The 72,089-nt window shown below is 42.1% G+C and overlaps 3 protein-coding genes across 5 annotated transcripts in view; 2 read left to right on the top strand and 1 right to left on the bottom strand.

Moving 5' to 3' along the window:
- The window catches only part of vav3a (vav 3 guanine nucleotide exchange factor a), a 129,821-nt gene extending 92,911 nt beyond the window's left edge, over positions 1-36,910 (bottom strand). For both annotated transcript variants that reach the window (XM_033638724.2, XM_033638725.2), the window contains exons 1-2: positions 36,558-36,910; positions 18,547-18,663 (exon numbers count right to left, since the gene is read on the bottom strand). In XM_033638724.2, the coding sequence (XP_033494615.2) occupies positions 18,547-18,663; positions 36,558-36,764 (324 nt within the window). In that variant the 5' untranslated portion in view covers positions 36,765-36,910. The remainder of the gene's footprint in view (positions 1-18,546; positions 18,664-36,557) is intronic.
- Positions 36,911-47,917: 11,007 nt separating this feature from the next.
- Positions 47,918-56,426, top strand: LOC117264395 (crystallin J1A-like). 2 transcript variants are annotated; one of them, XM_033638312.2, is made up of 10 exons: positions 47,918-48,038; positions 48,433-48,502; positions 49,153-49,332; positions 50,872-50,970; positions 51,517-51,609; positions 51,694-51,850; positions 51,952-52,067; positions 53,902-53,979; positions 54,339-54,478; positions 56,020-56,426. In XM_033638312.2, exons 2-10 carry the CDS (start codon positions 48,436-48,438, stop codon positions 56,122-56,124), a joined length of 1,035 nt encoding a protein of 344 aa, XP_033494203.1. In that variant the 5' UTR covers positions 47,918-48,038; positions 48,433-48,435; the 3' UTR covers positions 56,125-56,426. The 2 variants fall into 2 exon arrangements, with proteins under 2 accessions (XP_033494203.1, XP_033494205.1); XM_033638314.2 differs by having other exon boundaries at positions 47,975-48,038; positions 48,436-48,502.
- Positions 56,427-59,570: 3,144 nt separating this feature from the next.
- sh3glb1a (SH3-domain GRB2-like endophilin B1a) lies at positions 59,571-71,856 on the top strand. Its single transcript, XM_033639191.2, has 9 exons — positions 59,571-59,780; positions 60,205-60,346; positions 61,001-61,129; positions 61,407-61,540; positions 64,005-64,097; positions 69,064-69,153; positions 69,401-69,501; positions 70,040-70,274; positions 70,638-71,856. The coding sequence occupies exons 1-9, from the start codon at positions 59,718-59,720 to the stop codon at positions 70,743-70,745; spliced, it is 1,095 nt and encodes a 364-aa protein (XP_033495082.1). The 5' UTR covers positions 59,571-59,717; the 3' UTR covers positions 70,746-71,856.
- The last annotated feature ends 233 nt before the right edge of the window (positions 71,857-72,089 follow it).

Here is a 72,089-nt window from a genome sequence, read left to right as displayed (position 1 = left end):
CAAGACTGAACTGCATAGTGAGGTTTTTCTGCTATGTTTTGTGAAGTCCAATACTTTTCCCTGCTTGAGGCTGCAAATCACTGCTATGGATATAAATGATGCATTATTTCAGCAGGCAGCAGTAAGAACCTCAAGCCTCGTTTCCACCAAACACTTTCAGTATGGTACCTTTGGAACCAAAAGTAACACTTCAGACGTGGCACCTAGACCCTAGCTTTTCCACTGCAAACAGTTTTCTGTCATGTGGGCGGGGTTGTTGTCACTCACTGCTCCATCCAGCACTCACTGTATATCCTCCTCTATAAATCTGAACCTCGTTTATCGTCCACAGAACGAGACTGCACGCTGACATTTTCAGAGCAAAATAAAACAGGCTGCAGTGAGAGTCCTTGCCAGGCAAGCTCGGGAGTTTCGTGTTACCAGAGCCCACAGGAACTCCACGCCACTTTTTTTTTTTTTCTCCAAGTGAGGATTAGAACATATGCAGTTCACATAATCCAGTCGACACTAATATATGTTTTTAAACACTTGAAGATCCACTCATTACTAAAAGTCTGTGTCAACCAAGAGAAACAATAAAACTAAAGTAATGGTCAAAGTTGTCGCAGTGAAATTTAAGGTGTGCTGATGGATTCATGGTGTCAACTCATACGCTGAGTAACATTACAACTTAACGCTCCATCTTAAAAGTCAAAGGATAAGAAGGGGGATCGCGGCCCACCTTGTACACCCTCAAATCACTACTGGCTTCACAGCCATGTGATGCTATATCCCAGCTTGTGGGTACAGAAGACTTCTATCCAGTAGATAACAAATTTTATATGTGGATTCAAAGTTTGGAGAGATATCCCTGCAGGACTGTGACACGTATTGTATATGCTCCTGAATCAGGGTCAGAGTCCTGCACCTGGTTAGGTACTGTGTGAGCTGTGTAACTGGTAAAACAACCAAATGAAAGGAAAACAAAACACTGGTAAAACAAATGAAAAAGATGTGCCATGTATTACACATGAATCCATGTGTAATATTTTGGCATCCATGTGTAATATTTTGGCATTTTAATCACTATTGTCAAGCCACAGTTCCTCTTATTTTGAAAGTCAATGACTGTGTTTACAAGGTCTTTAGTATCCCAGTTTTGAGGCTTATCCCGGCTTTGAGCATATACGGGATATGATGTTTACACACACAGAGAAACCCGGTTATTCATATCCCTGTATACATGATAAATACCAGTAACCCGTTTTCTGATCACTGCATCCTATCTGCGCAGGCGTGTGTTTCGTCTTTTACTTCTTTTGTTTACAACAGATTGAGCGGGAAATGTGATATATTTATTATATTTAGAAGTAAGACAAAAATGAGTGGCTTCTAGCGGGCTTAGCGTTAGTAAATACACACGTCGTATTACAGCTATGGCTCATCCACTTGATCTTCAGCAATGGGAGGAGAGAGCAAAAACAAATATTGAATACGTCACCTTTGATAGGTATTCAGCTGTCACTGCCACCACGCAGTACAAGGCCGCCATGTTGCTTGTATATCTGGTACGTCACTCTGGCGCCTGCGCACACGGCAGGCAGCCGTCAGAGACCGGGATAAGGCGTATACATGCTCCAGTATCCCGGCTTCTATCGGAGTACTCCAGGTGACAAAACCGGGTTTCTTGAAACTGGGAAAAGGGCATAACCCGGTTTCTGAATTCGGGATATGGTGTTTACATGCACAAACACAAAAACGGGATACTTAAAAAACCCAATCAAAACCGGGATACTAAAGACCTTGTAAACACACTCATTACATCATCATTAGTTTATGTTGTAATAATAATCTGTAAAGTTTCTGATGTGACACAAGTCGAACCTTTGACCCCGTCGTCACATTTGTCACCGATGTGGAGGACTCCAGCGGTAAAACTTTGCAGCCCAAGGATGACATGGCAGCCTACATCAAGTAGGATCAAGGAGGAGGGTTTTATGGTGGTGGAAAGAGCGTGCTGAAATGTTTCCTAACCTGGCAGTGAAGGAGACTTTTCCTCTGCTGGATTTGTAATTCAAGAATAATGTGACTATGTATGTTTAATCACGGGTGCAGGTCAGGTCGCTATACTTTTATCAATGGGTGCAGGTGGGTTTGGCTTTGACTTAGACATAATGACGGGTAATGGGTTGGTTCTGGGACTGAGCTTTACGGGTATGGTCGGTGCAGGTTTTCAAAAATGGACCCATGCAGGACTCTGATTAGGGCTGTGACTGAAACTGCTGGAAACAAATATTTAGCTGATATTCTGAGGCCCCATGTTGTCCTCTGTTGTCAGGAAGCAAAAGCCTTATATGATATTTAGACCACAGAATACAATAAAGCTCTGCGATGACATCAAGTGCAATACTTCTCCAAGTAAAGGTGACAATAAAGCTTCACTATATTGACACATATTTCAGTGGAATTCAATCTGTTGTTCCATTTGAAAGAGTTCAGTTTTAGGTCATCCCATAGATAAATATTGTAGATGTAATAAATGATACATTATTTGATTGGTGTGTTTTCTTTTCTCTGACTCAAACAGCATCACATCTGTCAAACCAGATCAACAACACTGACGAGACCAGATCACACCTCCGACAAAAGGCCAGTGTCAGCCTCGCCAACCAATACATCAGTCCGACCCTATTCTGTGTGATTCAGTCACAGAGAGATGTAGGTCTGTAGTTCCGGGTGGCTCAGGATTGAAGCTGGGGGAAAAAAGCTGTCAGAAAGTAGGGCAGCGAGGGGAGGAGGGCTGGTTTGTAGACCTGCACTTGAGTCTTTGTAGTCTTTGATCCTGACCACGGTGGCTTAGCTTCACGTACTCTCTGGCTGGCCCAGACTCAGCAGTGGCCTATAAATACCTGGCACGTCTGCGCGGCCAGGTAACCTCAATACCCTGCAGCACACTAAGATGCAAAGCTCTCACACTAAGGTCGCCGCAAGCTGAATTACTGTTCAGCTTGCACTATTTGCTACCAGCAGCATCAACACGTTTTGCATCTGAAATCAGAGTTTTCATTGAGACAAATATTTGTGCTGCAGTGAAAAGACTTAAAACCTCTTTATATTTTTAAAACAGGAACATTTTTCCTTTTGAGTCTTTTCACTGTCGGACTACCTGCAGTGTTTATGTGTTACACACTCAATGGGAGGCTTCCTTTGAACTGGTATGGGGCAAGGATGTATAACACTCTCTGTCTCTTCCTCACACACACACAGTAGACTACAAAATAGGTGAGCATAAATTTCCCCCAGCCAGTTTCCAACTGGATCACCCTTTAGCCTCTTTTTTCCCCCCCTGTGTTACACACTACCCGTCACATCCACACACACACACTTCCACTTCCAGGGGCCGGAGCTCAGTCACAGGAAGAGAGGGGTACTTGATCACGCCTCTGACAGGACAACATGGAGACAATCTAAGGAAAGTTAGGAGCACTATAAAATAAAAATGATGGTAAGATGAAACAATTGTCTTGGTCACACACATGTGCCTGCACTTAGCCCCAGAAATACACACCAGGGGAGGTAGTTTTGATTTTGACAGCATCTGCCAGTGTATTGTATCTACACACACACAGATACTGATTACACTGCTGTACATGCACCATTATACCTGAAGCTAAATTCAAGAGACATCCACACACTCAAACAGAGAGACGCAACTCCAGAGGGGCTCTGTGGTGACCGTTTCCTCTTCCTGTTTCCTGCTGCTTACTGAGACTTGAGATGAGTCAGTCCTTGAGGGAGTCGCTGCTAGCTCACAAACACATGCACACACTAGCACGCAGCCACTCACAGACACTCTCGTATGCAAACATCTTAATCCCACGTTTGCGTTTAAAAGGTCTGTGTGGTATTTTAAATGTCAGAGAGTCCCTGTCAGAGGAATCGCTACACCTTTTTGTAGAATGCGTAAACAAAAGGGGAAATGACTTGTAGCCTCGGTCACACTGCAGCCATACTGGTGCCAGTGTTTCTCCTGTTTCAGCTAATTTCCCAGAAACCCAGTTACAGTAGGGAGGTGTTGTTGCCAAATGCTCTAGTTCTTGTCTTAATCTGTTTCCCCAGTCTCACAGTCCTCTATCTGACATCACAAAGAAGGGCGCTTTCAGGGTGCAACAGAGAAAACATCCATGTGAACGAGGCGGGCTGAGAACAAGTCCACGGGCAGTTAGACCACAATCTGAGCCTTTACCGGAACATAGCTGGTGTGTGCATGTCTTAGCCTCATTAATTAACTTGCTTTGTTGGCAGGAAAACAGAGATAAAATGCCTCAGTGATGTATCAGTGTATAGTATCATGCAAACAAATCTGATTTAAATTCTTTGTGGCCCTTAAAGGTGGTCAAAACAGACATGCTAACACTTCACTCACCCTTATACTGACCTCCACCTTCCCTGCATGCTGTATCTTATCTTATCTTATCTTATCTTATCTTATCTTATCTTATCTTATCTTATCTTATCTGATCTGATCTGATCTGATCTTAACACTGAATTGGGAAGAAAACTTTGTTATCTCTGTCTGAAGCTAATCTCACAAACTACTGAGCCTATCAGCCTAATATTTTCTGTGCCCATTTACAACTGGATGCTCAAGGACTTCTTGTGATTGCAGTGATTCACAAATGTTGAAAATATATTGACTGTTTTATACCATCACTAGTCTGAGTGGGTGGAAGTTTGCTGCATAGATCAGCCTCTCATTGGGCGGAACGAGCCACCTGCTGAAGTCCCGCCCTACCACCTCCGGTTGTCATAGTCGACAAACGTCCTTTACTAACTTTTGCGGTGTTTGATCTTGTGGGGATGTAGCCATTTTTCTGCCATGGTTCGCGTCCTGTAGGCGATATTTTTGTGGGCGTGTTACACCAAAACCTGTTTCCCCCTGGCAATATTTTTGCAAGCGCACCGTTGCTGTGGCACCGCCCAGAACGACTGTGATTGGTTGAAAGAAATAAAAAAAGCCAGGGCTTTTTTTCTCCAATCTTAAAGTGAGAGTCGGCCCAGCCAGACCTTTCTTTTCTTGAGAAAGGTCTGGTGAGTGAGACTATACCATCACTGACTGCTGACTCCTCTCTCCTCTTGACCAGATAGTAGGGGCTGTAAAGTTTTATCAGCTCGGATGAAAACAACAAGCCTTACCTACTATGTTGCAGGCCACATTTCAGCCCATGACGTGCATGATTTGTGATCATTTGTAATTGTGGAAGATTTGTGACTGTGTTAAAGTCATTAAAAATACATTCACCTTCATATTTACATTGTATATGTTTCACATACAGTGCCTTCGTGTGACTGTAGAAATAGCCAAAGTGTGCATTTTTTTAGCTTCTGAAACATGCTGCGCCGCGTCCGCTGGAAATACTAGAAGTGTCTCAAGTGGCCGCAGTCAGCGCACTACTCATCCATGAGACTGATTATACTTTATGTTTTAAATGGTAACATTTTGGTGAAAATGCATGTGTTTGTAAAGTACTGAGCGTACGACTGGATAAATTAGAACATACACAGAGTGAGTTATTGACTAATTGATATAAAATGGTCATCTGGGGGTGAAGTATTCCCTCAAGCTCTGATGTTGCTGGACATCCTCTTTGCTCACCTTTGTGTTCGAGTTAAAAAAAACAACTACCTGATATAGAACAATGTAAAATAGTGTAGAGGCCTGTTAAAGCAACACACGCATCCAAAACAACAAATTCTGTCCACCTATGTCACTATTTTGATCAGAAATGAGCTGTTATATCTCTCCCCATGAAATACCCCTACATCTGTAGCAACCCAGGTGATGGTTGCCATGGCTAAGACATCCTGCAGGCTCACACAGGGATCAAACAGATGTCCGCCATCATCAAAGAAGTTTCTCTCTGACACCCTGAAACAATCAAAGACACAATCTATCTCAGCTGCTGCTGGAAAGCAGGGAGGCACAGAGCTCTCTGGCCAAGCAATATACAGCCAGCACGGGTTGGGTGTGTGCGTTTTTGCACATGTGTGCGTGCATTCACGCTTGAGGAAAGCCAGTTGATTTGAAAAGTATGATTCCAGTGGAAGCTGATGTCATGCAGCCAGTCACTGGGAGTCTGTGGATTATACACAGAGCTTTCAGCACAACAGCTTTAGAGCAGGTTCCATCAAATTGCTTTGGACACACAATAACTCCAAATGCATTGTAAGTAAAGTATGTGAAGCGTGAACGTTTTTTCAAACACAGCCCCAACACTGGAACTCGAGGTATATGCACTGTGATTTTAGAGCAAATGTTTCTACAGAAAACAGACGATCCAGATTTCTCTACAGTGACGCCTGAGGTGTGATGAAATAGTATAATGTACTTTTTAACTCCTTAATAACATAACTTTCTTCTCTCAGACCAAAATAATTAAAGTCAAGGTGGATGACAGACTCTCCCCACACCCAGAGATATGAGTCTGTTAATGCTACAAAATCTGAACTCTGCACATTCATACTGCGAATTCGTCAGTCAAGATACACGTATGCAGACGACACCTCTGTTTACTGATCTGAAACAATCACTTTTGCAACTGATGACATGGTACGCTTTTTTTCCATTTCCACTGCAAAAAGTTGTGGATGGTACCAATGGAGCCGTTCTGTACCGTCCCTATTTTTGGTCTACTCTATACATTGAACACAATATAGTTTAAACGCACATGCACACACAAAACCAAACACATGATTCCCTCCCATCCCCTGGTGGAGATGATGAAGGTTCATCCCTCACACAACCACCTCTTACTTTATATCATTTCTCAACAGAAACATTTTTCTTATTAAGACAGAAATACAAGTCAAAGATTTAAATTTCTGACAGACTATTCCCCACATCATGTAAACATTAAAACAGTGGTTCCCAACTGGTTGAGCCGCAGGATCCAGATCTCTCCTTAGCCATTAGTTCAAGGTCCACATGGTTTAATACATTTAGGATCATACTTGTGTTTGGCCATGTCGTCGAGCTAGTTTGCTGTCTCTGTCAAGTAGCTGTCCGTTAGTCACTCACTCTACAGCAGGAAACGGCACTTCAAAATAAATGCTATCTCCTGGATATTTAATGTACTGAAAAATACAGTGTGTTTCTATTTTTCAAACTTGACATGTTTGCGAGTCAATTGTGGTCAATTCAGAATGGACCCATGACCCACTTTTGGACCGCAAACAACCAGTTGGGAACCAATGCATTAAAAATGTTGAGGCGGGATAGCCAATATCATGTTTATGTCTGATGTTGTGGCCTGTTTCTGAGGTGGATTCTGAAAAAGTTTTCTTTCTTTAAGCATATGAAATGCTTAAAATACAAGAAGGAACAGTCTACAATAATTGTATGTGGTTTGCTTTTGAATGGTAAACTACACATGTAACTAAATGGGGTTCACTTTGTTTTTCTGGACCTTGGACACGCTGAGGCCTGATTGGTTGCTGGTCTTGTCATCCTGGTTATATGTGAGGGGGGCTGACTGGGTTTTATCTCATGCATTCTCACTGGGACCACCTGGTGTTCAGTCTGTTGGTCGTGGTTCATCTGTGTGAGCCTCACAGATCAGGTGGGAGAACATGGGCGCTGAATACTCACAGCACAACTGTGACAGGTATTCTCTTGTACTTTATAAAGGTGCGTTGGAGCAGCCATGCCTCTTACCAGATGTAGGCATAGATGAGTCTCTGCTGAAATACTCTGGCCTTGACTCTAACGCTGTGCTGCAGAGTTACTCTAACGAGCTGGTCAGCACGCTGCCGGGCTACGTCAGCAGGTTGGGAACTACTTTGGGTCGACTGAATTCAGTTCCAAATGCTGTTGGACTTGGAGCATTGGTGATTTCCATGATCATGGAGCTCTGCATTAAGAGCACCACTCAAACAAATGACAACTCATACAGCATGTTCCGACGTGTGTTTGGTGTGGAGAAAGCCTCAGGTGTGCGGGACACGATGTCAGAGTATCTCAGGCGCCATCACATATTCCTGAACAATAACCAACGATTACAGAGGGAGCTTCGGAGACTAGAAGAGCAGCTGAGCAACCATCTCACCATCCTCAGAAACTCCCTGCTGCATGATGGACAGATGAGCACCCGTGGGTTCAAAATCTGGGTAAACGGAGCCTCCTTTCATCTCCAGATGTTGATCCATGAGGCTCGACTGAATATTCTGACTGGCACAAATGCATCAGACTATGAGAACACTACCTCAGACCATGTTAGTGCAATTGAAGCTGCCATCAGTGTGTATTTGCAGGAACTGGATGATCTGTTAGAGAAATACAAGACTCACAAGACCAGTACCACTGCCATCAGATATTTTTCCAGAGAGTGTGTTCCTGCTGGATGCTCCACTCCAGCACGTTGTTTTATAGAAGATGATGAGACAGGATGCTCAAAATATTTTTATCAGTCTGGACAGAAAAAGCCCTGCGCACAACCTGAATTAATTCAAGCTTATATGAATCACGTTTTCTCAAAATGAACCAATCTCAGGTTTAAAGAGTCATTTTTCAAATATCAAGATCAACCTCAACTCTCTCATCACCCAACATATTTCATTCACTGTGCCATCGCCAGGTTAGTATAGGGTTGTTCTTTGGTTTCACTCATCATAAGTATCACTCATCATGTATGCAAGACACAAAAAAAAATAATATTAAGAAAAAATATTGAAGAAAATGTGCTTGTCTTTACAGATAAAAGATTTCATTAATTCATTGTGTAGCTAAAGACTGACTCAAACTGTATGTTAAAATTAACTGTATGTTAATTTTTGAGCTTTCTGTAACTGCAACAGTAATATAACTGTGACTTGCTCAGTTATATCAAATCATTATGCTCTCTTGACGCCGACACATTGCTCTTTTTCACTTTCATGTTACATGTTTTAAGGCATAAAATACTCGGCTTTTAACAATCTTGTGTGTGAAGTTTGTGTCTTTGACCAAAAAGTTAAGTTACCTTGTGAACATTTTTTTTCAATAACAAAATTTCCTCAGCTAAACATTAATTTTTATTCAGTCTGAATTACCCCCTGTTCAGTCTCTTGGAAACAACGTCAAATCAACCTCTTTCTTGCATAATGTACGAAGTTTTTGTGCATCTTGACATGTAATAAAAAAAATTTAAAAAAATCCAATGCTTTAAGGTCCTGTCTGTGTTCCACATATAGCGATATTTCCATCCCACAAAAATTCAGGTGTTAAACCCCACAAAGAATAATGATAATAAACATAAAATCTGTCAGAGAAACGTCTTTTGCACGGCCGTCTGCCAATAAAATCAAACAAATAGTTTTTGCATCTGTTTGATTTTATCTGTTTATTCAACAGGGCATTGGACAGTCACTGACTGTCTGGCTAAATGTCATCAGCCAAACAAACCAACCTGCCATGCACAGCTGCAGAGGTCTCCACCAATATGGGTTTCTGAAGGCTACATTTGTGTGCCCAAAACACCGCGGACTTCCTGTGCATTTGTATCTTTTGTTCTCAAGATAGAACTGCAACAGCATTTAGACCCTGATGAGAACGTTAGACACTGTACTACAAGTCAGACTCATGAATCTACAGCAGGTGGGTTCACAGATACTTAAGGCTGACGGTTTAATTGCAGGTTTAACCGACTGACACCTACGAAGCTGTAAAGTAAAAACTCCTACGCCACACTTGAAAGACTCCTGTGGTAATCTACTTGAGGACAGCACAGATCTGAGAGGACACTCCACAGGCTAGTGCTTGATTTGTAAAAGAAATAGCCCAATATCATCCCAATGTATTGACCATCCGCTACACTGATGTCCTAATGGCAGCTATCAAAATCCAGTCTCCATAGCAATTGTGGACCAGCTTAGCCACACAGTAAAGATACACCCCAAGTATCCATTAGCACGTAGCAGACATATGATATCAGACCACACAGATCTGCTGGAGAGAGCATGGCTGAAGGACAAAGGAAAGAGATAGCGAGGGAGAGAAGATGGGGGGCTGCATCAGCCTTTAGTGGGTTTCCATGGTTAAATTTATCACAGTCAACTGAGGAGGAAGACACTAATCAATAAAACCTCTCTGTCTGTCTCCCTCTTCCTTTCCGTCTTTGCTCTCCCCTCCCCCCTGGCTGTCATTTTCCACCCCCCACCAAAATAGTCAGCATCTTCATCAGCGTAAAAATGCTGGAGAGCCAGTGGTGGACGATGGTAATGGAGAGGAGCCCACCAGTGCTGAGTTGACACTGTCTTTGTGTGCAGAGGTCCATAGAGAGTAATGCATGAGGCTTTAAACATGTCCTGCACTGTGGGAAACTTCTCTTAATAATATGTAATTGTGTTGTCAACACTCCCCACATTCATGGGAATAAAAATGCAAATTGTTAACCACAGTAAAAGTCTTGCAAAAATGTTAACACACAGATTCAGTTTGACCTACAGCGTACAGTACATGTGGAGGTTTTACTGTAACAAACCAACTCTAAAAAACGACTCAAATGGTGTGAGGAACATTTAAAGCTTCATCTGCATCTGATTAACTGCTCGTGATATCGACAGTGAACGCGTGGTGATTTCACTGCAGATGGACAAAAAGAGCGCAGCTGCAAAAAACAGAGCGTGCAGCATTAATCTCTTATTGCCAGATTATTTACATATGACACGGCTATGCAGGTGTGGCATCTCCAGGCCCATTTAAAGGAAGTTGCGGTGCAGCAAAATTTGCATAGTCTACAGAATGGAACGCAGCAGATGATCTGAGGTTACTTTAGCATGTAGGAATCAGCCCACATGAAGCCCACAGTGTTCATCAATCATCCAAATGGGCTTTGTGTGTCTCCACTGCATGTCTTTAAGATTTTAAGCAGGGTCTTTAATCATTGTATTTGCTAACCTACAACAGAAATATGGCTGGAAGAGTGCAATCTCACAAAACAATTGGAATATCTTTGAATGAATAGTTTGATAAGTTAGGATCCGTGCTTACTTGCACTCTTGCAGAGAGTTAGATAAGAACCTCAGCACTAATGAAGCTCCAACTTGTAGTGGATTTGCTTAACACATACCAGCATCTCTGAAGCTAACTAACATTTTTCATCTTGTTTGTTTAATCTTTGAAAAAACGAATAAATAAAATTTGTAGTTTTTCAGGGGGTATTGTCTGGGGCTGAGTGTCGTCGTCCATGTGACATTGCCATGCAACATTGCCATGTGACACTCCTAGAAGCTACTGTATCTTAATTAGTACGCACTAGAGTGCTGAGCAAGTTTGGTTATTTTGACAAATCCAAATTAGTTGTTTCCCCCTTTTTCATTTTTATGCTAACAGTCTTAATGCTAATCTAGGCTATCAGGCTGCTAGCAGTAGCTTCAGACTGAAAAGTATCCATAAACAATAGACTGTATTATATCTTAGGAATAGTTATGCACTCAGTTCGTATGAACCCTCACAAATTAATTTTATACGGGACACTAGCAGCGGTCTCCTGGGTAAAAGTCCTGCATTTGTTTGATCCAACCAACCCCGACCGCATCCTTACTGTTACCTGCTCAGCCTTTTTTCCCGTTAAGGGCGGTGGCCTTGTGGGTAACCTGTGAGGGTGTCACATGTGCTTCGTCGTGTATGGAGGGAAGCTGCTCTCTCAGGGTGTCATGATGAAGACGGCAGGCGGCAAAGAGCGATGATAGTCAGTACAATTCAGTGTCTAGATGAGTTCAGGGCTGCTGCTCAATGTCATGAGACATTATTGTTTTGTGGTGACTGCAATAAAGCCAGTCTTGGTAAATGGTACCTAAATGCCTCACCGCTAGAAGCTAGTTACCAGCTAATAATGAGCCAAGTTGAAATTGATGTTAACAAACCAGCGTGTTCCCAACTACAGTTCGGGGCCGGTAAGCTGTTTCTGAGAGAGGTAACATTACGCAGACTTTGTTGCTCATTATAACACATCACCTGATTTAGTCCTTTGCTCCCATCACATAGCAAAAGACTGTCTGCAGTGCATAGGTCACATGATCACACATAGTAAATTACTTTTCGTAGGGATGAGTGCAATCAGTGACTCTTGGCAAGAAAAGAAATAAGGATGTTTCCCAAAACTTCAAAAATATTTCTTTTAGTCATTAAAATAGTAACATATATGATGCACAAACCATATATAGTCTAATAGTCATTTGAAATCAGTATTAGTCATTTCAAATTTGAGTTAATACATACATGGTTCAGTAGAAAAATGATCCAGTCGTCCGAAAAGATAAATAATGCTGTAATAAATAAAGGCTCCTATTGCTGTTTTACTGGCATACGTAAAAAAATGTGCATACTTATCTGATTTTTTATTGTAATAATTACAATGTGCATTCATTAGCTAATATTCTGTCACACTGTTAAAGATAAATATGTGTGGCTTGATGAATCAGACTCCAGTCAGTCACTTTAACATGCAGTCCTGTGGTCAGTGAACACATCTTACAAACAGTGAATGACAGCAGCGCAGCAAAGATAATGTGCTGCTGTTACTGGTTTCAATGTGTTCCTAAAATTAAAGTATGCTGCATTATTTAATGGGTCAGTCCATGGCGCTCACTTTTTCCCAACTGCTAAGCGACTGTCCATCATGTGACAGTGAGTATGGAAAGCATCTGTCAGCACTTTGACTCTATTTTTGAAAAGAGCTGATACGAGATGACTGGATTTAGCAATAAAAAGAAGTGAGACAGTTAGTCACTCACTCTGAGGAATGATGATGGCAGCGTGTATTTTCAATCATGTCACAACTGGGGATACATGACGTTTTTACACGAGATCAGCTGGGTTACATCAGCGGAGCTATATACTCTGTTGTGTTGGGCACAGTAAAATTAAATCCATAGTTTTATTTTGTCTCTATCAAATGCCACTACAAGACGAACAGACTTGAAGCAGCGAGAGGATATCGTAGCTCCAATATCTTGTCTAAATACTTCACACCATCATCTGTCTGTTTCTCTCTGCCAGGTGTGTATCAGTGTGTGTGCATGCCCTGTGCAGCCAAGTTTCTGTTCTCCCTACAGAGCCCACAGCCCTCCATGTGTCTACAAGACAGATGTGCAAACCAGATGTTCCTGCTCTGAGGGGAAAGGGCAACAGACGGACCTGCTGTATTTGTCAGTTTCCCTACTGTTGTGCGGCCTCAGTTTGAATCCAAGAACACCAACAAGTTTTTGTCAGATGTATCAGTGTTATTGCAAATTCAAAAACACAATCTCCTTTTGAGTCTGCTCGTGTTTTTTCAAGACCTGAATCTCATGAGGGACTCGTCCTTTACTGCTGGACTCCTTCCCAGCTCTTAAAGGTGGAGGAGTCGAGACTTTTCGGGCCATATGGTGAAGACTGTCTCATGTGACTTCAGTTCAAAACATGTCCGGTGTAACAGCAGGCAGGAAAATACCTGAAGATTACACAGCACAACTGCTGAAGCCCAGAGAGCGAAAAGAGACATTCAGCATGTTTTTCCTCACACAGACTCTATCAAGACCACCACACCAATTTTAAAATAAACAGACATGGTTGATGTTTTATTCAGTAGCAGGTCCGGCAGCTATTTTTAAAACAAAAAAAAAAGAATAAGCTGGAACTGCAGGTGAGTGGCAGCTTCTCCCATCCTCTCCTCTCCTCACTCCATTAGCCTCTGCAGAGCCAGCCAAGCGAGGATTACGGGGCCGGCTTGCTGTCTAATTTCAGAGATGTTAAATTCACTCTGGGCAATGTGGGATTCACTCAAGAGAGTCATCAAAGTGTTGTGCTCGAGCAAACTGAAATCACTGAGGGAAATGAGGAATAAATCGGACACCACAAAAAGTGGAAATAAGGCTGGGCTTGGAGACTGTTCATGGAGAAACTGAGATTTTTTTGACCTCACTCGGTTACCAAGTATTGACAAAAGGCCATTCAGTGTCAAGTTATGGTAAAAAAACTCAATAAAGGATCTGGCATTTATAGTTTGGGGCCAGTGGGGGAAGAAGTATAGTAATAGTACCTCACGTACCAAAAGTAGAACTCATTATCTAAAATGGCCCATTTCAAAATATTTTATATGAATTATGGGTTATAATCATTGATGCATTCATTCGTTCCTCACTTTAATGTTGCAGCTCGTAAAGATGGAGCTTATTTTAATTATGTACATACTGCTGGGTAACTTAAAGGTCGAACGTATAGGATTCAGTGGCATGTAGCAGTGAGGCTGCAGATTGCAACCGACTGAAACTTCTCCTGATGCAAAAATGTGAAAAAGCAAATGGCCCTATCAGATTAGATCGATGGAACAGAGGAGCAGCTGTTTGTAAGTGAAAGAAAACTTTTCAGAGCGCAACAAATGTCAAGTTTCACTTTCACTGTGCCAGGCATTAAACTACTCCGTCCGTGACCAGAGTACATGTATAATGAATAACTGAATGGTAGGCTTTTTCCAGCAGCGCTCCTAATGAACGGCCCAGCTCTGAAAATAGAAAATCAATACATGGTAGCAGATGTTGTTATCGTGACGGGCCGCCACAAATAAATGAAACCCTGCACCTAAGCATTTAAAAAAAAACTCTATTGCATACTTGTTGCTTGTCGGCAAATAGTTAAGCTACGCCGTGCTAATGGTGGCACGCGTGCCTGAGGTTCTAAGGTAACAAAAACACAATCAGTACATTTACATGCACAGTTATAGCTCGAGTAAGCTATTTAATTGGACTACTGTCTTTGTCCCAGTATACAAGCACGGGAAGGGATTCCATTTATTGACTGAAATATGTCCGACCCTCTCAGCTTAACAGACCTTTTTCCGGTTGCCCTATTACGTCAAAGACCATACAATTGACAAACAAGTTAGCTACGGTTCTAGTGGCAAACTTTTCAGCTCTGTTCATTTCGACCGTCAAACAATGCATGTCTCTGGATGTAGATTTCACCAAGTTGTGACCAGCTTCTCTTTCTGTTACACATTTAATGCTTTCAACTTCCAGGTCAAAGCCCAAGGCGGACACTATGACTCCCAATCACATTATTCAGTGTTAGTCGGACTTTGAGAAATTCCATTTAGTACAATTTCAGTCAAACTAACATTTACATGTGTTTTAAAAGTCCAATTTCAGTTGGACGAACACAATAAATCGATTTTCTGTGATGTCACGTGAACATACTGAATGTCTTAGTTTCATGTGATTACAAACTGATGAAAACAAAGTTATGAATATTCCAATTCTGTCAGTATATTCCCCTAAATCCTACACACTGGACCTTTAATGTATACTAAAACATATTAATTTATTAGTTGATTTATATTTTGTATTAATAATCTAAATCTATGGCGACTAACAGACTAACTAAATATTTTTATCAATTTTGTGAAGCAAAAACTACAGTATTTGCTTCCTAACTATAGGAATGTTGACTATAAAATAGTGAAAAATTGAAAATACTTAAGTACAAGTACCTCAACATTGAACTTAAGTGCAGTACCTGAGTACATTTAAACTTGGCATCACTGATTGGGGTACCAGTGATCAATCTCAGAACCGTAACTCTTAACTGCTTAAACATTTGCAGAATATGTAAAATATCAGCATTTGTAGGAATACATTTTGCTTTCTTGCTAAGTGTTAGATATTCTTATTATATGTTGGTTAAATAGGAAGCTACAGCCAGCAGCCTGTTAGCTTAGCCTAGCAAACTGGCAACAGTGGGAAACAGCCAGCCTGGCGCTGCGCTAACAAAAACTAAAGCTCACTAATGAACACATTATAGCCTATTAGTGTGTTTAATCTGTACAAAAACAACCCAGCCAAAACATAGTCATGTGTTATATTCTCATTATATGTCTGTTAAATAGGAAGCTATAGCTAGCAGCCTGTTAGCATAGCCTAGCAAACTGGCAACAGTGGGAAACAGTTAGCTTGGTCCTGCGCTAACAAAAACTGTCTGCCAGCACGTCTAAAGCTCATGAATGAACACATTATATTTAGTATGTTTCATTTGTACAAAGGCAAACCAGCCAAAATATTGTCATGTGTTATTGTCACTGTATGTCTGATAAACAGAAAGCTACAGCTAGCAGCGTGTTAGCATAGCCTAGCAAACTGGCAACAGTGGGAAACAGCTAGCTTGGCCCTGCACTAACAAACCTACCTAATATGTTTAGTGTTTTTACCTGTACAAAAACAAACCAGCAAAAATATAGTCCTGCATTAAATTCCCATGTAAAAACTGCAAGTAGTTGTTTTTACACTAAGCTAAGCTAACTGTCAGCTGGATGTAGCTTCATATTTAGTCTGCAGACAGAGTGGTATTAAAAAACATATTTGTTAATTGAATTTAATGATTTAGAAGTTCTTTAGACTGATCCGACAAGGTGTTTTCCTGACTATGTTTTTATAGCTTGTGTTTACATTTCAAGTAGCAGCTTTAGCCTGTAAAGCCCTGCATCTGTGTTGCTTTAAAATGCATACAGGGGCTGACATTTGAATAGAAAAGCACATGAGCGAGCAAATCTACAAAGCTCCTAACAGTAGGTTTTTTGGGGGGTTATTCAGGAGTAAGGATAAAGATTTGTATTTGCATACTCTACAATAATTCACTGAGCCAATGTTGGTCCTTCAGTAGATTTTCTCTGAAAATATTTCCCTACCAGGCTGAAGAAAGGAACTTGCCAGCGGTCCAAATGTGTTTTAATTATAGATGACTTAATGAATAGATGACTAAATTCTCTCGGCTACTTAATTCAGCTCAGCACAGCAGCAAAGATGCATGTTCAAGTAGGAATAAAAGGTGCTGTTGACCATATCTAAAGCTTTTCTCAGTCTCCCTTTATTCTAAGAAATGTTTTTATAAGATCTGCAATGCTTCGCACTCTTTTTTTCATACATATTACATCATTAAGAGTTCATCTGACGGACTGTATTAACATAATATGTTAATGATGAAATTATACCATCATTTGTAAGTCAAAGGCTTCATTACGTGAGTGTTTTTCACTGGATATTAGACAATTCGTTTTTCACATTTTAAGTTACACAAACACCAAAATAATCAAAAGCCAATCTCTGTTGGGAACACACACATGCTTTTGCCAATGCACAGATACACTGGAAAGTTTTATACAAATGAACAGATGGCTTGTCTTGGGAGGACAAGGTGGTGTGTTGACTCATATTCTACAAAAGTTTGCCACTTTTAAGTTGTGTGGCAATTTCACATGCCTTCATTTCACAAGTTACCTTTCGTAAACGTTTCTCTGGTAGTTTTTTGCCGTGAAAAGGGAAGTTGAACAGATGAATGTTTAGGGGTAATTTTTCATTCATCAAAAAATACCTAAAAGTCTGCTCACCTTTAACTGATGGTTAGGTTTTTTTTCATAATCTGGGATGTGGTTTCATGTTGTTGGTTTCGTTGTCTCATAATAGCCACATTAAAAAATGCCAGCCACTGGAAACCAGCAGAAGTGTACTGTTTCTTTTTATTAGAAATCCGCTATTAAAGTCTGTGTTTCACTTCTGATATGATGGATATGATCCTATTAATTTGCATTAATGTGGGGCTGATTAAATTCATGCTGCGTATTTTTTTTTCATCTTAGCTGATTGCAATATTAATAACTGATGTTATTATAACTGCTGGTGTCACTGGAGTATTTTTAGCATCCCATGCTGCTCCGAATGCCACTTCTTCGCATATTTTATCACAATTAAATGAAAGATGATGACAGCTTGTCAATCGATACGTCTCTGTGTCTTCCAATGTTTCTCCCACTGACACATATACACACATTTTAAGCTAGCATACGTGACCCTGTCCTCTCATAAACGCCTAATACCATGTGCACCAGGGTCTGGCAGCATCCCCTCTCTTTCTCTCTCTGATTTCTGAGTAAATCTCCTGGGGACTTCACAAGGGCAGCAGCAGGGCTGTCAAAGAGCCGCAGACAGCTTCACAGCACTACAAGCGGAGTCCTATCAAAGTAATGAACCCGAGGCCAGACTTTTAACCCCTCATAAAGTCTGCACGCTGAGGCATATTCACTATAATGAGAGGAAGTGATTAAAGAGCTGGGTCATGTTGCTGACTTCAGCTTTGGCTTGGAGTTTGGGAGCGTGAGGAAAGCTGCAATATGACCTGAGACTGTGTTGAATTGCACCAGGAATGTGATCTACTAATGGCACTGTAGACGTGATCCAGAGGCCACTGGAATAGTTATAGTGAGAGAATGAACTAAACACAGATTAAGCACACTGGATTACAGCTTTTATAAATCTTTGCAAACAGAACCACAAGCACTGGATGCACCAAGACCATCATTATAATTTAAAAATCCACTTATAAATAATTTTGACTAAGTTCCATGATTTCCACACAAAGACAAGAGTGGGCGTTGAAGCACATTTGACTAATTCAATTCGGTCTTTGGGGACAGCTGGTGAACACAGTGAGGGTGGACGCCGGCTGTCGTTACCAGGAGCCAAACCTCCACCTCATTCTGTTTTCACCGAGCAACGGTGCCTTACCTTTCCAAAGTCCCTGACGTCAAAGAGGTCAAAGGCCTCGAACATCTCGCTTTTCTTCATGCCAAATTCCTCGCTGCACGCTGCCAGGAAAGTCCTGATATTCTTCAGGCACAGGAACTGTGGTGGGAAGACAGAAAGGGTTCATCTGTAAGTGAGTAATGTGTTATATTTCATTTTCAAAGAGCTGGATGCATATTTTTTCACTGTATGGCTTCAGATAGTGCTGTTTTTCTGTTCTGACTGCTACAGTAGCTTTCTGGCTGTCTAATCAGGGCGCGCAGCCGAGGACCTGCTAGACACACTGGAGGACAACAGCGCTGAAAGATAGATGAGTCAGTGTTTATAGGCACCATGAGAGCTTCTTGTTTCATTAATATGATGTATTTCCTGTTGAAATAGGACAGTGGAGTGATGCATAATTAGGAAGAGATAATTCAAGACAGAGATCTTATTCGCTCCTACTGGTACAGTATGATGTAACCACTAAGATTATATCTCGCCTCATATTTGCAGGTTGACAGTGCAGTACCATTGTAATTTACTCCCACTGTGTTCTTTTGATTTTTCACCTCTCTGTTTACAGATGGCCACAAATGTTCAGTCTGCTCACAATGGTCTAATTAACACTGAATTTGGCAAAAAGCAAATCAGTACAGTTGAGACAATAAGTAGCCATGACTGCGATATTCTTTTATTGTGGTTGTATTTTTGGTTCCAAAACCTACATGTATGGATGGACTACTGAATGGGCCTACTGGGCACAGGCCCAGGGGCCCAAAGTGTCAGGGGCCCACCTGGCATTCACCTGCAAAATGTCACTCAAGAGATACCGACCTGGAAGAAACTCAAAATGACCACAAAGAGATGCAAAACAGCCACACGGAGACACAAAGGGACTCACAAAGACTATGATAAGAGACGAAACAACTAACAAAATGACTACAAAGACATCTACAATGACAGCAAAGAGACACAAAATGACTACAAAGAGACACAAAACAACTACAAAGACTTCTACAATGACAGCAAAGAGACACAAAATGACTACAAAGAGACACAAAACAACTACAAAAAGACTCAAAATGACTACAAAGAGACACAAAACAACTACAAAAAGACTCAAAATGACTACAAAGAGACACAAAACAAGTACAGACGGACTCTAAATTACTGCAGAGATGCAAAACAACTACAAAGACACTCAAAATGACTACCACAATACACAAAACAACTACAAAGAGGCACATAACAAGTACAGACAGACTCAGAGTGACTACAAAGAGACACAAAACAACTACAAAGACACTCAAAATGACTACAAAGAGACAAAAAACTACAAGGAGACACAAAGAGACACAAAACAACTACAAAGACACTAAACATGACTAAAAAGAGACAAACTACAGAGACACAAAGAGACACAAAACAACTACAAAGACACTAAACATGACTAAAAAGAGACAAACTACAGAGACACAAAGAGACACAAAACAACTACAGAGAGACACAAAACGAGTACAGACAGACTCTAAATGACTGCAAAGGGATGCAAAAAAACTACAAAGACACTCAAAATGACTATAAAGACACACAAAACAACTACAAATAGTCTCAAACGGACTACGAAGAGACACAAAACAACTACAGACACTCAAAATGACTACAAAGACACAAAACAACTACAAAGACATCCACGATGACTACAAAGAAACTCAAAATAACTACAAAGAGACAGAGATAACTACAGAGAGATGCATAAGAACAACAAAAAGAGGCTAAACAACCATAAAATCTGTGTGTCTTGCTCCTATGTAGGAGAGGTGGTGGGGCCCTCTGCTTGTCTGTGCCCTGGGCCCCACTGTCTCATAATCCGCCCGTGGCTACATGATGTGGGTGACGCTCTTTCAATCAATACATCGATCGGTCTCTGTAGGCGTAACTCTACTCTTTATTTGTTCACCGCTCATTTCTCCTGCCCAGTTCTAAGAATGTCACCAGTGTCATTGTGAGCATATTAGCATGTCGGTGTTAGCATTAAGTGGTCAAGCTAAGTATCAGAAAAAGAATGAGAAACAGTTTTTGGCCGGGCAGGTTTGCACATACAAGGAATTTATCTCCGTGATTTGATGCAAAACAATAAACACAATTGCAACAGTGTTCCTAAATCACCTCAAATATGAATGTGATATTTCTGCACTGCAATATCTTGTGACCAGACTGTAAACCCAAACACTTTCACAATAAATACAGGGAATTCTGTTGCAGTCAATTACGTGTCTTAATTCATCCCGTTGTTTTGACACAATTTGAGTCATGGTCTAATTTACATAGAAGATAACAAGGTTGTTACCAACCATAAAGCAACACGATGTACAAAAGGTCAGGGAGCTCTTCCTCAGCTCATTTTCATACACTGTAAGCTTAATTACAGCTGAGCGTGCACCTTGACCCAGGAAAACTGAATCAAACAATCAATAAGAAACTCCTCTAATAAACAAGGTCATTTACTGAGTGTGTTTTCTGCCTCGTCTGCAACCTAAATCTAAATCTCACTAATGATGTTAATGGGGCTTCATCCAGAAACGATTAATCCAAATTATGCAGCAGTTAGCGCTGAATGCTGCCCGACGACAGCAAGGACGCCAGCTAAACTGGGAAAACTGGGGGGTGGGGGCAGGCGCAGAGTTAAATAAGGTTCATTCTGTTTGTGATGAGTGGACAGCAGTGAGTAAAGGGGAAGGTGTCAACATTTGGTAGTTAGCCAATGTGCTGTGACTTCCTGTAGCTTATACAGGATGGAACAAAAAGAGCGCTAGTAGAAGAGGTGGTTGGGGGGGTTGGGGAGTTTTTGCCACATCGCTGTCCACCACAGTGCTGGGGTTGTTTCACCAGATGACGCCACCTTTAAATCTGCATTTTACTGTGTTAATGTTGCACTGAAACTGTCCAATGTTTGAAAGAGTAGAAGCTGGTATCCTAACATGCAAATATTTGCAGTAAGTCAACGCTCACCTTTCACAGGCGGATCATTACACATGGGTAATGTGGCTTCATGCAAAGAGATGCTGGCATGGTGGGACTGGTGCGGAGCTATATCAGTGTCAATATTGGCATGCAGGGTACAAAGACAACATATCGCAGCCAACACAAAGGCATGCAGTGCAAAACTAACTGCATTTGATCAGTGAGGCGTTATGGCTGCACCAGTACAATGCCCCGGCATCTGAAATGAACACACATTGAAAACACTGGACTGCTGTACATACAAAGGTGGATTCAGACAGTGCTCGAAAATGGACTTGACGCATCACAGTTACAGTAAAATGGCAGCTATAGGCTTGTTGTCCTCATCCTCTTTAGAAAATGTCACTATATTGCTAACTTAATTAAGGTGAGAGTCTGAGGTGCATGGGAGCAACCCAGGAGGACTGCAGCTGCATCATCCCCTTCTTCTTTATGTTCTTCTTGGGTAACAGGTTTACAGGAAGTGGATTTCATTAGGCATTTCCTGTTTCTTAAAGACAGCATAACCCCACGCCACACTGCTAATATGTGGAGTCCGCACTCAAAGGCCCGACTTCGACTTAACAACCTTAAATAATTCAGTCAGTGTCATCTTGGAAAACAAACGGCTCGTGACAAGACGCAGGCAAACTTATTCTGATATTCATAACACACCTTCACCCTCGTGGTAAAAAGCAAAATGAGATTTGTCAGTACGGCGCATGTCCATGCATCAAATATGAAATGCCTCTCCACTCCAATTGAATTAGGCTTTACAGATGGCTTCACAATAGAGAGAAAAGCCCCCAGCCAATGAGCTCCAGATAAGAGGCAGTGTAAAGCAGCCGGCGAGCAGTGAGTGAATAATATCGAATGTTTACACTTGTACACATCACTTTCTTTTATCAGACAAGCACATCTTGTCTGCCTGGAGTCTCTGGAGAGTCCCATAGGACCTCGGCATTATTATCTGAGGGAAGCAGCTTCACAGAGCGCATATGAAAGACAGTGTCTCTGCTACACTGAGCTGAAGACAGTAGAGGGGGAATTGTATTAACAAGAGTGTAGCAGCATGAGGCAACCAGTAACTGTTCCACTGGCAGCTCTTCTTCTGCATTAGTGACTCTCTGGGGGCTCAGCGAGTGAATGGCCTCATAACATGTGGGTGTGTGTACACACATCTGTATCTGCCTGTGTGTGCTGAAGCCTTTCTACATGCATAAGCCAGTGCCATTATGGTAAACTAAAATGAATTTTGCCATTTTGTAACATGCACTTATTCACTTTCTAATCGAGAGAGACTGATACCACTCTTGTACGCTAAATATGAAGCTAGCCAGTTAGCTTAGCTTAGCACAAAGTCTAGAAGCAGCTAGCCTGGCCCTCTCTGAAAGGGACACCTCACTGAGATCACTACTCTATTATTCCCTATTACTGTCTCTATTTCTTGACTTTACAGGTTCAACAAACACAAAAGTACAAGATGTTCACTTGTTATATCTTGAGCCAGGCTGGTTCTTCCCCACAGTTTCCTGTATTTGTGCTAAGCTAAGCTAACTGGCTGCACATCCATGTTTAGCACACACACAGCTGAGTGGTATTTATCTTTCCACACATCTAACTGTCCTTAAGCGAGTTAATATTCGTCCCCAAACTATCCCTAACTAACTTTAAAGCTGGAATAAAACAATACTGTGCATGAAAGCCAAAAAAATATATACATTTGCTTAGGAAGACCATGGAATGCAGTTGAAATGGGAAAGCTAGTAAGTGGACCTTTAGTTAGAGGAGCTGCATGTGATATTCAGAGCAAACTATTTGCTGTGTAAAGATACAGTGATGGCAAGTTATGCTCCCTCTGTGTATTGTAATCCAATGACAAGATGTGCACTTATTATATCTTGAGCCAGGCTGGGTCTTGGTCTTTACCCCCAGTTTCCTGTCTTTATGCTAAGCTAAGCTAACTGGCTGCAGATCCATGTTTAGCATACAAACAGCAGAGTGGTATTTATCTTTCCACACATCTAACTGTCCTTAAGCGACTTAATATTCTCCCCCAAACTACCCAAACCAACTTTAAAGCTGGAATAAAACTTGAAAAATATTTTTGTATGAAAACCAAAAAAAACAGTTACATCTACTAAAGGGGAAAAGCTAGTAAGTGGACCTTTAGTTAAAGGAGCTACATGTGATATTCAGAGCAAACATCTATTTTGTGTGTAATGATATAGTGGAGTAATGGCAAGTTAAGCTACCTCTGTGTATTGTAATCGAAGCTTTGTTTTCCTAAAAGTAATGCACCAAAATTCGTGCCTATCCCACGTTATTTGAAAAGCTGTAATCATGTGAACAATGCACTGACAGGAGTAAAGAATTAAGCTAGAGGAGGTCTCATAAGAGGCGAGGTTGGTGTGGTTGATGGAGCACAGGACTTTTCCCCAGGAGACCAGTGTTCGGAGTGAACTTTGAGTCATTTTAAGGCACATCGTCACTGTGTTTCTTTTCCTAAACCTAACCACAGTAACTTTACTTGCCTAAATCTAACCTCCGTAATTTTACATTAAATGCGTAACTTTATCTTGAATACGTAACATCATTCAATGGGCACTAATTTGTAGGATATCATACAAACGTAAGGTTTACAAGTTATTTTATGTGTTTTATTAATTCGCTAAAAATGCATTTACAGTGTTTTTGCAGTTAACTATTTACAAATTTATGTTCACAATTATTATTTACATATTTATGTTAAATATTTGTGGCAGCATCATTTAAAACATTTAAATAGATAATTCTATTAAAAATTAATTAAAAATAATGTAATTCTCACACACATTTACCTCAGTCTGAGTCCTTCTAGCTTCTCATTGGTCAGTTAAGAGACACGTGACCCATAACAAGGAAGTGTAACCAGGAAATGTGGTTGTTGTGAAGCTGCTTACGTGTGGAGAATGGTAAAGTGCTGCTTAAGAGAACATCCGTCTCCATTCTGCTGTGTACTCCCAACAAGAGTGACCCAACCACCACACGTTGAACCCTCAGGTTACTCAAACTGTTGTATGAGGATGCGTTGAGCTGCACGTGCATGTTAGTGCATGTGTGTAGTCTACTGGCCGGCTCATCATCATCGCTCTGCACTGAACTCATATGGTCGCAGAAGCGTGGCACTGACCCTCCAATTTCTACCCAGGATGAATGTTGGGTAGAGTTCATGGAAGACTTTTGCAACTGTGTTTTTGTGTTTTGAAGTGTCCCCAATTATTGACACTAACAGGCCTAATATCGATCATTAGGTTATATCCTTAACACAACACAGACGATAGAGTCCACCGGTTACACTTATGTGATGTGTTTGTGAAACAAATATCAGCCAGTAGTTTCTTGTCAGATTTTTTTTTAACTTTCAATACATAAATAAATTGGTTGCACTCTAATTATAACCCTCCTTTTTCTAAATGTACCAAGTGAAACTGCTTCCAATCCAAGCAAAATATAACCAGCAGCGTTTGCATACCTATTTCTGCATTTCAATGAATCCCACAAATAACCTCATTGTGTAGAATAAGGAATTAAGGCTAGATTATGCTGCAGCATCTCAGCAGGAAGCTCCACACACACATTGACTCTGTTAGGGATGAAAATGCATAGTTTATACACGAGCAATGTACACAGGGTTTAAAATCCCACCGGTGCGTTACATTTCCAAGACCAACCATCTGGAATATAAGGCAAAAAAATTATTCCTGTAAGACAGGCCATCTCGCTGCTGTGCTTCTGATATGAGCCAGGTCGTGCTCTGTATCCACAATAAGTATCCAGTTTCTGCTTATGTATTCCTTCATACAAGTCAAAGCTCCATAGCAACGAGCTGGAGCCTTTTATGGCCCCCGTGCGTATTGTGGATCTTAATGAAATCCTGCACTTGTTCTCTCATAGATCTACACAGTGAGAGACAGCCAGAGTTTGGCCATCATACTGCTTAAACCTTGCTGAGCACCAATTAATGGCAATCAAATACACGAGTCTCTCACAGAGGGAATCAAGGCCTGTGTATAGAAGCTCATTTAAAAAGCTCTCTGTGTCTGACTCTGTTATGTTTGCTGACAGCAGTGTGAGAAAGTAAAGAGGAAAATTATTAAGAGGCATTGTAAAGAGGAAAAAGACACTAATAAGACATACGTCTGTCAGTTCCAAAGCCCTGCAGGATATTGTCTCCGGAGCGAATGACATAATGCGCACAGGTCTGGTCTGTGGATCTCTTTTGTCAAGACTCTGTAAGTCATAACTGGTGGGTGACATATCACAATCCAGGTCACATCCATGTCATGTTGGAGCTTTTCTCAGCTGTGTAACCAGGAAATGGGAGGTGGGACGTAGGCGAAGGTCGGCCAGGCAGCTGACGAAAAGCACTGCTGCTTTCTCTCACACTGAGGTTGGGGGTCATCACAGCAGACAGCGTGGCCAGACGCCCATCAGCTTACTCATCTTAATGGGATATTGTGAGTGTTACAGTGGTCAGCAGTTTTTTATTCCAGTGATAAACTGTGGTAACTGGTTTCCCCTCCTCTCTGGTTGAAGGTGTGCTAAAGTGTGAAATAGGCTGCTTGTTTGGTCGGAGTAAAAACCCGCCGACTTGATTTACAAACGACTCCTGACTTACGATGTTGCGTGTAGATGGTGTTTCCACTCACTTTTTCCAGTCACTTTCGTGACTCAGAATATCCCCTGCTAGTTAGTGACAGCCTCTTTATCAACCCTTTATCTGCTCACATTTCCAGTGAAGGGCTGCTGTGTTTTTTCAGGAGTTTGGCTCATGGGTCACCTCCCTCTTTAGGTGAGGAGAGGGTTAGCATGAAGGTCATCTGTGTTTCCTGGAGATAGCTCCGCATGGTGCTCCTGCTAATTCATCCATTTAGTATGTAAAGTAGTGAAGGTATACCATGCAGAAAAGTCAGTTACTGTTTGGTGATTTGCCTCTCTCTATTTCTGTTTTTCGGTGCTGTGTCTCTTGAATGTTGCTTACAGTCTGGTTCCTGGTTACTACCTTTTTATAAAGCCGCAACCTTACCTGAACACTGTGAGGCTACACGCTCATAAACGCCCCTAACACACAAAATAAAAAGAAAATAAGATAATACAGGCAGACAAATCCTGCATAGTATGTCATTGTGGGTGACAATGACGAGCATTATCCAAAAGTGAGAGATAAAAAAATCGAACATATGGAACAACACAATGGAGTTTTTGAGCCCTCAAAATATATGTCCAAGATCCTTGTGATGGTACATCAACTCACAATAGGTTCCTCCATCATTGCTTGAGAGCGTCTGTTTTGCTTGCACTGGCACTACGCAGTTTCAGGGTTCGGGTAGGAACCCGGACACAAAAAGGACTACAAAATTTGGCTGCTTTACGGCATACGTCATATCCCCCTCCTCTCTTTAGAGTAGCGTAGCCGAACCGAGGTGAACGAAGTTAGACGTGGTTGTCATGGCTGAATACCCTCTACTAAAGGCCCGAACATACCTGGGCGGAACGTACGCGGAACAGACTCCGCGGAGGTCCGCGCAGACTCAAAGCGGACGTATGCAAGCCCTGTGCATGCAAAGCTCGGATTTTACGACCGCGCGGACTCCGCTCCGTGCACCAGTGACTGCTCGGCATGTATTTTTCACATCGCGGGGATTTTTCACAGATATTTATACAGGAAACTACAACGCGGAAGTGCACTCGACTATGAAAGCCCGAATGACTGCGGACATTCCTCGCGGAGTCCATTCCGCTTATAGTACGCCCAAGTATGTTCTGGCCTTTAGGAGACATTCATATCTACATACGGAACAGGTCCTCTCCCATAGAGTTTGCCATGTTCTACAGTAGCCCAGAACAGACAAACCAAACACTGGCTCTAGATAGAACCATTCACGTTTTAATGTTTTTGCATCGTCCACCATTGTTCTCCTACACACTTTGAGCTCTGCAACCTCGCCACTAGATGCCGCTAAATCCTTCACACTAGACCTTTAAATTCCATACAACAGACTGGAGCCATAAAGTTAAGCCACAAGAATGCTTTTCAAGAAGTTATTACTGTACTGTTTCTGCAGCAGACGACACTGAAGCTCCAAGACACATAGCTGTATAGCTTCGTATAAATGCCAGTACCATCGAAAACGTCAAGACAATCCCGTCATGTCTCTCGAGCCCAGTTTTTTTTTTAAAAGAATTACTGTACACGCTGAAACCCAGCGGTAAAGGATAAGCCACTGAGCCTCATTTCTGCTCTGGCAAACAACAAAACTGCATCACAGCCATTGTCAGCATCACTGATTACTGTGCTGCTGCACTGAGCTGCCAGTCATTTCCCATCTTTATGTTCTCAAAGTCGTCTGACAAATTAACATAAATAAAGGTTACCCTAATTGCATGATCAGCTATAGTGGTATTTCATATGAACAGCTGTCCTCCTGATGTTTCAGCCTAGCAGCACCTGACCATTTTCACTCCGAAGCTGATGGACAAAGGCTTGTAGTTCTTTCATGTAATGACAATAAGGCAATAAGGGAAAACCTGACTCTCTCCTCCTCCTCCCTCCTCCCACCCTTCCACCTCTGTACCTCCCCCACCACACCAATGAGTGTCTCAGGAGCCATTTTCTATTAAATCCTGGTTTTAACCCCAGTGACCCCCACATATACACACGGCTTACTCCATCCCCCCAGTAGATAAGGGAATTGAATTAGTGTTACTGCATGAGATATAAACCCTCTCGGCTACGGAATCCCAGGTCGAGTCATTTTAGCTAAACTGTCTGTGATTGGCTCAAAAGACGCTTCATAAAGACGGGTGGAGGGTTACTGTCGTATGAAGTGTGCGACTCACTAAATAAAATGTACACACTGAATGCATATACACTGAAGCGTGAATGGTGAGCAGCAGACAGCATCCCTCCTCCTCCTCCTCCTCCTCCTCCTCCTCCTCCTCGTACTCCCTCCTGATTTATGCCTCTTGAAAAATTGTGTGAAAAATGCTGCGCTGTGCCACTTGACAGAGCCTGGTCAACTGCCGACTGACCTGTGTGTGTGTGTGTGTGTGTGTGTGTGTGTGTGTGTCTAAAGCTAATACAGTATCAGCGCTGATATTTTTGGATTCAAACTGCTAAAAGTCAGATGTTACTGATAAAGTTTGTCCATCTTTTTAGCCAGAAAGTTTTCAACGTTTCCACAAATTTATAATCCTGGCAAATTGACACCTCATAGGAAACTGTATCATAAAATTACATTGTGTATAGTGTGTTAGTAATAACATCAATACCCTGTATAGTCTCCCTCATCCCGTGTGTGCGCTCTGTCATACATGTATCACTATTATTCCGACTCTGTTGCCGAGATTCTTACTGTATCGCTCTCCGTCTCCATTACACAAATAAGGACATTCCTATTTCCGATAGACAACAGTCATCCATCACATCCACCTTGTCCCTGCTGAAAAAGACGCAGGGTCAGTAATGTGCAGCTGGCGTCATACACACTCACGCTGGCTCCACTGATGTATATTTATACAGTATATAGATGTTTTAGTAAGTTTTAAAACTGTGAAGCTTGATATAGCGCTCCACTTCGCTCGGCTCAAGGTTTCTGCCACAGTGAACCTGACAGTAAAAGGTTGCACGCACACACACACACACACACACACACACACACACTGCTGCCGGCTACGGCCGTGGTTGTAGGCTGGTATCATCTGGATCTTCCAGATAGCATGTTGACATTTCCACCATGCGAAACAAAAGGGCACAAACACCATTATTGTTTGCCAGTGTTACAATTTAAATGTTCATAATTATACTGTACGCTGAGGGGTCTGTGTTGATGTGTGTGTGAGCCCCTGACTGCATTTAAAATGTCACTTACGATGATGATAGTTTCCCAGTAAAGTCAACAGGCGGTATTGACTTCCTCGGAGCTTTCCGAGCACTCAACAGCGATTAACTGAGCCATCCACAGCAGAGCTGAGTAACATAATAAACATTGATTGCAGGTACATTCTCCACCACTGAATATCTCCTAATAAAATCCGCAAAAACATGATATATATTTTAATGTGCACTACACCGTAGCCTTCACCAGTTGGCTACGGTGCAGGCTTGTTACCTTGGTGACAGAATAAAAGGTCAGTTCTCTCTATACATGCACATGTGAGGTGCAACATGATCTTGTCTTTGCAAACATCTGCGTCCATGTCACTGTACATAGAGCAGCACATGAATATGCATGTCATCGCGATGACACGGCGGAACAAGCCAGTGCCGCCGCATTACGCTGCACGGGAGCTGTGAGTGGGAGGCTGTGGTGGCTCGCTCCGACGTGGCATGCATGGCTGCAGTAAGGTGGTGTTTACACTCTGACAGGTGCAGTCCTTTCTTCAAAGTGAATCAACGAGAGCAGGCAAGCCACGGAGGGAGTCATCAAGGGACTCACAAACTGTGTCCAAACACTCACATGCTGCATGCTAATAGCACGCAATTTGTAGCATGTGCAGTATCAGCATGTAAATTCAGTGGGCTAAAGTAATGAGTATGCGTACAGTATAGATGAGAGTGACACTGAAATCTGTCCCATAATTCTTCTTATGCCTCCTTGTTCACTTAGAAACAACCATGACGAAGGCAAAGTTACGCTCTGATGCAATTTTTCTGATATTATAAATTATTTCTGAGATGCTAAATAGCTACTTCTGAAAGTTTTATCATCTTAAGGTCACATCCACTTGTAAATGAAGGTCTGACTGCATGTTAAAAGTGCAACACACTGAATTCTGATCTGTGGCATCCAATTAAAGGGATTTTCAACCAGCTTTGTGCCATAACAATGTGGGTAATACGCATAAATGAACTATGATAAACTTCCCTCCATCTCCCTGCTCATCTCTCAGCTCCAGTCCACTGGATGACGAAACATGTTTTTTTTTGCATTAATTTTCGCTGGCTCTAGGGCTGGTGCTCAAACAGATTGTCGCATTTTCATGTGCCAGATCAAACTGTAAAACTAGGCAGTGCTGATCAAATATATTTTCTTACTGTGGTGCCTATTTCTGACCTAAAACATCTTCAGAAACATATTTTAGTGCACTGTTTGGCTGTAACATGAGAGTTTGTGAACAGGAAATAGGCCCCACACTGTTTCCTGTGTTGTGAAAAATTCAGATTCAGAGATTCAATGAAAATGGGATTAAATGGTAAAATTAAGCAGTGCTGATCAAATATAAAGAATAAAGATTCTATTCCTGCGATGCCTATCTCTCACTTAAAATGTTTTTAGAAGTATATTTTAGTGTACTGTTTAGCTGTAATACGAGATTGTCATATTGTTTCCTGCGTCAAAACGGCCTAGCTTGGATAACATCACACACCCGTGAATTCTGGAGGTTGTAGGGTTTCTATCTTTTGAGCAAAAGCAAATGCCACAGTCCTTTTCCGCTGATTCCTCTGGTCATGTAGCACCAATGTCAAAATGATTTGCATCTTACAACCACATAGACAACCTGGTTTTATGAAAAGACCATCTTTTTCATTGGCCAACAGTAAAAAATACCAACACATTCTCACTCTGACCTTGTCACATATTGATGTTTGGTCATTGACTTTCCACGTCCAGATAGGACGTGCAAGGTACCCTGGGTATGTTGGTTGTTGACGTTCTGGGACGCCGTGTCAAGTTCTGCCTGTTACATTCATTGTCTTCTTTCAAAACACACTTCAGTTTTCACAGGAAATTTACAGTTTACACACAGTCTCTTTCAAAATAAAAGCACTACGTCGGTACAACAGCGCAAATTGATGTTTTTATTTCCTTGAACAACAAAAACACGTGGTTATGTTTAGAAGGAAACAACAGCTTTATAATCTTATGGGAACACCGCTCTGTAGGGTGGAAGTTGTTGTTTGTTGGACCCATCCATCACCCCTCCTGCCCGCCCTACTCGGACTTTCACGGACACCTTTTCTTGTTGGTTTCTGACGCCGTGAGTCACTGCCCAAGCACTTGATTTCAACGACTTTGGAGTGAGACTGGGCTCAAAATACTTCTTTAATAACAGCCCGTCTGGCACCAACAACCATGCCACGTTCAAAGTCTCTTAAATCACCTTTCTTCCCCATCCTTAATGAGCAGTTGAACAGGTGTCCCTAATAAAGTGGCCTGTGGGTGTATATAGAGCGTTTCAATGAAAACACACAGTGCATCTTACCCAAGAGTGTGGATCAGTATCAGAGAAAAAAGAGCTTGCGTGTGTGTGGTGAGTCTGTGTTGTTCACACACACATACAGAGTTACATAAAGTATTAATAATCTCTCTTCACGTGGTTACACCTCACTTATCTATGACCTCATTCTGCTTTATTACGGAGAACCTGAAATTTCAGTTACCATGACAATCCCACAACAGCCTTCATTTAATAACCCGAGCCCTGACTCTACACCATTAAACGTACACATACAGTACACAAGTGTTTGTATGTGCCGACATTTGGGGATGTCTTACTTTACGTTTCTACACAGAATTCAATCTGTGATGTCTCCTGAGCCCGTGTGACTCGCAGACGTCTTCCTCTGCACTAACCAAATGATGAAGGAAAATGAAGACATTCTCTCAGTGTGTTTCTCATTCTCCCACGCTCTGTCTCTCCAACTTTTGTCTCCGCGAGTGAAGAGTGAGCCTCGGAGCCTTTGAAGCTGCCGTGAGGAGTGTTCACCGCGTGAAGCCGGCTTTTCTCTTCATTGTTTGACACCACGGAATTTAAGTCTCGGCTCTGACAAAATATACATATGTACCGTGTATAGCAGTCGTGTCTAAGTGTGGTATATGTGCTAATGTAAAGGTCTCAGAGAGTCAGAATCACTTATAATAATAACTCTGGTTCTCTGTATGCTCCATGTCTGCTAGCTCTATCATCACTATATTCTGCATCCCATTAGAATAAGCTGATAATTCATTCATAAATGTGTTGATGAAGCCTTCATGGCATCTCAGTGTTGTTAAGAATCCTTTTCTCTCATTTTTCGGCGCACTGATGTTCTTTATCTCTCTCTGAAACACTTTCTGACGCTCATTAAAATTAGACTTGACTCTTTTTCAAACTCCGTCTTTCTCTTACTTTCACTTTCCAAAAATGAAGTGAAGTCTTTGATGCTGCCTCTGTGAAGAGTAAAGTGGGGTTTTTTTAATGCTGTGTGAAGAAGGCAGCGGCTTTTCTCTTCATTGTGTCTGACATCTCAGAGCTTTGGTCTGAGCTTGATCGAGGGCATGTTTAGTTTCACTTCCTTCCTCTATTCCATTTCCTGATTTCCTGTGCATGTTGAGGGCTCACGGCCTCTCAGCTGCCGGTGGGTTCACAACAACGTTCTCACTCTGAATCTGCAGTTTATAATCCTGTGTCATGGAAAACAAGGCAACAGTAGGCTTAACAAGTTAGGGCTGTCAAGATTTTATTTTCAATTGGGTGATGTGAGTTTGATTTAATGTATTTAGGCAGCTTGTGTCTTTGGACTGAATGTCTGTAGTTTGTTTTTAGCACACACTTTTTGCTAGCAGCATTATGTCAGAGAAAAACACCCACACATGCAGGCTTATGTCCCTGTGACCAACTCACACAAGCTGCGTTCAGAGTATATTTGCAGCCCTCTCAGTAAAAACTAAGATTCAGCAGAAGTTCGACCCAAATGTTTGAAGAAACAGAAGCATGGAAAGACTGCCTGTTTGACCGCACGCTTGGTTCGTTGCGCCACGAGAAGCAATCCATAGTTCCTCTTGACGCTGAACTGCTGATTTTCACCGAGTTCGACAAAAAACAACTGCTGATTATGTGGCGTATTCTCTGGTAGGAAAGCAAAATGCAGCAGTCGCTGTGGTCGCGCTGCGTCTAGACTCTGTAATTGGTTCATTACAGCCCTGTGAAGCCACGATCAAAGATGGTGAACGTTTTGCTTTACGCTGACCCTCGATGGAACTTTTCATTTTAAACATCTGTAGGAAACCTTCACAATTTCATGCACCGCTGCACAGAGTAAACACACACAACCCATGCATCATTCATCTTTCACCATGAGGACACAGATCTTAATCAGTTAACAGACAATCTCAGCTCCGCCACACTTCTTTTTCCTTCCTACATGTAGTCTGCTGGCTCTTTGTTAACCAGTAACCCTTTCTAAACAGCCCACAAATCTCCCAAACACAATTAACGCTGCAGAGTGAGACGCAGCCCGCCCTGATGCCAACATCACACATGTGAACCCTCCAGAGCTCTGTATGCATTGTGCCTTAATTACGCAGCTAACACCAGCACAGCGGGGCCAGCCCTTCAGGGCCCCTTTATGTCCTCGGAGATGCATCTATGGAGGCCGTACAGACTCTTTGTAGCTCCGTCCCCTCGCTGCCTTTGTCTTTCCATCGCATGGGTCCCATGGGTGAGTCCACAGCGGCGTCCCATGTGTTATTACTGGCCAATGATAAAGTGGCTGCCACAGCCCTCATGAATTATGCAGGACGAAAGGGGAAGCAACTCCGCCCTCGGTTATGTAAATTTAACTTTGAGGAGACGGAGGGAGGAAAGTTGCTGGGAGGGGTGTGTTGACACCCATTTTTAGCTGAACTGTGCTCACACTGTGGAGGGAGCGGGCATCCAGCGTCACATGGTGTGAATGTGTGCAAAAGGGGAAGCCACGAGTCATGATCTACTGACACACATATGGAACACTCCCACAGCAGATATTTGATATGCAAATCGGTCAGTTGAAAAGTTTACTAATGTAGATTTTGACACAGTTTATCGCAACAGTCATTTAATGAAAGTCCCGTAACTGATGCACTTTACAGCTCTGATTTTTTACAGTCAAAACAAAAGGCGAACTACAGCTGGTGTTTTTTATGAGAAGTTATAACCACTATGGTTGACGCAGGCAGAGAAACGAGCATCACCTAAAAACCTCAAATTCCACTGAGAAAAATCACACTGGTCGACTGGCACATGACCCCTGGGAAACACACTTCACACAGTAGCGCTCCCACACACCTGAGCTTGCTTTATAAATGTATGGGACTGTTGCTATACCTACAACTGATGCTAATTTACCTCTGACTGTAGCCTCAGCACTGCCTTGTGTGAGTAAGCCATCCAGCCATGCATAAAACAAACCCTGCCTATAAATAACCCAGTCTGGGCCAGGCCAGGCCAGCCACTGAGCGCCAGTATGGTTCACAACCTCTCCATGCATGGCAGCTCCGTTGTATGTTATTATGTCACAGCTGACAGCAAACGCTGACCTATTGACGTGTCTCGATCGGTAATCGTATTGCCACACATGACTCCTAACAGTAAACGCACCAATCGGCTTCTCCTCTTACACTGCCAATCTAGTTTCCTCTGAAATCCCTGCGTAAACGGATCCTTTGGCAGTTCATTTCCATGGCCGGTGATGTCGTTAAAATCCTCTATGCTCTTTTTTAAACTGTCCACTTGACCTGTGTGCTCAAGTCCAAGAGCGGGTAGCCAATTAGATTGTGAAGGGACGGTAACTGCATATCATATTAACCATCCCGCTGTGACATGGAGTTTACTTTTTCCAGGAAATGAACCTAATCCCCCGCCTAATCATGTTTGCAGTGCATTCATAGCACTGAAATTTTAAGATTAATCGCCTGTTTTGCATCAGATGAGAACATTAGGGCATCCATTACATAGAAACACTGTCTCTGTGTGTGTATATGTGTGTGTGTGTGTGTGTGTGTGTGTGTGTGTGTGTGTTAGTGGTAAAGCCTAATATTTCTACAGCAGGCCTGCAGGCTCGGTAGGTGAACGTCTACCTCACTGTGTGTTGACACTGAGCCAGACGCCCAGATTCACAGATATGAAGGCGAATATTAATCTGGTGGTGGCTCAGGCTGTCCTGTTGTTGAAGCAGATGGTGGCTGACAAACAGGAGCCACGTGGCCACAGCTCTCAATCTAACCATCTAGTTATCCATCAAAAAAAGTAGTGATAAAGACTGAGTTTGTACAGCAGTTACATGAGTTAGTCATTTAGTTATAAAAAATATGGAACAATCAGGGGAGTGTGATTGCTTTTGTTCCTTCATATTTCCATGCAAGCCACACAAATATGTTAATTGCTTGAATTCTCAGTAAGAAAATATTATAATAAAATGCCATATGTTGTTGATCCTATAAGATAACCCCACTTATCTAATTAGGAAAGCCCACAACACAGCCTCATCACCCCTTCACCTCTATCTGTGTATCTACATCACCTACAGAGGGCAGATTGGGGAGCTGTGTACATGGAGCCGTTATGTGTAACGGTACAGTGTTGACCCAACGTTGTCCACAAGGAACAGCTACTATGATTTGAGAAGATGAGAAGAATCAGAAAAGGTCAGGTTTTTGCCATTTTCGCTCACAATAAGACTTTATATGGCACCAACTTGGCTCTAATATTTTGCGACCAAACCCCGTTCAATTCTTGCGCAATTTAGTGCTTCCTCGCTCACTGTCACAAGCACGTAATCCATAAAGCAACAATTAAGAGCTCATTACAGTGGCAAGGATCGTCTTTTGTCATCGGCATATGTTTCACATACTATCATGCACTAAAGTGAACTTAATTCATTCTAATGTGATTTGTTGACTTCTTTTTTTACGCTTTAGCGCGTCCAAAACATACGATAGGGGCGTTAGCAAGCGGTGCGACCAAATGTTCAAAAAGTTGAAATATTCCTAAAAGAAAGTCCTAATTTGTGGATTATAATATGCCGAATTTTGTGTTTAGCTGTGATGATTTAGAAGAAGCTTTAGTAATGTTTAAGCAAGTACGGTATTTTGCCGACAATGACGGAAATTTTGAATTAGCGAAATTCAAATGATGTCTGGTTGCGCTCTCTTCACTGGGGCCAAGTTGCAGTTTGGCGACGGGGAGAGCAACACACATTAGAGATGTGTACAGTCGCTTGTTACCTGTGACATTTGCGGTCGCAGGTTGATCTCCTTCAGGTTGATGGACTGGGGTCTCAGGTTGTTGAGCAGATGGCAGAGCAGGACTCCATCCCGGAGGGTTTGGGCCAAGTCAAATACCTGTGCAGACTCCCATGTCACCCGGTGGTTCGCTGGAAGCACCTTGCAGTTTATCAACCACAGCGCGCATTGCCTCCAATACTCCATCATTATTTGTGACTTCAGCCGGACGAGCTTGGAAAGAATTTGTTCCTGGTGGCGAGTGAAAGTGCTGACGGCTCCGTGCTGCGGCTTCAAATCGTACCCATGCTGTAACAGCCGATGTGAAACGGAACAGGACCGGAGCGGAGAGCTGGTGGAGGATGACAGTCCGGTGGAGTGAGGCTGTGGATGGAGCGCACCCTGCACTCTTCCTCTCTAGCTCTCTCACTCACACACATACACACACACACACATGTCTCTCTTCCCTCCCCCTCACCCAGCTCTTCACCTCTTCCGCTTGCCACCCATAGGCTCACTGTGTGTACTGTATGAAATTACAGTAAGATATAACAAGATGCACAATTATTCATACACAACACAACATGAACTGAAAGTGAAGTAAAGAGTGAACAACATGCGAATTAACTTCATATATTTTTTTCTTACAGCCAATAAATTATGATTCATTAAGCCCAAGTTCCTCTCTGTATGCAAATACCCAGCTGCACAGGGAGAATAATGACAGTGCATGTCATTTAACGATTCAACAAACCTAATAACTTCATATCTCTGAGACACAGACTCACTTTTCTTCATCGAAGCACCTCATGGTTACAAAATAATACAGCAATTTTGTTGTGGTTATGGTTTATGACTCATGAATCCACTGAAACTCTTTATCTGCCATCAGTCAGAATGAGGTGAGCTGAAATTAGTTAGTATATGAGAGTCTATGTTGCATTAAGTAAAAGGCTAAACACTGCATGATTTTACACATGGTAAACATACATTTATGTGGCAGTAGCTCAGTGCATGTAAGGCATGTAGACATGGTGAAGACGACCTGCTGAAGTTCAAACTGAGCATCAGAATGAGGAGGAAAGGTGATTTAAGTGACTATGAACGTGGCATGGTTGTTGGTGCCACACAACCATCTCTAGGGTTTACAGAGGATGGTCCGTTGATGCCAGAGGTCCAGACTGGTTCAAGATGATAGAAAGGCAACAGTAACTCAAATAACCACTGGTTACAACCAAGGTCTGCAGAAGACCATCTCTGAACCAACAACACGTCCAACCTTGAAGCAGATGGGCTACAGCAGCAGAAGACCACACCAGGTGCCACTCCTGTCAGCTAACAACAGGAAACTGAGGCTACAGTTCACACAGGCTCACCAAAACTGGACAATAGAAGATTGGAAAAAACGTTGCCTGGTCTGATGAGTCTGGATTTCTGCTGCCACATTCAGGTGGTAGGGCCAGAATTTGGAGGCATGTATCCATCCTGCCTTGTATCAGCTGTTCAGGCTGCTGGTGGTGTAATGGTGTGGGGGAGATTTTCTTAGTACCACCTGAGCATGGTTTAAACACCACAGCCTATCTGAGTATTGTTGCTGACCGTGTCCATCCCTTTATGACCACAGTGTACCCATCTTCTGATGGCTACTTCCAGCAGGATAACGCACCATGTCACAAAGCTCACATCATCTCAAACTGGTTTCTTGAACATGACAATGAGTTCACTGTACTCCAATGGCCTCCACAATCACCAGATCTCAGTCCAATAGAGCACCTTTGGGATGTGGTGGAACGGGAGATTCATTCATGTGTGATGTCATCATGTAATATGGACCAAAATCTGTGATGAATGTTTCCAGCACCTTGTTGGATCTATGACACCAAGAATTAAAAACGGGGTCCAACCTGGCACTAGCAAGGTGTGCCTAATAAAGTGGCAGGTGAGTGTATTTGCCTTGTATTTACATATAGTAATGAATGGTTGCATGTTCTTGCTCAGTGATGCATCTCAGATGTCTTTACCAGAAGTCTGAACCTGTCGTTTGCATAAGTGCATCTTAAGGTGTGGCAAGAAAATTCTGTGGCTCCTGCAAAAGCAGATGTGTCTCATCTACTGATTTTTTAAATGTTGAATTTTTGGTAGAGCACAGTTTAACAGTGCTGTGGCTGTTTTGTAGAATGTGAGCTCCTGTCATCCAGTCCTCTCTTTCTGATTAGCTTCTTTATTTAGTGTTCAAACTCGGCAAAACTGAATTTTGAGAGCACTGTGTTTCCTTATTTTGAGAAAAAAAAGTTGTTTTTATTTTAATTAACCGGCTGGATTTTTACAGTTAACCTACACAATGACATTATTTCCTCTTTAACTGCTTCTTATTCCTCCCCTTCATCTGTGTCAGTGTACTACAAACTGTCCTGCTTTATCACCTTCTACAATGAAAGACCAATTAAGTGTGTTTCCTTCATAATAAAGCCGTTTCCAGTTTATTTCTACCACCTGTCAGTGTTTCCTCTGTTACAGAGAAAGTAAACAGAGCTACTTCTGTTTTTAATACTTCCATCATACATTTATAGACGTGACATTTAGATTTCTATCGAACTCAAAGGTCTTTCTTTCTACTGTAATAATGACAAAGATGCGTTTGCTTTTTTTTTGTTAATGTCAGTATTTTCACACAAATGTGACTGTAATGCCCCATAAAGAGCGTTCAAACATCATTTTTCTATTATGCATTAACATTTTCTAACACAACCATCGTGCCAATGCATAACCCTGCTTATCGTCTCCCTAAGAGCATGATTGCCGTGACTGAGCCAATATATGGTCGGACTGAAGCTGGGTTTATCTCTTATTGCTTCTGTGTGAATAAATGAGGAAACTCTGCTCAGATTCTGCTGCATGCTGACTGCCCTACATGGTGAGGCTTATGAGCATCAAATTAAATGTTTTAAATTGCTCAGTAATGGAAATGGAAAGGATGTCGGGTCATTGCAAGCTGCCTTTGCTGCATCTTTACCAGGTGCCAGAGTGTTACAGTGTGTGCACAAACACACAGAGTCACTGGGAGTATTATGGCCAAGAATGCGAAATAGTAGAAGTCAAGTCGCTCTTAAACCCCGACTGATCCAGTGGAGCTGCAAAGTAAGAGCAACAGACTGCAGTGAGAGTGCACCTGCAATGCAATTATAACTGATACAAGTTTTTATTGATCCCCGTTGGGCTATTAGCACAACACAAAGCAACGGGCTGCACACAGTGTGGAGTAAATGGGATTAAATAAACATCTGAATCAGGATGTGCGAAAAGGGGATTTGAGCATCGCAGCAAAACAACGTAACAGAGAGACACGATAAATTTAGAGCACTCTAAATTTGTTACAAAAATGTATGCATTACATAACAAAGACAGGAATGTGAGAGGATGAGAAATCCAATATGTGAAAACCCAACTCTCTATATAGCACAGGGTGCACTGGTAATCACATTAACAGTGCTACACGAGGCTGCTCTTAACGGTATGTGCAGAAATGATGGAAGATAAGAAGAGAGGAACTGCGCACCTACTAGATTAATTTCCTTTTACAGATAGAGATGAGATTTGCAGAGATGCCAAGATTTGCAGAGGAAGGGCCCGCACAGAAAATGGTACAATGCAGAAGAAGAAGAAGAATGTATGAATCCTACAGAGTGCATTTACATACACAGGCTGAACACAAGCCTGTGCAAACAATGCTGTGAAGATTAGTCTCCGGCATTTGCAGTTGTAAACACGTCTGTGATGTCGAATTCCTCATCACTTCTTCTCTGCATATTTGTGCAGATGATTTGGAACGAATGTCAGAAATGTCAGCGCTCCTATACTCTTTTGTTTGTCTGCATTGTATTCAAATCGAGACAGATCAGGGGTTGGAGGGGGGGAGTTTGTGCGGCTGAGTTGTGAGCATCCAGCTTTGTCTTCTGCTGGCCTGCACACTGGATGCCATGGCTGGCATAGCGCGGATGACAGGAGAGGTGGCTAACGGCCGGATGCTGGCATACCTCTCGGCACCCTTCTCCTGTTTCAGCTTCCTCTCCCAGGCAAGAAGGACAGCGATGCAGCCAGGCAATTATCAGCATTCCTCTGATTAATGCTGCACAAGGACTGAGAGGAAGCACACAGACACTGACATATAACATATCATACATTTGGAAAATTGCGATACACTTACACAAAATTGCCATAACCCAATAACCTGAAAGTTTATGATGTTTTTGTAGCACCATTGCATTTGCATCCAAACGTGTTATTATTGCTTTCAATCTCCCATCAAAACACAGATGAATGATTTGCCCATTTCTGGGTTATTTCACCTGGAATATGACCAGATTTGCGAGGTAATGACTAACCATGTGAGCTTCCAAGGAACAGCATGATTATGTCTGGGCACATATGGCAGATGTGATCTGACTGCCAGGGCTTTTTTCACAGCACATAATTAAAGTGCTTCAATAATCAAATAAGACATGAAATGTTCATTGAGTCCCTGAAGATAAGCAAAGGCAAGAAGATGGTGCACGGAAGAAGGTTAGGTTGTGATAGAGGATACCAAAAAATAAAAGACTTCACATTAAAGTAGTACATGAACTAGATTATAAGGAGTGTGCAGCCAGCTTTGTGCCATCCCTTGAGCCATGCGGCCAACATGGCTAAAAATTTTGAATTGAAGATTTGTGTCCCTGTCAAGTCCAGTTTAATCGTATCTAAACTTTGTAACGTCCCTATATACTGTAGGAGTTTGACCATTTCAGTCCCTGGCTAAACGACGTGTTTATGTCGTACAAGTACTTCCATCCAGAGGGAGCTCGAAAGGAGTCCGTTGAGGTGGTTCGGGCATCTGATCAGGATGCCTCCTGGGCTCCTCCTGTTAGAGGTGTTCTGGGCACGTCCCACTGGTAGGAGGCCCCAAGGTGGACCCAGAACATGCTGGAGGGATTACATATCTCATCTGGCCTGGGAACACTTCGGGGTCCCCCAGGAGGAGCTGGAAAGCCTCGCTGGGGAGAGGGACATCTGGAATACTTTGCTCAGCCTGCTGGCCCTGTGACCTAGCTTCAGATAAGCGGTGAAAATGGATGGATGGAAGTACTTCCAAAGAATCTTTTGGTCAAGTTTTACTCCAGTTAAAGCATGTCAGAAACTTTATTAACTTCATGAATAACAACCAGTTGACGTGCCCATATTGTTTGAATCACCATAATATATACGAAGTTAGTTACTCTTTGTTAAGTTCTTGTGCTAGCCTCACTAAAACACAGGAAAAGAACCCTGGTGATCAGCTGGGATTGGTTAAGGACTGGACGGAGGCGATCTTCAAAAATGCTCACATGTGCAGCGCACACTTCATATCAGGTTAGGGGAAAAGTATTTCCTGTTGTAGGGATGAATAACGTTATGTGTATGAAGGGTTATCATGTCCACCTCATCAGAAACTGGGGAGGGATTAAGAGGAATATTGGATTTACGCTACCTTTGTAGCGCATTAGCTAACGTTAGCTTCAATAGCAAAACAAACGGGAGGAAAGTGTTGAAGTGTCGTCCTCCTTTGTAAGATTGGCTTCCTGTGACATCATCCATCCACTGAGTGAGAGCATACGGGTCGGCCAGTCTGGACCCGTTGGTCAGTGTTTACTTTTTTAAGTGACACTGGTGGTCCCAGAGAGTGAGTGACCTGACATGGTGCGTTCGTAAATTCAGTCTGATGTTCTGTTGGAGTCCTGTTGGTCGAAGAAACGCAGTGTTATATTTCTTTATGAATTAACAAACGGTTAATTTAATCACACGTTAATTCTGTTCGTCACTCTGCTGCTCGGTCTCCCCAGACAGAATGCCTAGAGTGCGCTCTGCCACTCCGAGAGTGCGGTGCTCTGAATAACCGAACGGTACATTCTGACAGTGCTCCAAACTTACGAACAGTCCAGTTTGTGCCAGTGCGCTCCAGCACTTGGAATGTGTATTTCTGAACACACCACTCGCATCATCTTCCTCCACTGTTAACAACAAGCCAAGCTGCTAACTAATGTCGGTTGAAGATTGTTTTGCCTCCAGCTAAGCCCCGCCCACCAAAAAAAAGTCATACTGTTTACTAACAGTTAAAGGGTCTATACCTGCTTAGCATTAGCATGTTATCATACTGACATTATAATTTATCTCTAAGCACCACTGTGCCTCAGAGCAGCCTCATAGAGCTGCCAACATGGCTGCAGAATCTGTCTTGTTAATCTAACATTAAAAGGGAACATAAGAGTATGACAGTACAGGCTCTGAGATTAACCACAGCATTGTGTCCAGGTCAACATACGTGTGTGCCCGCCTTGTTACACTTTGTCACTTTGCAAGTTTTGGCATCAAATAACAGAGTCGTATCCCCTCCACTCCCCAGCGTCCTGCCAGATGATCATAGCAGCCAAAGCTGAGCAGCCCCTCGAACATGCGGGCACTGCCACATTGTCCGCACTCCATCAATATCTCCTTGCAAATTCTGCCAGGCTGTAATTTACAGAGCTTCACCCTGCTCATTGTGTCACTTGATCCGGTGACAGTGGCTGATCTATTTGTGCAGCTCTTTTATTCCCTCTGTGAAGGGCATGTTATCGCCCTGCCAGAGACAGTAAATGCTCTCTATTTCCTGCTGCATTAAGATTTATCTCTCAGCTGTACGTGAGACTTCATGTATTTACAGTACATGCATTTAAATGTAATGTGTGAGTTTTTACATTTTACATTTAAGCATAAATACCTTCAGTTTCCACAGCCATAACCAGGAGGTAACAATGTAGGCGACCGTAGCAGCTTTTGTGCATTGTTTCATAACTGCTATTGATTACCTGACCCTACCCGTAGCTCTCTATTTTGCTGGTTTAGGAGGCCAGAAGAGAAATCAATGGCCTGGGATACCCATGAGAGGCTGGGGATAAGTGGAGCCTAGCCAGGCCTTGCAGGGTTTCATCAGAGTTGGAACAGGGGGGGATCAGATGGGGAACTGCCAGAATGGACGCAATGGAGTGAAAGATATACAGAGAGAGCATGACAAATTAAAATGACAAAGAGAGTCTTTGAAAGCTATTTCAACATATAGTAATTTGCCCTCTGGTGCTGCAGTGGAGTTCGTCCAGAGCAAATTAACTGATAAATGAAGTGTTTAACCTTTGAAGAAAGCGTTAATTGTTTTATTAAAACCATCTCGAGCTTAGAGATGGGGTCAGACGCAGAAATGGTCCATATGGCTGGAACCCCAAGCTTAGTGGGTGAGGGGAGTGACCCCCAGTGTTTTGTCTGTGGAGGGCCTCAAAACTCCAGCAGGGCAGAACTGTGGCCTCCAGCTTCAGACAACATCTCCAAAAGCATTTGGGTTGTACAGTCAGTGCAACAGCAAAATAAAACACAAGCTGGGTTAGATCGATAATGTCCTCCTCCTTTTAAAGTTTCCTTCAATGTCTTACTTCTTTTTATTTTTGGTACAGGCTGAGATATCTTGACAATTATTTCATGGATCACCATGGAATTTGGTACTTATATTTATGGTCCACAGAGGATGAATCCTAATGACTGTGATGATCCTTTGACTTTTAGGGTGCTTTTACAACTGCCCTGTTTGGTTTGCGTCAGTCAAACTGAAGTTCATCTGCCCCCTCAGTGCGGTTCGTTTGGGCAGGTGTGAACACAGCAATCTCACTCAACCTTCTTGAAGAGGTGGTCTCGGTCTGGTTACAAACGAACTCTGGTGCGGTTCGTTTGTGGTGAGAACGTGTTCCGACCTGGATCTGGATCTGACATTAGAAAGTGTCACATTCATCTTGCAAGTGTACACTTCTTCAACGTTTGCTTTACTTCCTGGATTTTTCCCACATGGAAATTCTGACCAATCAAGAGCAGCTTTCTCACACAAGGCATTTGATCTGGTCCGCTTGTAAATGCTGCCGTGAGAACACGAACCACCTCTAGGCAATTATAGAACTTTGTAAGAAAATTAGTCCCTGATTCAGACCAAAGCAAGACAACTCTAGGTCTGAAAGCACTGTTAATGTATCTCTACCAGCAGGTCAAACTTTTCTTTAAGCCTAACTAGGTGAAATAACTTAACAGATACTTAATGTATTGTCACAAAATGTGGTAGTCTGCTGACATGCAGGGTTTCAAGGGGATGAATTCAAATTTCTTTGGCGAGCTCCTTACCGTTCTTCTAGTCTCTATATACAGACTCTACATTCAGTGAATGTAGAGTCTGTAGGCAAACCCCGGAGATCCTGCCTCCGGAAGAAGAGCAGAAGAGCCCTGGTTTCTGGTTGTAGGCTGTTTGTAGTCCGCATGATATTGACCAATCACGTTTGAGCTGGCCGCAGACGTTGCCAGGTTAAACGGTCCGTGCAGTGAACTAACGAGGCGGAACATAACTGGTGTCACTGCAAACTCTGAATCCATCGCAGTGGTTCAGCATATTTACTTATATATAAACGGAAGTCAGAAACGGAAATTCGCCTCCTCCGCCCAAATCAAACCGGAAAGCCAAAAAATCAGGGGTCTGGCCCCAGAGGCTGTATCGCTATCTGCTGGAAGTCAGATGCCGAATACAGCCGATGGGTTCTGAGAATGCCTTTCTTCAGGACCCACCATAAGGCTGACATTTATGGCTCTGACTAAAATATCTCCATCACTGCTTGATGGACTGTCAGGAAATTTTTTCAGACATTCATGGTCCCCCCAGGATGAACTGTGATAGTTTGGCACCAAAGGCTCATTCAGTGGCATCTTCAGGTTGAAAATGTAAGTTGTCAAGTTCTTTAGTTTATGACATCAGCTGTAATTTCTGTTTAAGGCTAATTAGCAGATTAACGCATTACATGCTACACTAAAATGGTGAACACAGCAACAAATACTTACTTAGCATGTTAGCATCAGCATATGAACCAATATCGCTCGGTACTCAGATTTCACCAAGCTTCACTTAAATTGAATTAAATTAAATTTAAATTGCTTACATTGTATGATTCACAAATAAAACATGAGGTCAACAGATTCATCTGGTTTCCTCCCAGGCTACTTTCAATGCATAATTTCATTTCACTTAAAAAAAAAAAAAAAAGCACACAATCCAACTCAAGTCAAACATCCATTAGCATCTCTTTTTGAAGCTATTTTGGACATGCTTCAAACTCATGGTGGCGGTACTGCAGCAAATTGGAGTGAGAGATAAGTGACACTTTAGTGTTTAAAACATCTGCTCTGCATCTAAAATCATTCCACTCTTACTCCCTGCTAGCTCAGACTCTGCTCACATGCCCTGACTGTAACTGCATATTAGCATACTGATGTAAGCATTTAGTGTGGGGAGTTATACAGTCTGGAGATCTTTTCTAGCTGTGGCCTTCAAACTTTATTCTGTAGGGAGGAGAGCTGAAACAGCAATATTGACCCACAGTAAGTGCACTGTTACTTACTTTTCAATATCTTGTGCAACATTTTTTACATCATGTTCACTTGTCAATGTGGTGCAATGTAATTTTCTCATTAATGTGCAAAACTACTTCTTATTGTCATATTATATACAATATAACACTGATTATCAGTCATCAGTCTGTTTTTTCCACCTTTTAGTTCATGTTTTGTACTTATTGTACTCCTGTTGTTACTCTATTAGACACTGTTTTTTTGCTTCTAATCATTGACCCTGACCCAGGGAACACACTGGTTGTCTGGTTGGTACTGGTTGTGAATACTTGAAATTGTGGTTACTGAACTTAGTGTTACCGTAATGTGAAGCATTCACTGGCTCCAGAATTCCCTTCAGGATAAATAAAGGCAAGGCAAGGCAAGTTTATTTGTAGAGCACAATTCGTACACAAAGTAATTCAAAGTGCTTTACAGAACAAGAAAATGCATTAAAATCACAATACAAAATAAAAACATAAATAATCATTATAAAATGAACTTTAAAAGAGAAGAGTGCAGATAAGATCCTTTCAGTCATATGCACAGTGAAATAGAGCTGTTTTGAGCCTAGATTTGAACATTGTCAGAGTAGAGGCCTGTCTCACATCTTCAGAAAGACTGTTCCAGATTTTAGCTGCATAAAACTGGAATCCTGATTCCCCGTGTTTAGTCCTGACTCTGGGCACCAGCACGAGGCCGGTCCCTGAGGTCCTCAGAGTCCGAGATGGTTCATATGGCACTAACATGTCAGAGATGTACTTTGGTGCTAGGCGTGGAGAGACTTGTACACAAGCAGAGCTGCTTTAAAGTCTATTCTCTGAGCCACAGGAAGCCAGTGTAGAGACCTGAGCACAGGACTAATGTGCTCGTACTTCCTGGTTCTGGTCAGGACCCGAGCAGCAGCATTCTGGATGTACTGCAGCTGTCTTACGGCCCGTTTGGAGAGGCCAGTGAGCAGGCCGTTACAGTAGTCTAACCTACTGGAGACAAATGCATGGATAAGTCTCTCCAAGTCAGGTTTAGACACTATACCTTTGATTTTGGCAATGTTTTTTAGATGGTAAAAAGCTGCTGATGTTATTGATGTGGCTGTTAAAGTTCAAGTCTGAGTCCATTATTACCCCGAGATTTCTAACCTGATTTGTAGGTTTTAGAGAGAGAGACTGGAGGTGACTGCTGACACTTTCTCTTTGTTTCTGTGGACCAAATATAATGACTTCAGTCTTGTCTGAATTTAGCTGGAGAAAGTTGTTTTGCATCTACACACTGACCTGTTGGATGCAGTGACAGAGTGAATCCACTGGTCCATATTCACCTGCTGTCAGTGAGACATAGATCTGAGTGTCGTCTGCATAATTGTGGTAGGACACATTATTACTTTGTATTAACTGGCCTAAAGGCAGCATGTAGAGATTGAACAGAAGGGGTCCCAGGATTGATCCTTGGGGCACCCCACAGGTCAAGGCCATGTGGTCTGAGACACAGTTACCAATTATAAAGTTCTACTGAATTGAATTGAATTTAGCTCAAAGCACTGTAACTCCTAAGCACAGTCTTGCAGACTTGTTGCTGGTATAAACAAAGATTATAAATACATTGTGTGCAAGTAAAGGATATGTCAACTTCCTAAAACAGCCACTGTTGCATAAATACTGAGTTCCTAAAGTTAAAGTTAGAACAGCCCCAACACTGAGCTCACTGTGGCAACACAACAATGTAAAAATACCTACATGAAGTACATACACAGCAGGAGTATACAGCTCATGACAAACAAATCATGAAGTGTTTCTAGTGATAACTTCTGAACATGATGCTGCTTTCTGAATTTTAAAAGTAAAATTTTAAACCTCTAAATGACCACCTTCTTGGCCTCTTTCCAATGCAACAGTTTTTCTGGGGTTGCCATTGGTGAGTTCTTATCAGTGTTCTGATGGGACCCTCCCCTCGTCAGAAAACTGCTCAACATTCTTCAGCATTTCGAGTGGTAACCCTGTGCTGAAAAGGTGAAGGCAAGTCTCTGAGGTAATACTAAACAAGTGTTTGTTATTGACCTAAAATATAATTTAGCACTTTATTTTGATGCAGCATACTGTTTCAAGGACTTCTGGGGCAGAGATACACGCATTAATATTCAAAGCATGTTAAATACCTGAACCAAGTGTGTTCTCTCCAAGGTTTTATAACTCTTGGATGTGTAAGAATAATCTTTCGACCAGATGTTATGTAATTAAATATAGTTAGTTCTGTGTTGTACATGGTAACTTTATTTTTCTACCAAAATAAATGTGTAAAAATGTTTTAGTTCCTGGCTGCATGAGATCATTTCCAACAACAATAGAGCATATTTCTCTTCCATTAAGTAACCATAAATCCCTCACATTATTTCTTGTGTTTGTACTTGTGTTTGAAATTAAAGCAGATGGCCTTGACTTTGGCAGACCGAGCCATTGGGGCCATTATCGGGGCAGCAGTGGCAGATGCAGCAGGTAAGATAAACTGCGTGATACTGGTGCTGGGACCGAGATAATTACAGCAACAGGGCTTTCCATATTACAAACCAGAGCTTCCCTTCCCACACTATATCTCAATAATTAATACTCCTACTGCTTTCATAGAGCTTCTACTGGTTCATGTTATGTACATGTTTATTTCTCGCATTGCACTTGTTTGTTTGGATCACACAGTTTGTGGTTAAAGCTTTCTAGTGTTTCACTGTTTTCTCATGTGCTGCACTGAGGCATTATCAGTAGCACTGTCCATGAGCAACATCTGTACATGCTGATAAAAACAGGGGCGGTTCCCTAACATATGTAAGACAAGTTGACCCCCAGTCAATGTTATGAAAGCACAGTTTCTGCAGCAACTCATGACCAAAATTATCATTTATGTCATTGTGAACTCATTGTATAATGATGCATACTAAAGGGAGTAATCCTAAATGTTAGTTCCTGATTGATTACTGCTGAACATGTCGGCTTTAGGTTCAGGATCCTGTTGCTCCAATACAGCACACATCTATTTCCCTTTCCATGCTATCTGTTACCGACACACACCAGGTCAAAAACAAAACTATTGAATGTTCCATTATTTTTCTCCGTGTTTCGTGCGTGTGTTTGTGTGCTACCCACCCTCACAGCCCAGCCCATGCACTGGATCTACAGTCAAGACAGGCTCAAAGAAGTTCTCTCCGATCTGGAGCCCTGTCCTGAGTTTCGTCCTCAGTCAGCGAATCCTTTCTACCGCAGGACAACAGGCGAGCAGACCTGCTATGGAGACCAGGCGTACATCCTGCTGGAGTCACTGAGCCAGTGTGGAGGTACTCAAAGTCATTCAAACAAGCAGCAACTATAAGTCATATGTTAACACGATGATTGATTAGTTGGTTACCCTGTTAAGATTCTGATAATGTTGCTCTTTGTAAAATTAAGACTGTATTTCCCATGAATCCTGCTCTCTATGATGCAAGGTGGATGACTCAGCGATTTTAAAGATACCTCAAATTTGAAGATTTGCCATTACTGTCACTTTTTGGAAAAGACTGTGCAGTGGTTATACATTAAATATAAAACAACAGCCTGGAGGTGATTAATTTATGGGCTGGACCTGACTTCCTGAGGCATCTGGGGTTACTTCCTGTCAACAAGACACTGTAAAGTCTTGCAACCTAACCCATGATCCAGCACATGAATACTCCTCAAGGTCCAGTGTGTAGGATCAAGCACCATCTAGTGGTGAGGTTGCAAATTGCAACCGACTGAAACATCTCCTGTGCGCCTAGCATGCAGTTGAACATGGCTGACACTAAAACATGAAAACACAAAAATAAGAGTTATCCCATCTTGAGCCGGTGTTTGTTTTGTCCGTTCTGGGCTACTGTAGATCTGTGGAGGAGACCCACTCAGAATGTAGAAATAAAGAGCTTATTTTAAGGTAACAAATACGCAACAATTCTTATTTTCAGCTGATTATAAACTAATAAAAACATTGTTATACCATTTCTGACAATAGATGTCCCTAAATCCTACTCACTGGACCTTTAAACTAGCAGACATCATGTGTTAACCTGTGGTCTTTAGAGGTCATGGTTGATGGATTTTGTTGCTTTTTGTCAAAGCCAAGCTAGCTGTTTCCCCATTTCCAGTTTTTGTGCTGAACAGTTGCTTTGCTGTAGCTTCATATTTAATGGACACACATAAGAGTGGTATCGATCTACTTACCTGACATGGGGCAACAACGCAAATAAGCTCTCTATGTTAAGTTAAGCTAACTAGCTGGCTGTAACTTTATATTTTGCTGACATTAGAGTTGTATCAATCTTCTCATGTAACTTTTGGCAAAATAAGTCAATGAGAGCATTTACCAAAATGCTGAACTTTTTCTTTTTTAAGTGACACACCACCTTTAACAGTCACATCAGTGTCTTAAATCTTGAGCTGCAAACCCTTAGGGCTGCTGTGAAACTGTGCGTACTTGGGAAAACAAAAAAAGTTTGTCTTGGGTGCATCAGTACAACAGACAAACAAGAAAGGACGGCAGAGGAGATACCTGCACACCACTGGACTAGAAAGCCACAAAAAGGTCCACAGGCTCAGATCAATGCAAGAATAGTTAATTTATTTAAGACAGCTGTGCACAAAAAGGTGCTCAAAGTGCAAAAAAAGAGTGAGTAAAAACAGCAGCAAATGTTTCAGTCCTTGCTAATGACATGAATCTGTCTGTGTCTATACACGTTCCTTGAGGCACACCTTGAGCACATCTCAGCCTGTGGACCTTTTTGTGGCTTTCTAGTACAGTTACATTGGTCTTGAACTAACATAACTGCTTTTTAAAGATTCATTATGTCATATGTTGGCAGATGTTAACGTGGACGACTTGACCAAGCGCATCTACAAGTTCTTTGGCCCAGGGACCGTGTACGACCTGCCCCTTAATGATCCTTACAGGAAGAAAGGAGGTACCTGTTCTGTTTTTATGTTAGTGTCAATATTAAGTATCAATCATCAACTTAACAGGCCTACAGGGATGAGAGACACTCTGTTTCTGTCTGATAACACTGCACACAATGTTTTCCTACCAGCTAGCGGGGAATTCCCTCTCCATGAAAATATTCCATACAGTCAGACTTCTCTGTTCTCGGTTGGTGTCCAGAGCTTTGAATATTTGGTGCTTTTTTACTGTCAGGGTATCATATAAACACAGTGCTGCTGTAAATCACCATAACAGCGCAGGGCACTTCTGGGTACAGTAAACTGCAGAGGGCTTTATGTCTTAGAGTAATATAAGAAGAGCTGTGTCATCATTATGGGCAGTGATAGCCATGACTGAGCAGACAAAGAAAAGAGCTCCACCTACAGAAACTTAAACTGCATTAACACAAAGATCAAGGAAATGTGTCTTTTCCTCTCTTGCTTGTTTTGTCCCTTAGTCATAGCTCTCTACTCTATCTTTGTAATAAATTTTCTTTGATTTAATAATGGAACTGTTGTTGCATTTATAATAGGTCCCAAAGCCATCCTCCCCATAGATGGCCCCTGGAGAAATGGGAGCCTGAAAGCTTTCTTCAGAAATGTGGATGCAGGCAAAGAAGAAACTGGTAAAGATCACAAATCCTAACTGCATGACGGCCTCTCTCTGCTTTTCTGTGGTTGTAATCTCTGCATGTGTGTGTTTTTTCGAGGCTCTGATGTGGATTGTCAGATGGACGGCGTAACTAAACTGGCTCCGGTGGTGGCCATGTACGCTGGCCGACCTGAGATGCTGGAGAAAGTGGAGAAAGCCATGCGGGTGACTCAGAATAATGACATGTGTGTGGCTGTGACTCTGGCTGCAGCGAGGTGAGAGACCGCTCTGAAGACAATCATACGCTTTTAATCAAACACAGTAGTCATGAAGGGAGATAAAGGAGGTTATATCCTTGTTTGTCTAACTTTGTCAGGTTTTTGGAGCACTTCATTCTGAATGGTCCGGACTCCAACGCCCTGGATGCAGTTCTGGCTCAGATGAATGACCCAAAGAGACAGAACCCCCAGGAGCTGGACCGGGCTGTCATTGGTAAGGCTTCACATCTCTTTAAAGCTTCAGTCCTTTTGAGATTCAGAGGAATAATTTGACACTAAAACAACATGTTTGTTGAAAAACATGCTTATTTGCTTTATTTTAAGCTAGATGAGAAGATGGTATATCAACTGTTTGTTGAAGGACAAGTGTGGGATTTAGTGGCACCTAGTGGTGAGGTTGCAAATTGCAATCAACTGGCTTGCCCCATCAACATAGAGCCTATACTGTAGCCTGATGTGCACCTTCCCAGAAATGTAACTACGCGTTGTGGTGACACTGACCTCCTGTCTATTTCTGTAAGCTGAAACCATTTCTCTCAGTGGAAACGAAGCTTGTATTTACTTGTATTTCACAGATAAGAAACAATAAATTCTGAAGACAGTAAAGCCTCCACTAAAATAGCATTTTAAGTCGTGTGTGTGATATATCCTTCTGGGATTTATACTTTGGGATTAATCCTGGCTTCATATGAGTAGAGAAAATCTCAGCTAGTTGCTAGGCTAATTTATACAATGTAAAATGCCATAGGCTTGTGCTAATAACGTTAGCATGTTATAATTGTTTAGAAAAAAATTATATTAGTATAAGATAATTGTTTTGTTGGTGAACCTTTTGAGTTGTAATGGAACTGAACTTTGTAGCGTTATCTTTGTTAAATGTTGCTGTTGTCCCTGGCTTCATATGAGTAGAGGAAAAGTCTGCTAGCTGCTAGGCTAATTTACACAATGTGAAATGCCATAGGCTTGTGCTAAAAACATTAGCATGCTGTATTTTTCTATGAATGTTGCGAGCTACAGTGAAGCCACTTTCCGTGCTTGAAATTGAGATTGTTGCTATTAAGCCATGTTTAATGTGTGTTTTGAATCAGCCATAACTGCAGAGTTACACAGACACACCACTGCACAAGTATAAATGCTCCTTTAAATATGAGGCTATAGCTTAGCTTAGCATACAGATTGATAGCAGAGGGAACAGTTAGCCTGGATAAAAAAATGAAAAAATCAATCTACTAGCACCTCTAAACCCAAAGGATGGAGTTTTTCATTTAGGGCCCAACTTTTTATTCTATCATTTATATTAGTTTCAGACAAGACAATCTAATGTGAGAATGTTTGAGGGCACAGCCTGGATAGCCATTTTTCCTGGCTTGATGTCTTCATACCACATTAAGCTAATAAGCTTCTTGCTCTAGCTTCATATTTTATCTAACGGACAGATATTGGAGTGGTATCCCAAAATTTGGAAATAACTTTCAGCCTGATTAGCAAAAGAAAAAAATGGCAATAAAAGTTAGATTAAGCTAACTGAACTTTAGCCCAGCTATCAGAGTAGCATACGTCTTATCCTACAACTCAAAATGCTCAAAATGTTGGACTATGTAAGTGTAATTTCTATGCGCAAGGCATTTGTGAAAACCTGAAGCTGCTAGCAGCCTGCACACTACATTTTATAATATAGGCTAGGCGATTCCATCAGGATGGATTTGGTGTGAAATCTGCTGTACAGCCTGAGGGTTCAGTTAGGGGAAGATTTTTAGCATAAAGCAGGAACTATTTTTATTTTTGCTCCTCTGTCATCCTTCTTTAAAAATAAGCAGAGGGAAGGATAGGCAAAGCAGAAAGCAGAAACAAAGAGGTCTTGTGGGAAATGTGGTCAAAACTGTAAGAAACTCAAAAATTGCAACATGCAGAAACATGATCATCTTTATATAAATAATAGCTTTTATCCTTTTTTGTTATGACAATAGGCAGCCACAGTCAAAAACTGGACTCCAATGTTTAAACACTAAACAATGCACTTTATCTCTCTTCCCGCATCTCTGCTGAAGCACATATCCGCCAGGTGAAGGACAACCTCGCCAAGACGTCCCAACAGCTCATACCTGCTGTGTTCACAAACACATGAGGTAAGCCATCAGTAGCAGCAGGATCCAGGTCTGTTGACTTGGCATGGCATGTGTACCCTCCCTGTCAGTATATCCGTTAGTCGGGTCCTCCAGCCTTTGATCTCCTGACTAATGGTCTCCCTCCTCCTTCCTTTTTATTTTCCCCTTCCCGCTGAGCTGAGTGTCTCAGGTTTTACAGGGCTGAAAGGTTGAGATGCTTAATATACATGTGAAGCTCTGCAGGCCAGGTCTGTCCAAGTAATGACACTGCAAAACTAAATCAGGCCCAGTGAATAACATAAAGAACAATGATGGCGATGTAAGAACACTTTATAGCTAATATGTTACTGTATTGTTTACCAATCTGGCTTTGTGTCTAGCTTTGCCTGGTGCGTTCCAGGGAGCGCTTCACGGAGTCCTGACGCTGAAACAGCTGGATGAAGCAGTCAGGGACACCATGCGCTGCGGGGGATGCACCGCCAGCCGAGCCTCCTTCATAGGAGCCTGTTTTGGGGCGCAGGTACTGTCAGAGTGTTTCTCTCAGGCATATAACAGTCATTAGTCACTGATACCGTTTTAAAGTTTTATTGGTGGAAATCAGTAGAAGTTGGCAGGGGTGCCTCCAGAAACTTTTCATAGGGGCGACCCGATGGGGAAAATCTTGGAGCGGCACACCAAAATTAAAAACCATAACTGAATTTAAGGAACTCCCTTATGCTGCTGAAGTATATGATAGTTTAAAACTATGTCAAAAGGAGACTTAAGGAATCACATTCTGATATACTTTAGTTTCTTATCTTACAGTTGCAGTTACTAATTATCTAATTTCCATAGACCAACAGCTGCACAGTTAACATTTTGAACTCTACAATCCTGTTTCAATGTGTTATGTATTTATACATATTAGGAGTTTCATTGCTTTTCAAATAGGCTGGTGGTTCTTTTTAAAGGAGTACATTGATTTTAAGGAACAAGACATTTAAAAAAAGTTTTCTAAAGTTAAGGGTGACTCATGGGTACACAAGGAACCCATTTTCATTCAGATATCTTGAGGTGAGGCCACCCTGCCCTCAGTATCTGACCAAAAGTCTTCCCTTCTGTTCCTGAGATATGACATTGATTAATATAAGTAATATAAGTAAGATGACCTTTGACCTTTTGGATATATCATCACTTCATCATTACATCCTGTTATACATTTGTGTGATAATTAGCACACAAATTCATGAGATTTGTCCTAAAAAATATTTAATAAAGTCACAGTGACCTTGACCTTTGCCCTTCAACCACCAAATTCAAATCAGATCATTCTTGAGTCCAAGATGACGTTTGTGCCGAATTTGAGGAAACACCCTCAAGGCCTTCTTGAGATATCGTTTTCATAAGAATGAGGCAGATGCAAGGTCACAGTGACCTTGACCTTTGACCACCAAATTCTAATTTGTAAAGTCCAAGTGAATGTTGACACTAAATTTGAAGAAATTCCCTGAAGGCCCTCTTGAAATATTGCATTCACAATAGTGAGTCACATGAGGTCACAGTGACCTTTATCTTTGACTCGTAAATTCTTATCAGTTAATTGTTGAGTCCAAGAAAACTTTAGTGCTAAATTTGAAGAAATTACCTCAAGGTGTTCTTGAGATATCTTATTCACAATAGTGAGACAGATGAGGTCACTGTGACATTGATCTTTGACCATATTTGACCTAAATCCAAGCAACAGTTGAAAAATTACACACATGCACATACACAAATTTCAAGGGGGGTTTATTCTGCACTATTTCGCCTGTGGTGTGTGTAAATATTTTTTCGATTTCATCACTTTTTGTTGTATTTTGCTTTATAAAATATCTTTGTTACGACCAGCCATTTCATGAGGGGAACATATCCAAGTCATGAAAAAACATGGCGGGTAGGAGTATCCTTAGAACTAGAACTAGATATATAATTTATCATATTGTTGTTGTCTGTAATCGTGATGGGTTTGACAGTGAGTTCAGATATTCTGAAAGCTCTGTAAAAGCTTTGATGCGTTCAGCTGTCGTCTTGATGTGTTTTCAGACCGGTCTCCAGGGAATCCCCGAGTCTTGGAGGAAGAGGACCCTCAGATACCCTCTGCTGCTGGAGCTGGCTGAAAACGTGGTCAAAAAAAGTCAGCAATCATAGTTCAGCTCTGATTTTGCCCTAAATACAGTTGTTTTATCACCTATCAAGTATTTATGGAGTGCGGATAATCGAAGCTACTTTAGAAGACTTTCTCAGCTTGCAGATGCACTTTGACACGACGATCCATGACAGTCGCATTTGAAAGTCTTGTACTGAATGAAACTCGAATCCATTTGCTCTGTCAAAGCTGCATCATGTAAGACAGTGAAAGTCTGTGTGAGGGATTTATGTTGAGTTGAGGACATGAGATACATTTATCCTTGTAAGAAACAGTCTGAAATAAAGAGCCTTTATGTCATTAACATGTCTGAATCGTTCCTTTAGTTCTTTGCTGCGAAGTGGACGGTTGGGATTTCCTAATCTCAGGAAACATGATTTGCCTTGATGAGAAAGTGATTTTGCTTCAGCAGGTTTCTGGTCGTCTTTTGCCCTTGAGTGCTTTCTGTTATTGCGAAGTGAAAGAGCAGATACACACAGATTTACAACTGGAACAACCAGACTGCAACTGATTCCTCCCTCAGAGGAGTTGTTCTGCCGTCCTGAAAGTGCTGACTTCCATATTCACGTGTTTAAAGCACCCGCCCCAGCAGTCCTGAGAGTTAGCCAAGCGTAAAGCAAAGCCAAAGCCTTAATATCTTTGACATAGTGTGGGTATAAAAAAATGAAACGCAGTGTGTAGGCTTCTGTTGGAGTCACTGTTTTACAGCTTATGTTAAAAAATGATAAAGCTCAAGTTTGCTCAAATCTGAAACATTTAAAGCCTAACATTGTAAATCAATACTTTTATGTAAACTGGTGTTACATGACGTCTTGGCAGTGCGACGTGTGGTGGGAAAAACCCTGAGCATTTTCGGTCGTGTAGCTGAAATGCAGGAACAAATGTGTGGACGAAGAAACCTTGGAGCCACCCTTTAACAGAGTATGAGCTGACGGTGCGTTGGTAGCTTACAGAGGGGAAGTCATTTGATTTCTTTCTCTGCCTGACTTCCTCCCACTCAGCAGGTAGCAGCCTCTGTCTGGCATAATTACATCCAGACCTGAAGAGTGTTTTTGTTTTTCCAAAATCTGCCAAACTCCACTTCCTCAAGACTTTTTCCAAGACAGAGTCGAGGGTTGCTCAAGATATTAGCAGAACTATCGTATCATCCTCAGTACAGATTTCCAGCATGCACCACACCTGCATCGTCTTGGTGTAAAACAGACCATATGCTAAAGTCACAACAATCTCTCCCTGTCTCTAATAATGGCCTCACTTGCACAGTAATTTGTCCTTCACTTTCATTAGAATTGCAGAGTTTGGAGTCCAGCCATCACTGCTGCTAATAAGAAAATGCATTACTTATGAGGACGGATGAGTCTCCGTCTCTCCCACTCCTCCTCTGTGTGGAAGTAATGCATAATGAAATTAAATCTTGTGATGTTCCTGTTTATGGTGGGAGAGAGCAGCAGCCAGGCTGCAGGCTTCAGGGTGATATCCAGGAAAAATATTCATTGTTCTAATATATCTGATAGACTGGAGGTTTTGTATTCGGACCTTTTACCAACTGCATGATCAAAAGTACATTCTCATTCAGACGTGACAGTCGTAAATACATGAAGAAATCAATGGTAAAGGGTCAATGAGGGGTGACATGCGAAGGGTGTGAGCTCCAGGGTTCAGATGATAAAATGGGTTCAGCCCCTGCTGTAAGGTGCTTTATTTTCCATGGTTGAATGTGTTTCATGTAGAAACCACAGTTAAGAGAACACCATTGTTTCTATTTTTGTACAAGGCCGTAATTAGAATATATATTGGTGGGGACACCAGCACATTCTCACTCCGACCTCGTTACATATTGATGCTTCGTCATGGACCTTCATGTCCAGATATGACGTGCAAGGTACCCTGGGTGTGTTGGTTGCTGACGTTATGGGACACCGTGTCAAGTTCTGCCTGTTACATGAATTGTCTTCTTTCAAGATACACTTCAGTTTTTGCAGGAAATTTACCGTTTACATACAGTCTCTTTCAAAATAAACGCACTATGTCAGTACAAGAATGCGATTTGACCTTTTTTTTCCTCCAACAACAAATGCTCATGGTTGGGTTTAGGAAAAAAGAACAGGGTTTGGCTCCATAATCCTACGCAACAAGAACACCAGATAAAAGTCGGTGTCATGGACAGCTACTACAGTGACCGCAAACTTGCTTGACGACTTAGCTAAATGCAAGTATGACTCCGAAAATATTAAACTGTGTGGAATTTAAACAAATGACTGAGGAGAAATCTGGACCTTGTGGCTGGAACTATGACATTTACAATTAAAGATAAGATAGCCTAAAGCCCTGTTGGACGGGATTAATTTAACGTGGAGACGTGGGGTAAAATAATTATTACCAGGAATTTTGACCCGTCCGAACTCGCCATGTCTGTAATCATTACGTATAATGTCAGTAAAAATTATGGCACCTTTTACCTTCTGTAAAATGGTCCGGAGAAAACCCCCCAGGTAATATTAATCCCGTGCGAACACGATCCTCTGTAAAAATGTATGTAAATATTTTGTCACGTCCTGTTTACAACCATTTTTCCGTGTTTACATCTAGTTTTGCGCGTTTTTTTCGATGATGGAGGCGCTAGAAGAAGCAGTCAGTGTTAGTGGACATTCTTCTAATGATTGCATAGCACTACGTGGGAGACAATCAAAAAGGTCGTTGTGTACACACAATCCTGATCATGGGCAATATTTTATATTGGGCTAATCATTATTTATTATTATCCTTCAGCTGATGCTTACAGGAAGCAACGTAGCACGCACATGTCAACAGGAAGGTGACGCCAGGGCGCAAATCGAGTGACCACTCCCATCTCTGGTAGAATTACGGAGATTTCTTGTCTTGTGCGAATCGGACATTTATATTACAGACATCCTGTGGTAAACTGACATTAGTCCACATCCCTATGTAAAACTAACTAACTGGTGTGTGTGTGTTTACTGTTGTTTTAGTGTTGTAAGGGCAGAAAGTTTATAAAAGATGTAACCATTAAAAATTGGAGCAAAAATGTTGCCACACACCAGTTTTAACTGTCTCTATGTCCCCATACAGCACATCTCAATTTTCTTATTTATTTTCACTACTTCTTGTTGTTTTATTTTATTCCATTTTATTTCATTTTGTTTTATTTTGTTTTTAATTAGGACAAAATCCGCTTACTATACACTCCTATAAAACATTAAATTGTAGGCTGTTTGTGTTGCATGCTGATAAAAGTCGTTTCTTTTAAGTCCAAAATAAAAACACCAGCCGTTTACAGGGTAGGTAACCGAAATAACTTCAAATAGACTTCATAGTAACTTTTGCTCTTTAGTTTTTATCGTCTACTTCCTGTTTTGACATTTTTGTCGATATGCGCATGCGCAGTATTTCCTCTCTGCTGTCAGTCTGCTGGAGACGTGAACCATCCTGTTCGCATACGATCTTTGTCAGGATCAACAGCTGGGTGGAACTCCGACAAAAAGTTGCCTCAATGACATTTTCCACAGGGATGGCAGTTTGACTGAGAGACAAGCTAGCCGTTGTATTAATTGTGTGTGTTTTACCCCGCGGTGCCATGGATTTTAACGTGAAACGGTTAGCTGCAGACGCCGGTACTTTCCTGAGCCGCGCGGTACAAGTAAGTTTCACCGTCTAGTTCATGGAAGTTGATGCTAACCAACGTTAGCTGCTAGCTAACAGTCAGTTAGCGTTAGCTCGTATGCTAAACAGCTAACGCCTCTTATTGTGTTGCTAAGTGGCCTGTTATCATGAGAGAGACAACTGTATCCTGTAAAGTCAGCTACACTTTAGAGTGCACTTTGAAAAGTAAAGCTACTTCTTTAATATTATAGCCGACACTTAACTCAATGTAACCAAATTAAAGCAGGCCTCAGAAAGCATTAAATAGAGCTAACAACATTAGCTTTACAGATAACGTTTACTTTGTCCAGCTTGGCACCTTCCGTTAAACATGCCTCCGCCACTCACTCTTACTACTTTAGTGTTTCACTTTTCAGGGGACAGTTTGTGTGCACACTTTAACCTGATATTTTCTATTTCAGTTCACAGAGGAGAAACTTGGCCAGGCTGAGAAGACAGAGTTGGATGCTCATCTGGAGAACCTCTTGGTCAGAGCTGAGAACACCAAGCAATGGACGGAGAGGATTATGAAGCAGACAGAGGTCTTACTACAGCCCAACCCAAGTAAGACCACTCAGGAGTCTGTGATGGACTGTCACACACAATGCACACACACTGGACCCCCTTTTAGACCAATGTAGGGGGGTTACCCACAGGTGCTTTACCTGTGAACCCGGCAACTATTCAGTCATGATAATCAGAGTAATATCTGTCGTGAAAGTTTATATCTGATGTAGATGTGTTGACAAATCATATAGGAATGTTTGCCAGTAAGAAAGCCAGGGGTCACACAAAAAATCCTGAGCATCTCTGAGATGTTGTCTGACATACATCAGTAGGTAGGGTGCCTGTGAAGTCTGTAAGCTCAGCTGTGCATCCTCCTCACTTCACACCATGATGCACAACCACAGCAGAGGCACAACAAACACAGACAGACCAGCTGCTGCTCACAGTGTTGTGTAACGGTCTCGCACACTGTAAACTGGATTTGTTCTACTTTTTCTATGTATCCATACAACATACCAAGCACACACGTGCCGACCATGACTGTCAGTGTCCATCCGCGTGATGTGGTAACATTTTCTTCACGGTTGTCATGAAAGCTTCTATTTTAGTTAATAGATGTAAGGCAGGCTGTCCCAGAATCACTGCCTATGTTTGGCTCCCCTGCTGTAGTCTTATGACTTTGTAATTAAGTTTTCTCGTGGCGATCTGCAGATGTCCGGCTAGAAGAATTTGTGTACGAGAAACTGGAGAAGAAAGCCCCTACGCGAATGAACAACCATGAGCTCCTGGGCCAGTCCATGATTGAGTCTGGGAATGAGTTTGGCCCTGGCACTGCCTATGGTGAGTGATACACTGAGCTGCCTGACATACTGGGACTTACTTGAACATTACCCCCTGCTGTGTCCTGGTTAAAGTTGTCTGTGGCTCATACCAGTGTTATATGTGACTTCTTGCTGCCTCTTTCAACTACAGCACACTGTACACATCCACAGGCCTTTATGTCCCCTGAAGACGGAAGTATTAAGGCCTTTGTTGAGACTGTGATGCCACATTGTACAGCCTCCTGTCCAGTGTTGAGTTGTGAGTGAAACGGTGTTTGTGCTGCTGACCATTACAGGAAATGCTCTGATAAAATGTGGGGAGACGGAGAAGCAGATTGGCGGAGCAGAGCGGGAGTTAATCCAAAGTGCTGCCATCAACTTCCTGACACCTTTCAGAAACTTTCTAGAGGGTGACTTCAAAACCATCCTGGTGAGTTGGACTGCTGGCGACTGGTCTGGATTCACTTTCACTTTTCACTGAACTTTGCACTTTTATCTTGAACTGATTCTCAGCACTAGTGGCTGTAGAGCGTGCACAGGAAAGTGGCTTTCCCTTTCTATTTTACAACCAAGTTGAGATGTCACACACACTTAAATAAAAACAGACTGTGATCAAAATAAAAAACAAAGACAGATTTTTTTCCCCCGTTTTAGATAAACAGCTGCGCAACATGGAAATGAAAAATGATATAAAATAAATATCAGGGCTCTACATTAACTTTTGGTACACAGCACTGGAGCTACAGAGGTTTAAAGGTTTGCAGCACAGGACACTGAACAATAACATGGCTATAAAGGTATCAAGTAGGTCTAAATCCATTGTAGGAACAATTACGAATCTTTGTGGGTGGAGTTAAAAAGTTGTTTTCCATCTGTTGGCCTTTTAAAATGAATCTAGTGCTGGAAAATGATTTAAATCTTTATATGTATTTAGGTTATTAATCTTATTTATGCACAGAGCATCAACAGAGAGGCCGAGGAAGGGAAGGAGCGAGACACTTTGTCACTATATGAAACGTCTGTGTTGTCGCCTGCATCCAGGCGCTGTCTTCATGTCACACATTAGACTACAACTACCAAGAAGAACGGCGACGCACTATGATCCACCTCACACACAAACTAGCAGTGCAGCGCTGTATCGCACATGTTACTTTAATAATCTCTCAGACTGATTTAGCGTAGCATGTGCAACATACAGACCGATGTCACACTGTAGACTAATGAACAGAGATTAAACAGAGGAGCACCTCTGTGTCTCTCTGAGTGTTGATGGAGAACGAGTGAGTGAGTGAGTGAGTGAGTGAGTGGGGCAGAGCTGTGTGGAGAGCGTGAGAGAGGAGAAATGAACACTGGTGTTTGTTATGTAATGCAGCTTGACCCTATATCGATATAAACTGTGTTATCTAAATTTATATCTTGCCTGAAAATACATAGTTGTTATAACCCCTAGATGTGGCATCTGTTTGAATTAAAACACAGAAACTGGCCCAAACATTACTATGATAGGATTTCCTTCCACATGTGATCCACTTGTAAGTTGAGCTCAGCAATATGATGCTGACCATGGGGATGAGGTCATTACAGTCGTCACTGTTTGTTTTCTTTGATCTGGTTTTATCAGCTCCAGTTGAAGCTGCAGTGAAGTTTTAGTCAATGCAGTCATTACACTTCCTGTCGTAAGGCTTTTATAGCAGCAGCTACAGCAAGATGGCCTCCTAATGATATGGACATGCAGATGCTTTGATGCTTTACTGTCACCAGAGGAGTTTTAGATATTGCAGGGAGGAATGGTAAAAGAAGTGTAAGCAGTGAAGTGGTTTGATGAGGAAATGTACCTTGCATATTCAGGGCTCAGTTGCTCAGAAGTAATCTGATCAGATTTTGGCTGTTGGGTTTGATCGAATGTTGAAAATGGGTTGTTCAAAAGAAAAAAGGGACTCTGAAATCGGATTAGCTCATGTAATGCAGTTTTGGTTTTTGATCTGGATTAAACCGTCAGTATATAGTGTTCAAAATGTTTTAGGAGAACTGGGAAAACCTGTGATCTAGAAAGTCAGGATTATCCTGATCCCAGCAGGAGGGTGGATCCAGGGTGGAGATCAATAACAAAATATAATAAAAACCTAAACAGGAGTAGGCTGAAGTCCCAGGCTGATTTTTTGCTTTTCCTATATTAACCACAGGAAAACCCAGAATATTAACAATACCAAAGAAACGTTGATCATTTTACATTTTAAAGCTTCAGATTTGATGAGTCCTTGGGCTCTGGCATTCATGTCGATGCTTCTTGACACACTCCACCCACCCAAAGACCGTCGCAGACTGAGTAAACCCCCTCATGGCAACAGCACTTGTTGATGGCAGTGGCCCCCAGCAGGACAACGCACCATGCCACATCACAAAAACTGCTCAGGAATGACACGAGGAACAGGAATCTGATCAAACATTTGTGGGACCGTCTCGTACCCCAGAGGTACCCCTGATCCACAGTGGGTCCTCTTTGGACCGGACTTCTCTCTGACCTGTTAAGGCATGGACACAGGATCTCTGGAGGGTGTCCTTTGGTGCCTGGCACCAGGGTGTTAGCTTCAGATGTTTGGACTCCTGTAAGTTGGAGGTGGGGTGCCAGCACGTCCCACAGATGTTTGATCAGTTTGGGATTTGGGGAATCTGGAGGCCAGGTTACCACCTTAAGCTCTTTGTCACGTCCTGAGCAGTCTCTGTGGCAGGGTGTTGTGTACTGTCCTGCTGGGGGGCCACTGTCACTGAGCAGTGCGTATTGTGTATTCGTAAACACAGCCCACTAATCTCATCTGCAAGAAAACAGTGACGGTAAGTAGCACACAATCCTATAAATTCAGTTTTTTGAGAGTTTGCTTGTGTTTTGTCCGCAGAAAGAACGGAAGCTGCTGCAGGTCAAACGCTTGGATCTGGATGCAGCCAAAACTCGGCTAAAGAAAGCCAGGATGACTGATGCCAGAGCTGCGGTAAGCACACACACACACATACACATATCTGTCAGTGCAACACTTTCACTTTATTTAGGTCATTATAATGCTGATTAATAAACAGCGATATTGAATTCTGCTTCTCTAAAATCATGAGCCAGTCGTCTTTAAGAGGAAGAGGAGCTGTCTGGGCGTATCCTACCGTCCGTCTGTCTGAAGTCACACAAGTCATGACTGCCACACCAAGTTACACAACATGAAGCCAAACATTTTATCTCTTGTGACTTGCATACAGTCACATGAACAGTTATGGGAAGTTTAGACTTCCTTTTTTTCTGGACAGTTTCCTTGCGATGGTGACTCCTTCTTCTTCTGACATCTGGGCTGAATTCTCTTTTAATTTGTCGAGCCGTGGCTCCACACTTACAGTTATTGTCAGGGGGCACTGGGGTCCTTGAATTAAAAGATGTAGGGGTGCAGAGGAAAACTCAGCCACAAAGATTAGAACTAGAACTTGATAATGATCTCTCAAGATGCTCACTGTATGTCGTAAAATGAACATTTACATAGCAGCATATGATATTAAATGTTGATTTAATATGCATAATATTGCAGTAGCCTTCTGACTGTGGCACGCTGTATTCTCCAAAAGATACAAATACTCCAAATACCTAAGGTTGTTATGCAGAACTAAAGGTTGATCTGCATCATTTTATTGATGTGAAATGATTTAAATCTTTACCGGGAGTAGGTGTGGGAGATGTGGCCAAAATATTCTGTCATTGTATATTTGATTTTATATCACAGTAATTGTTCTGTAAATTCTGATAAGAAATCGTTTAAAATAATCACACCATACTTCATCACATTGAATTATTTCCTTCTTTTATTTGGAACTTCCATACAAACAAATAAAAAACAACTGCCCACATGAGACGACACCTCTCCTACATGTCTGGCTAAATCATGTTATCTTTGAGGCAGCTTTTTTTTTCAAGATCATGTGAGAATCCAGATTTGCTTCATAGTCTGCATTGAATAGCACCCATAGTACAAACAGTATATCCGAATCTCTACCAGTGGACACATTTCAGTCGCACAAAGTATATCTCTCGTAGCGCCCAACCCTAACTGGGAGATTCTGTTTCCTGAAATTCGAGGTGACGCGATCAGCTGTTTTAGAGAGAAAGCTCCTCAGTGTGTTGGAGTTTTAGCTAAAAAAAACCTTAGATTGTACAGAGGTGTTATAGAGTGATACCTCAAACAATCTGAGGACAGACAGTACACATTTTGGTCTGTCATCAAGTTAGTCAGGGAATTAAGGTTAGCTCCTGACAGCTGTTGTAAGCTGCCTTTTTACATTTAACTGGCCAAACTGACAATCAGTGCCAGTTATAAATGAGAATGGGCTGCCAAAATGTTTTGTATGCTGAGCTTTGCTAATAAGAGCAAATGCTTGTACTGTAGAGGCCTGCATACATGAAGTGTCTTAGGATTTGAGCCAGGTGCTGTATCAGTCATCACCCAGTTGACCCTATAGAGCAGTGGTTCTCAAATGGTTTGCCGCCGTGATAACCACACATTATTACTGCAGTATTCAGTGGGGCCTATACAAAAAGTTCTGAATTCATTTTTAATTGACTGTATCAGTATGTCGGTGTGCAACTCTAGCTAAAAATTGTAATTTGATTTAATTTGATTAAAAAAAACTTCACAGGGAACCTGTTCGTTGCTGTTTGTGCAGGGGAATTTCAAGTATGTGACATATCAGACGCCCTGATTGGCAGCCAGTGTGAGGGATGATAATATTTAAAAAGAGAAAGCTGTGAGTGGGACAATGGATTGATTTATTGTACAAAGCAAATTACAACAAAGCATCAGAGAGGACGAACTACCATCGAAGGACAAGAGTCAGTAGACAGCATCACGAAAGCTACCTGTCTTATTTTTTCTTTTTTTTATTGTCTTACGTTGTGATGAGAGTGATAACACACGTTAAAGACGCTACAGATATAAATACAGGTGTGCCCTGAGATTCCGGCTTGCCCTTTGGTGTGCCTTGGACACAAAAAGTTTGGAAACTGCTGCTATAGATCATGATTATTAGGATCAGTATTAAAGAGATAGTGCACCCAAAAATGAAAATTCAGCCATTATCTACTCACCCATATGCCGATGGAGGCCCTGGTGAAGTTTTAGAGTCCTCACATCCCTTGCGGAGATCGGCGGGGGGAAAGACTAGCACACCTAATGGCAGATGGCGCTCCAGACTAACGTCCAAGAACACAAAATTGAAGCCACATAGTATCTCCATACTCCTCATCCGTAGTGATCCAAGTGTGCTGCAGCCGCGACATAAAAAGTTGTTTCGAAAAACGTCATATGAACTCTGTTTTTAGCCTCACTGTAGCCTGTAGCTCTGACTGCTTCTCTGTGCTCCGCGCTCACGTGTGCGCGCTTGCGCGAGACCAGCGAAAGCATGAGCTTTGCTCACCCGTGTTTACATCATGTGACACAAGCACTGCAGGGGGAGACAACATAACCACAGAGCTAAAAGATAATTTGCACTACGGTCTTTTAGCAAAGGACAGCCCAACATGTCTGAAGACTTTGAAATTGAGGAGGAACAGCATTTCTTTGTTGAGCCGTATTTGTTTGAGCCCGAGTATACGGACAGAACTCAGGCTACTGGACGAAGCAGCCGCCGCAGCTCATGAGCCTAACCCTCAGCCAGCCGCAGAATACCGGAGTCGAGCACTGGAAACCTGGTGGTGTAGTTGTTTCAAATGCAAAGCAATGCCAACGGATGAGGAAAGTCTTTGCTGCTCAGACTGGGAATTGGTGATGCCTGCACTTGAGAATCTGGACATCAGTACTGATGAGACTGCTGCTCTTCAGAGACCGTGCATCGCCCTGAGCACGCACACTTGAGCGCGGAGCACAGAGAAGCAGTCAGAGCTACAGGCTACAGTGAGGCTAAAAACAGAGTTCATATGACGTTTTTCGAAACAACTTTTTATGTCGCGGCTGCAGCACACTTGGTTCACTATGGATGAGCATGTTGGAGATAATTTGTGGATTCAATTTTGTGTTCTTGGACGTTAGTCTGGGGCGCCGTCTGCCATTAGGTGTACTGCCCGTTCCCCCCGCCGATCTCCGCAAGGGATGTGAGGACTCTAAAACTTCACCAGGGCCTCCGTCGGCATATGGGTGAGTAGATAATGGCTGAATTTTCATTTTTGGGTGCACTATCCTTTTAAGTTTGTTACCATGTTGGAGCTTGAGGCTTTTAAACATCACATATATACAGTTGAGATATTTTATGTATGGGCTGATCAAGGCTGTTCTAGTGTTGGAATGTCTTGGTGCAGTTTTGTAGTGAAAAATCAGCGTAGTGCTGACCTGCACATTGTCATCTGCATACAAACCCTACATTTCATTCTAAGTGGCACTTTAACAATCTTATGTTACTCAAAGTTGCAGCTTGTCTCTCCAGGCGAGACTGTCTCCCAGTTAACAATGTCTCAACATGATATCTCTAATGGCCTCAGTGTTTATCAACTGAGCCAAGACTCAAGAGCGGAGCACGATGGATGTGCCAGTTAGAAAGTAGACGAGACAGATACTGAACTAAGCTGCTGATATTCTAAAACTACTAGAAACAATATCACTAATGAGTGCGGTGTGATGTCAGAGCCTTGGATGGACATTACAACACTGGGCAGTGTCCCAGTGAAGCTATTTGGCTGCAGTCTTCAGAGCATCCAGAGTAAATGAGTGGCTTTAGAGCACATTTTTCCACCAATACTTCAAGAAACAATCTGAGACTCACTGAGCTTCATCTCCATCACTCTGTAAGGAACTATTATTTTAGTCCGATGTTATCCCTGTGGTTAGCAGCGGGGTTGTCTAATAGTGTGTTTAATCTACACAAACAAACGTGTCCTGTCAACAGTATCTGTGTTTTCTCATGAAGAGGAGAGTAACCATAAAAACAGGAGGTGTAAACAGTGGTTAACCCTAGCACCAGGTCTCCTTTAATCTCTGTTGGCAGATGGTGCTCTGTTACACGGAGACGATGTCACACAGATCACAGAGCGCCCGAGGTGGTTGGGGTGTGTGAAAGCTCACAGATGAGAAACATTTCTGCGCTACCTTCTACAGAGTGTGGTTTCGTTAAAGCATGCCCATTTCTCGCCCTCACACACACACACACACACACACACACAGTGTAAGGATGTGTTGCGTTGGCTACGGCCGTGCAGCAGCTGTAGCTCTAACTACTGTGTCACTGTTTTCACAAACGCAAAGCAGCAGATGTGAGCAGAGGAAGTGACAGAGGTGAGTGGAATGTTGGAGCCATCTTTGAATTGAACACACACACACACACACACACACACACACACACACACACACACACACACACACAGCAAACCCCCTGGTAGCAGCTGCTGTCTATCCTTCTCCCCATCTCCTCCATGACACACACTGTCGTACCTCATGGAAAACCTTGAATCCTTTCAACGAGTCCTTAAAGATCCAAACACAAACATGCTCTCTGTGGCTCTGATGTGAGCTGCGGAGAGTTCAGGACAGTGAGGCCATTGTCCCCGTCCGTCTCAGCTCCGGACCATATGTTTGTTGGACTTTTTTAGCGAGTCTCAACAAGCCATTGTTCATCAGGTCTCATATTGAATCCTTTGGCTCAGTATGAAGAAAGGGAAACATTTCCCTCAGGACAGAAACATCACGTGCAGTTGTGTCCTTTCCCCCTGTCTCTCCCTGATGTGCGTGTGACTTCCCTCCTCATGTCATTTCACAAGAACATGTACAGATACTGGCATCAATTTGTTAGTCTGAGACATGTTCATCCACTCTCATTCTTAAACCATACGTGCTTTATGTCCTTTGGTATTTAAGGCGCCATCATTTCTCCCTCTCATGTGTGTGTATGGTGGTGTTATTGTGTAAATATCAAGTCATTGTTTTGGGTCTTTATCCTCAGGCAGAACAGGAGCTGAGGATGACCCAGAGTGAGTTTGACCGGCAGGCAGAGATCACCCGACTGCTGCTGGAGGGCGTCAGCAGCACCCATGTATGTAGCCCGGCTCAGCCCGTCGCACCCTCCAGGTTCACACATGGTTGTTTAAGGCCTTAACTCTCTCAAGCTTCCACTTTAATCATCATATAACCATTAATTAAATAATATAAAGGGGTATTGTCGTAGTGCTGCTGGGTTTTTTTTAGGTGCTGTTTATCAGATTGTGCGGATTTAAAATTGAGTTTAACACGTTTTCACTACAAACAACTTTGACTTGCAGTTTTATTCTCTCACTCTTCAGGCACACCACCTACGCTGCTTGAACGACTTTGTCGAGGCCCAGACTACTTACTATGCACAGTGTTACCAGTATATGGTGGATCTGCAGAAGCAGCTGGGCAGGTGAAACACCACTGTCACCTTTTATTCCTTGTGTCCTGAACAGCTCCACACAACTCGCTCACTTCTTAACTCTGCTATCACACTGCAGTATCTGGCATTTTTCTCCAGGCAGGTCACAAAACAAGTCATGTGACATAGCAGCTCCACTGGAGCAGCTGGGGAGATGAGGGATAAGAGCAGCACTCATCTCAGTATTCTCAGAACCTGTGTCAGTCATTTCTGAAGTAACCGTGTTTATATTCTCTCTTGCTTTCTGATTCTGCCAGTTTCTCTATGAATGGGTAAATAACCGTCTCAGTTTGAGCGTGTTGATGTTGAATAATCTTCTCTTCCTTTTGTGTGATAAAATCAAACTGTTCTGTTAATGTACGGCGGTGTAAACTTTTTACCTTTCAGTAAGGCGAACAAATGAAACCTAATCAGCAGGGAGGTCACAGAGAAGCTTTATCTATTCTAACAGAGAGGAATAACAAACAATTGGACTGGTGAATAATATTCTGTATCAGTGAGGAACACCCATCTCCCCCTCCTCCACCAGTTTCCCCTCGTCCTTCTCCAACAACAACCAGTCGTCAGTGTCGGGCGGGGCCAGCATCTCGGTGCCCACCATCCCGGTGTCGGCCTCCCTGCCCAGCGTGTCCGCGGGCCGCGACAGCTCGACGGCATCGGGCGGCTTCAATGAACTGCGGAGCTCCAACGGCAGCCGCAAAGCCCGCGTGCTTTACGACTACGATGCTGCCAGCAGCAGCGAGCTGTCCCTGCTGGCTGATGAGGTGAGACTGAAATAATCATTGCGTCATTATTATTTTGCTTTTTCTAACCTAACATCTTACTAAAAAAGGAGCCTAGTCTGACACTGTACAGTAGCAGAACATTAGCCACGCCCTTTCCTGGAAAAGCACTGTCTGTTACAAGCATGTGGTTGACTAACAGTGGGCCAGCATTACCTCATTCGTTGTAATACTCACATTCAACTTTTTCCACTCTGCTTTTGCTTTTGGGAGCCAACTGTGGCCTGAGCAGGATGTAACCAAGCGTTTCATAAATGTGGAAAACAGTCTGTAAACTTGCTTCATTATGGACATAGACTTTATTACATCACACAGTAACGTCTGCATGTACACTGTGCTGTGCAGGTGATCACAGTCAGCAGCGTCCCAGGCATGGATTCAGACTGGCTGATGGGCGAGCGCGGCACCCAGAAGGGCAAAGTGCCAATCACTTACCTGGAGTTGCTTAACTGAGAGCCTCCTCTTCCTCTTCTTCCTCCTCCTCTGTAACCAGCTGTGATCTCATATTTATATTGTGTTGCAGGGTCAGGCCTCACTTTCTCTTCCATTCACTTGTAGAAAGAGTTGTGTTTCTATGAAAAGGAGTCTCGGTTTTAGCGACTCAAGCTGGAATGAAAACATTTTGAGTGAAGCTGAAGGAAATGGACCCCGATCCCTGACGTGTTCGTATGCAACTGCAGTACATTTCTAAAAAACAAAAACAAAAAAAACCTGCTTCCATGCCTTTTGTGTTTGATGCCATGCGATCTGCAATATGTGCCAGAACATCTCCCAAACGTTATATTGTTTTTTGTTTACAGTATATATCTCAGATGGTGAACTGAATGGTTTTAATACGTTTTCTCAAGCAGCGAAACAGCTGACACATTTTTTAAAAATACAAAAATGCACTTGTTTAAAGTGCAGACTGATGCTGATTATATTAAGTCTTATTTTATAACTGGTAATCTGGTTGCCTAAAATACCTTCTTTTTTTTTTAACATTATCGAAAGTATTGCACGTCAGCTTTATTCACCTGGACTGCGAGTTAAACGATTTGTTCCAGTGCGTTTGATCGATGCAGACGCAGAATTAGAGAAGTTGTAACCTGCTGATAACCAGACAGTTACAATACCTACATGCCAGTCATCATTAAGTGCCTATCACATGTTATCAGCCTTATAAAACCATTTGCCTTTCTCGCAGCTACACCAGCAGTATTGAGACAACTCAGTGTCTTCTCTCAGTGTTGAACCTGAATGCTTTTATTTAAGTTATTGACAATTGGAAACCAGAATTTTGAATTTTTGATATGTTTATCATCTCAAGTCTCGGTCGACTTGTTGACTTGAAGAAAATGCCTTAAAGTAAAACCCTTTACTTTTTTTTTTTTTTAACATTACTAACGAAAGTTTCCCCCAAACCTGCATTTCAATTCTGCATTTGAAAAGAAAATCTTGTTACATCCTGGGAGATTTAAGTATATTATTTCATGGCTGCTTTTTGTTTTGTGTGTAACTGACAAGATAGCATCAACTGTAAAATAAATATACAATATGATACATTAAAATAAGGAAAATATCACCTCTCTGTTTTTGGGATTTTATTTATGTATGTGAGTGCACATTTTCAGAAGTTGAGCAAATAGTTGCCTTGTTGTTGAGTTCATGTGATTCATGGTGAAACCACTAGAGGGCAGGACAGCAACATGATCAGTCTGCTGTGTGTTCTATGTTATGTGACTGGCTGCACTGTTGGTACAAGTGAGGAAATGTTTTGACCGTGTCATTTGGTAGAATCATGTGAGACTGAGACAC

Source organism: Epinephelus lanceolatus, chromosome 20 (assembly GCF_041903045.1).
Source record: "Epinephelus lanceolatus isolate andai-2023 chromosome 20, ASM4190304v1, whole genome shotgun sequence".
Lineage (NCBI taxonomy): Eukaryota > Metazoa > Chordata > Actinopteri > Perciformes > Serranidae > Epinephelus > Epinephelus lanceolatus.
This window is presented reverse-complemented; position numbering and strand designations above follow the sequence as displayed.

What these genes read in the sequence shown, in the direction of transcription:
- sh3glb1a (XM_033639191.2), top strand. Translation starts at nt 59,718, where the DNA reads ATGGATTTTAACGTGAAACGGTTAGCTGCAGACGCCGGTACTTTCCTG. An exon ending in TCCTGAGCCGCGCGGTACAA is followed by an intron (nt 59,781 to 60,204) that starts GTAAGTTTCACC and finishes TTTCTATTTCAG; the next exon opens with TTCACAGAGGAGAAACTTGG. An exon ending in CTGCAGAAGCAGCTGGGCAG is followed by an intron (nt 69,502 to 70,039) that starts GTGAAACACCAC and finishes CTCCTCCACCAG; the next exon opens with TTTCCCCTCGTCCTTCTCCA.